This window comes from Asterias rubens, chromosome 7 (genome assembly GCF_902459465.1).
Source record: "Asterias rubens chromosome 7, eAstRub1.3, whole genome shotgun sequence".
Taxonomy (NCBI): domain Eukaryota; kingdom Metazoa; phylum Echinodermata; class Asteroidea; order Forcipulatida; family Asteriidae; genus Asterias; species Asterias rubens.
Window position 1 is genome coordinate 15,537,172 of NC_047068.1, and position 62,677 is coordinate 15,599,848.

Consider the following 62,677-nt stretch of genomic DNA (forward strand, 5'->3'; position numbering starts at 1 on the left):
TGTTTTAAAAGTAGAATATAATGATCCACACAAACATACCTCTAATTAAGATACACTTTCTCCTTTTCCCCGTTCTTTTTTATTGCTTTTTGTGCCATGACTTGACTTCTGACTGAAGTGTAACAAGTTCATCATATTTTGTTATTGCCACCATATTGCTGGAGTTAGGATGTACTTGCTAGAGTTAGACGCACTTTGAAGTTTACCTTTCCAGTCATCTCTCTGTAATGCATCTTCTAAAATTGCTCGGAAACGGCATTTGTGAAGATTAATTGCATTCTCTCTGTGGACTTTGCCCAAGTTGTAATAAATGACCAGTTTCAAGGAAAAACCTTGAGTGTTGGTTGAACAGAAAGCCCGCAGATGACACGAACCCCTAATAGATTAAATTTTCAGCAATGGCTTGTACAGATAAACTTGGTCTATATGAGACATACCACCTCATGTGCACATAATGCCTGAGCATTTGGGAAGATTGCATTTGTATGCATGAAATGTATACTTGAAGCTGTTGAACAGAAATAATCGTTGACAAATTTCTTACTAAGCAAAAATTTAGTGGGGCATCAATCATCCAATGCACACTTTATGCAATTTTGGCTGGTTACCTGTTTTTGTGAGCAAGACTGTTATGTGCTCAGCAAGTTTTTGTGCGAACACTTACATAAACAGGTTATATGAAATTGGGCAGGCCCAGGGCCCCATTTTATTGAGCTGCTTTCATAAGTTTTATATAAGCAGTGTTTTCTGCTAAGCAAAAATAAGCCGGATACCAGTCACAGATTGTGCATGTGGTATGGTCTTTTGGCTGTTAACCTTTTTCCGGTAAGCATAAGTTTGTTGTGCTTAGCTACATTTTGTGCTTGAGAAGCTCAGTGAAACTGGGTCAAGAGAAAGCAACATGGCTGCCCATGGTCAAGGTCTGATAAATGAATTGATGTAGAGCATGAAGTCGCTGAGTTTTAGAAAAGACATTAAGAGGTTTCACATGACCAGTAGCTAATCACAATCAACATTTTACGACTTTGATTTGTTTTTCTTCCCACAAATAGAATCCTTCCTACTTGGTATTCGTTCAATCAGACCTAAAATTTATTCCATCCAAATTGCTTTCCATAAAAGTCCGTTTTCGTCAAGATAAACAAGATGACAAAACACTGATGAAGTCCATATGTACACAATTCCTTGGAATCGTCTCCGCTCGTGTAAATATCTCAGCACTCAAGGAAATTTGAAGGAAGTAGGGAGGGAGAGTTGTTGGTCTTACAACATAATGGATACATCCTTAGTGAACTAGAGTGCAAAACAACACAGCATGGAGCTCTCTTTTTATTATCAACTGTTTTGTGTGGGATAATTCTATTCTACTGTTTTGATAATTGGCCCCCTTGTGGTTTTTAGTGTTGTCAATATTATCTTAACAGATTGCTACTTCGCAAGTAAATTAGAAGGAAAGGCGGGGGTTGTTGGTCTTACAACATTGTAGATATATTCTAAGTGGTCCAGAAATAGCGGAATAATTCAGTGTGGGTTACTATTTTTATCACATAATTTATATAGCTACAATGGAAACTGACTGATTATTAGATTTTAATGATGGTCATTATTCTGAGTGGAAGGAGATCTGGTTACACAGAAAAACTTTTTTTCTGAGTGACAGATGAGTCATGATAAAGAAGCAATTTTTTTCTGATTTTGTATTTCTAGCTGTAATAGTGTGCATAAGATTTGGTAAGATTGAAAGTATTCACAGATTTACACTTAACTTACGTGGTGTCTATTATATAAAGATGGTCATGATCAGAAAACTTCCAAGGAAACAATCAGAAATGTATTCGGTGAGGTTTCTGGTACATTGTATGTACTATCGCAAACCTAATCTGATTATTTTCTCCCAACATGCAAAGTTTCAAATCCTACAGAAGTGTATCAAAAACAATTATCATACTTTCCTGTCAGGAGCAAAATAGCAATTCTTTTGGCAAGAGTCACTGAGGGAACTGCTACAATAACATGTATGACAAGGTAAATACCCAATTCCTTGAAGACTTCTTGTAATCTTGAGCTCATGGTCCCTTGAAATAAAAACAAGAAACCTCTGATGGTTGACTGAGTGGTCTCTCCATATAGCTCTTTTGCTTCTTCTACTGACCACAGTACGGTCCCCATCTTAAAAAAAACTACGCTAGTAGTCATGCTCTGCACTTCTATCTCAAAAGATCACTTCGGGGAATGCGTTCCTTATAAGATCTTACAAGAAGAAGTAAGAAGGCAAGTCAGATCTAGGTTTAGTCATCCAGAGATTGTGAAGAGGGGTCTCTATTCCTAGGGTTTTAGTCTCGTGGAGTGTCCCTCCTCCAAGGAGCGAAGGGGAAAGGGGTGGACATCAATACCTGGCTAGAAAGCGTGTGACTTCACATGGTTTATTCATTGGATAAGTTTTAGCTTGCCTATTTTTATCGTCTCTTTGCTGTGTTTCACGATTACCTGCCATTTTTGTTCTTCTATTTATAGTTATCTATTTGTTTATTTGTTGTGTTTTCTCTTGATGTGGAGTTATGCTACTTCGTTTATTCAATAACAATAATAATAGCAGCCACACGATACATCAACAAATAAAACACACTAACAAGAGACTTCATTAAATACTGCTAACATATACTCGCACAATGAGTTACAGGAAATAGTACAAAAATACGCATAAACGAATATGGACCAATTAAATAAATAAATAATTACATATATAAGAAATCAATTGCCGAAAATAGGACTGTTGTATCATAAGGACTCTATCATTTGGAAAGTTAGTACATTACTGAACTAAATTTTTCTATGAAGCTCTTTTAAGTTTCTGTTTTAAACCATTGAGACTATTTTTTAAATGCTACTGCTAAGAAAGTTTCATTACTTGGAACCATCGAAGTTAACATAAATCATGGATTCAGATGAATATAAACAAGATCTATACGAAAGACCCTGGATAAGAATGGGTTTTGAAGAAATAACATAATCTTAAAAGATTTTGGTCAAATCCATAGTGCATCTAAGTTATTTATAAAACAGAAGAGGTCAATGGCTGTTGAAACGGTTTGCCTAAGGGTTTGAAATGATTGTACAGTATCAACCTGCTGATGAAGTCCATGTTTAATTTCAATCAACTTTCTGCATGAACATGCATTTTGAAGACCTTATGCATTGTAAGTATCTTACCTTTTTTAAAAGCCTGGTACACACTCCTCCCAGGCCTCATTTTTGCCTGCCAGAGAGGCCCTGGAATAATAACTAGTTCTTATATAGCACATTTCACAACAACCATCTCAATGCCCTTTACACTAGTGTCCTGGTCATCAGACCAATAACGTTCCTTGAATTTTTCTCAGATCACAGGGGAGTATACAACCCGGGCAACCATAGCGGTCCAAATGCTTTTTCAAACACAATATCAATCCCCATACTCACAGGTACACATTTTTACATGTAACCCTGGGCGAAGAGAAACAATTTTAGTAAGTATACTCTGTACTTTCCTGAGTTCTGTGAAAAAAATATCACAGGCATATTACTCGGTGGGATTCGAACCCACGACCCTTGCAATTCCAGAGCAGTGTCTTACCAACTAGACTACCGAGATTGCCCTGTAGCTAGAGGCAGTTCAAATCCTATGTTTTGGCAGCGGGTACCGCAAAGTATAAGTTTTGAAATTCTTCAAATCACTCAACATATTCAAGAACAGTTTAAAAACTCATCACCATAGATAAGCATTTTGTTAAGTTTATTTTTCTTATTATGTTGTACTACTTTCATTGCTTGTTGGCTGTTCTTTTGTAGAGCAGCGCCATGAGCGTTGCTTGCGGCGCATACCGGCGCTACAAAATGTACATTATTATTATTATTATTATTATAATAGATGGTGAATTTGGTGATCGGGGATAAAGAATATTATTTTTGGTTTTTACCCATACACCGATGTGTGTGAGCACTGTATACTCAGTCTTTTCCCGAGTCCTGTGAAAAAAATATCACAGGCATGTTACTCGGGTGGGATTTCGAACCCACGACCCTTGCAATTTGGCAGCGGGTACAGCAACGATATAATAGATGCTAAATTTGCATAGGGAATAAAGAATGTTAATTTTGGTTTTACCCATACATTGGTGTGTGTTAGCACTGTATACTTAGACACTGCTCGGGTCAATGGTTCGAATCCCACCTGAGTATGCCTGTGATATTTTTTCACAGGACTCAGGAAAGCACCGAGTCTGTATACAGTGCTTACACACATTGGTGTATGGGTAACCAAAATTAATATTCTTTATCCCCGATGCAAATTTGACATCTATTATATAATAAAGTATTTTGCTCAAGGACACAAATGTCAGGACAAGGATGGGAACCCACACACCCCGATGACTTAACCAACATAACTTGGATTTCGATGCCATAAGGTTCCTTTTTCAAAAGCGGAGGTTGAAAATATTGGCCCATACTGTGTCTTTAACAGCAAACTACACTTCACCGAGTACCAGAGTGCCAGACTAATGTGATGACTGTACGGCTCAATTAATACTATATGTTCAGTGTGTTTTAGCAAGTGTGTCAGCCAGACTGCAGTAATGTGATTCAAAGTCAGTATGTGTTGACTGCACAATGTGAGTAGAGGGAGTCGGACCTACACTTAAGGCACTGGACACGTTTGGTAATCATTGAAAATAGTTGCTGACATAAAATCTTTTGTTGGTACTGAGCAATACAGAGCTGTTGAAAGTATAAAACATTGTGAGAAACAACTTCCTCTGAAGCAAGTAACAGAGTTTTTAAGAAAGAGGTAGTTTCTCTCTCAAATATTAAAAGACTTCAAGCGTGAAGCCTTTAAGTCATCCGAAAGCACACAAATTTGTGCGACAAGGGTGTTTTTTTCTTTCATTATACTCTTGCATTATCCGTTGAGCCCAAATTTTTACAGATTTGTTATTTTGTGCATCTGTTGGGATACACCAAGTGAGAAGACTGGTCTTTGAAAATTACCAAATTATCCAGTGCTTTTAAAAGACTTCAGACCTGAAGCCTTTTGTTGGGCATCTGACATCACACTTATTTGTGCAACAAGGTTTTTTTTGTCTTCATCTTTCTCTTGCAACTTAGATGAGCAGTTGAGTCCAAAGTGAGAACACTGGTCTTTGACAATTACCAAAGGTGTCCAGTGCCTTTAAAATCTGTCCTATGTGCAAGAGTGTGATTTAATTCCACTGTAAGCCGCACTCACTCTACACAAACTTACTCTGTCGATTAGCAGGAGGCCCATGGGAAATGCATAGAGCTATAGTTTTCACAATTCGGGCACATCAAGCAGATGGACAGAGAAAGCAACAAATTTTAACCTGTTGTAGAAATTGCTACTTTACCTGTGTTTTACCTGTGTACAATTTCAGGCAGATAAAAAAAACCACGCCCCCCCCCCCCACTCTTAACCAAAGAGTTCACATTTGCCCATGGTCTTGCACAAACTCTATAAGGTCTTGTAAGAATTTTCAGTTTTTGTCTTAACAAATTTGACATTAACAGATGCCATGCTTTAGAAGCCAAAGGTACCAACAAATTCGCACTTGCAACAAATATTGTAATTCATGGAGTCGACACAGAGACAAATTGAAGACAACTTGGCTAATTATAAGCAGTTTGCTTAGAAGAACAGGTTGCCAACAGGTTGTCTCTGGGTTAGAATCTGCTAAGCATTAACAAATCAGTGAAAGGTGGACTTGGTTTTGGCCTTGGTGCCCAATATTCTTATTCTCTCATGGAAATGACTAAACCTCTCAAAAAACAGATGGTGCATTGTTTTTAGTGAAATTGAAATTAATATTGTTGAATTGAAAACGTATGATCTAACCATTTTGGCATAAAACAGTCAGTTTGCTCTCTTAAGTAATATATAATACATCATATATTGTTCCTTGAGCATAATCTGACATGGATCAAACAAGCCCTTAAGAGTCATAATAAAAGAGTCTTAACTGTTTCCTGGAAAGGTCCAACAATGATATGCCTGTTCACTCATCGCCAATGACGTCATGATCACATCTGAAGAACCATCAGGGGAATCAAGTTTCCTATAAAGTACAGTGTATGCGTGATGTACTGTACATGTTTCATGGAACCACTGCACACACCTCTGGTGTGATTTTTTTACTACTACGATGGTCGACAGTGACGTATTTGGGTCAATGTGTGTGGTGGTTGTTTAAGTTATGGATGTCCTGTACAAATTCACGTCCCTTAATGAGGGCTGTGTCTGTATGATCAGAGCATAGAGTCCTTACTCTATGATCAGAGAGAAGGTCTGTGGCTGTACATGGAATTATGAACTATGATCTAGTGTTGCATCAAATGAGTCTTTTTCTGAGAAGCTTGATTACATGTTGTTTAATTTTTTTTGGTTTTTCTGTAAGAGGTTGCCTAATATCACAAGGCCTCGGATAGCCACTTCGTACTCTTAATTTTATTGGGCTATCGACCCAAATCAACTGGGACCAGGGACAGGTTGCCTCCTGTACTCCTCGGGCTGAAACAGGGTTACCACCTTCACAGTCTGTAAGGATGTAGGCAAGGGTATCATCCACTAGGAGCCTCCTATACTCCTCGTGCTGAAATAGGGTTACCCCCTTCACAGTCTGTAAGGATGTAGGGAAGGGTATCATCCACTAGGAGCCACCTATACTCCATGTGCTGAAATAGGGTTACCCCCTTCACAGTCTGTAAGGATGTAGGCATGGGTATCATCCACTAGGAGCCACCTATACTCCTTGGGCTGAAACAGGGTTACCCCCTTCACAGTCTGTAAGGATGTAGGCATGGGTATCATCCACTAGGAGCCTCCTATACTCCTTGGGCTGAAACAGGGTTACCCCCTTCACAGTCTGTAAGGATGTAGGCATGGGTATCATCCACTAGGAGCCACCTACTCCTGGGGCTGAAACAGGGTTACCCTTCTCACAGTCAGTAAGGATGTAGGCATGGGTATCATCCACATAGTAGCCACCTATACTCCATGTGCTGAAACAGGGTTACCCCCTTCACAGTCTGTAAGGATGTAGGCATGGGTATCGTCCACTATAAGAGTCTGGCTGGTAGTAGCAGAATGCACTACATTCCCAGCTAGTGCATGCTTCACAATTTTAAGAATTATCCATCTCGGTATCTGATCTTTGATCAATGCCGAGTACAAATTTACCAATATTGTATGTTGACCGGTTTGGGACAGAGGTATCATCTACAATAAAGTAATTTGTACATTTTATGATTTGTATTTGACAGGGGAAAGCCATCCTAACCAGTATTGCCCAGGGTTTTGGGAGAACCACCTGGTTTGTCTGACCAATAGCCAGATGTGGATTGTGATGTAACACCTGCCTCCATTGGTTGATGGTAATGAGGAGCAACATTTCCTGACCAATCACCGGTCAGATAATGGACACGGCTGGGTTGTTGCTGAAGTGGAGATTTTTATACAAGTTGGTTGTAAAAAGTAGTTTTTATACATATAGGTAGAACCCTACCGACTTATGTTGTGATTTTACAGGAAGCCATATGAGTTGGGTCATAACTGTTGGTGGAATCTACCTCATTAAAATCAACACCTACAATGTGTTTACCAAAAGTACTGGACAGTCATTGAACATAATCTGACAATTTGTCCAGTTTCAATGATTGACCATTGTCAATCTGTTTTCAAGTTGCAATTCTGAGTAAGTTCGTCTGAGAATAGTTTTTATAATTACAAGCAAAAACTGCTTTGTGTTTCAAGTAGAAATTTGAAGATGTCCTCATCAGCATTGGTATTCAGCTAATAGCTTTCAAGATTTTTAGGAAGTCGACCAACCTTTCGGAACCATAATCAACTGCATGTGTGACATTGAATGGTCGGACAGTAGGAGGGTTGACTGTGGTCTGCAGACATCACATGCTACCAAAGAATAAAACCCTGTGGATTATATTGAACGGTCAGACAGTAGGAGGGTTACTGTTATGCTTTTATCACATGCCATAATACATAAATTGAATAGTCAAATAAGAGCAGGGTTAACTGTGTTATGCAATCATCACTCGCTATTGCTATCATATATAAAACCTTGTGGCTGATATTGAATGGTCAAACAGTAGGAAGGTTAACTGTGTCATACATTTATCACATGCTACCATAGCATAAAACCATGTGGAATATATTGAACGGTCAGGCGGTTGGAGGGTTTTCTATGTTATGTATTCATCACATGCCATCATATATAAAACTATGTGGATTGTATTGAATGGTCAGAGAGTAGGAGGGTTAACTTTTACTCGTTCATCACATTCTACAATATGTATAACCATGGTACTGAATGGTCATAACTGTGTTATGCTTTCATCACATGCTACACTATATGAAACCATTTTGATGATATTGAGTGGTCAGACAGTAGGAGGGTTAACTGTGTTATGGCTCCATTTATAGTGCTACCATAGTATAAAAATATGTGGATGGCATTGAATGATCAGACACAAGGAGAGAAGGATTAACTGTTGTATGCTTTCATCACGTGCTACCATATAGTGGTAAGCCCAGGACCATCTAAGAGCAGGGTAGACTTATCTAAACTTTTTAATATAAAAACAAAAATTGTATAGTTATAGCACATGAAGATAGTTCAGTACTGAGTTGCTAAAATTTTGAAATGGACATTAAAATATAGCTGTATGCACAAATTGTTGGAAATATGAAGATGGATTTATGGTTTTTGATTATTTATTGTTTAAAAGCTGATTAACCGACTGGGATGAACCAAATGTATGGCAATGTATAATAGTAAATTAAAGTTTTATATTTGACTAATAACTGTATTAAGCACACTGTTTGTTTCTTTTTTAGGTTGACAATAGTTTCTAAATGTTATGTTTTTATTAGTTGCTTGTTATTTATTTTTATGGGTTTATAACATGTTTTTAAATCAGAGAACTTGGTTTTACTTATGATTCTATAGTGAAGTGTTTTATATGTGCTGATTTTGTGTTTCTCAGGCCGTGTCCGAATTGGCGACTTCGCCTACAGCTACGGCTAGGGCGCGCGCGTCTGCTATTCTTCAACACTGACAGACGCGCTGATCTAGCCGTAGCCGCAGCCGAAGTCGAAACATTCGGACACTGCCTCAGTCGCTGGAACCTAATGGAGCTGCAGCTGGGTTTTTTTCAGTCCTTTTAAATCAGTGCAATCCAAATCGAGGCAAGTGGGGAAAGTAGTCTGGTACCTCAGATTTATAATGAACATTAAGTATCCATTACTGTTGTTGCAGACAGGGAATCTGATAAACATGGTTTGAACACCCTAAAGCAAACCATTTTGTGTTTATTTAGCACTCAGTGGAAATACAACCCAGAGTTTCCTGCTAATTTGTGCTAGCCAAAGATAATTTTGCAATATTAAAGTCACCTTGTCTGTTACTAAAGTGAAACATTCTCAAGTTTCAATTAGTACAAAGTTTGATATGTATTAACCCTGATTTTTTTGCTAGGCTGAAAAGTGCTGTTCAGATTTATTCAATTAATTTATAATCATACAGTATGATGTGTACAGTGGCCTGGCTAAAAGGGTTGGGTACGGGGCGACTGGAGCCCTTACCCTCCACTTGCCCCCCCTCCCCCCCGTGAGATTTTAAATAATTGTTGGATACATTAAAATGGAAATGTCTGGTTTTCCCACTGAATTTGTATATAGAATCAGAATAATGGAAATGGTGGACTGAAATACTAATTTGGCGGAGTTAATTACTCTCAGTATAATTCCTAATATTTATGAAGAAGTAATTATTTATTAAAGCAGTAATTGTATTCTTTTTCATAAGCATTGCTACACTTGTTCTTTAAAGGGAAGGTATACGTTTGTTAATCATCACCCTTCAAATTAGTGGCAATAACAAAATTCTTGGTTGGAAGTACAGCAGCCTTCGATAGAAAGTATAAAGAATTGTTTTAAAAAATCATTTTACTTCTGGTTTGGGTTTAGAAAATCATATCACTGTTTATCCCCCACAGTTTGAATTTGAGAAACGTTACTGTCAGAAATGTTTATCAGATTGTGTAATCCAATTGCTGATTATTCTTCCTGCTGGAGATAAGTTTTGTTCCGGATTTTCGGCGATGTCCAAAAAACGGGACCACATTTTTAATTGAAATGTTCTTAAGCAATCGAACGATTCCCAAACCCAGATGTATACTTTCCCTTGAATAACTAAATGAAAATGTTAACTGTACTTGTAAGTACTTAATAAAGTGAGATTTCCACTATAAAGAAAAATGAAGTTGTTCTGTTTCCTGAAGTAGAAAATTTGCATGATGGTTACACAGACCTGCTAAGCAGACAAGAATGCAAAGCAGGAATTTGCAAGGGACCAGTCTCTAAACTTTAACTCACATAACATCGTCTTTAGACTAATTTTGTCCCAATTTAGAGCAAGAATTGTCTGTGCTAAGCAGAGTTGGGTGCTTATAACCGAGGCCCGATTTTATGCAGAAAACAAAAGATCTGAAAACCGGTGACAACAATATAAATTAAATTGTTGCTGCTAATTTATTTGTATCTAGGGTATATTTGTCTTTACTTAGCAAGTTTTACTCACATGCATTATAAAAATGGGCCCAGATCTATGAAAATGAGTCTGTATTTTCTTGTTGGGTGTCAGATGGTGTGGGGGGGGGGGGCTAAAAAGATATGACAAGCCTAAAGAACAAAACATCACTTCTAAAGATACGTTGTTGATTATTAGTTGCTGTGCGAAACTTTTTTTTTTTTCTGAGAGTGCGTTGAGGTTACTCTTTATAAAGTATTTTTATCTGCTTTGTTAATGTTTTTTTAATCGTAAAGGTCATTAGGAAGAAAGCATATAAATTTAATCAAACAGGATTCGGAACAAAAAGGAAGCGTTTAAGTTTGTTTTGTGGACTTCCTTCCCTTCGGTGTCTGCCTTTCTACGAGAGCAGTTAAATAAACAAGCATTGCATTCTATCGCATGAAGTTCATGCTCTGAAAGTTCATATCAAAGGGGGTTGGGAAAAATTATTGTTAAAAGGCTTAGACGATCTCTCCTTTATGTAATTGTCTTTTTGACTACATGAAAGAAATGAATTGTTTCTTTTATTTTGGTGGCTCCAGCTGCGGTTCAACAGTGCAATACAAGTTTCTATTCACACGACAACTGTATTCATTTCGCAGCAGGCGTTTTTCACTTGAACTGATATCCGATATCAGGATGTGATATCGCTATGGCTGTGCTTAATTGTTATGATAGTAATATGAACAGCCCTGATGACGTCATATCCGGACTAGCCATCCAGGTTGCAGGGATTGGAGGTCAAGTGAAGGTCACTGACATATATATCAGATTCGCCCTTCTATACCTTAAATCGTTTCCCCGCCACATTTGCATCGCACCGGGCCCACTTTCATAAAGCTGCTTAAGCAGAAAATATTTCTTAACAATTAATGTTTGCAATGAGCAGAATTGCGCAGGATACCAGTTGCAGATTGTATTTGTGATATGGTAGTTCGGCTGGTAACCTTATTCTGGTAAGCATAATTGTGCTGTGCTCACTTACTCTTTGTGTTTAACATCAGGAAACATAATTTATATTAATTGGAACTATGGATATGAATGGCGTTTACATGCGAAGAAAGTGTAGCTATATGGTAAAAATGAATTCCCGATTAAAATTAAGCTCAATGCTTCTTATTTCTTATGTAAGTGTGACATATTCCAGTTTAAGCCATGCCAATTTCACACATTTAAACACCTCACATTATTTTGTGGTTCCGTTTTTTTTTTTCTGTCGCTGAAAATCTTGACAATTCGAAATAAATAAATAATTGTTTTGTATAATGCGAGCCGTTACCGGTGTCAGATGCAATTTTGTCCGCCATGCAATACTGTCCGCTCCGGACACTTTTGCATATGCATTAGTGTCCGGGGCTATACATGTATGTGCGCACGTAAGCGAGCGTGCATGCACTGGAACCTACGTACATGCAGCATGAATATTCACTTTTTATTATTATTGCAGCGAATACCCAACGGCCGAACATTTTCCATGTCATTCATGACATGCACTGAGCTTGTAAACAAACGGCGAACATGTTCCGTCGATGACCAAGGGCGTTTAATTTACTGCAAGGACGGTTTTGCAAATATGCAAATGTGTCCGGCGGACATTATTGCACATGCAATAATGTCCTCCAGATAGTATTGCATAGAGGACATAATTGCATGCGACACTGGTCCTTTGTCACCTCTTGAATGGCTGTAACGTGTTCCATTCACACAATATTTTTTAGCAGTCACTGGCATTGTGTGCAACACGATGCCACTAAGTTCTGGGGCACTTCTGTAATCGAATCTCATTAAAAACACATAAACGTATGCAAAAAAGAAGCTTTGTCCCATACCATTTAGACACCGTGAGCGGTTCCTTAGCCCAACAGCAAATTGAATTAATGCTTGCATAAGTGCCATATAATGCTTTGGAATTTCCAATTAGTTTGTATTCGATTCAAAGCTTGTATCCCGGTTCCAGGTATTTACTTCAGCTGTTTTTTGATTAAATAGCGGGCTATTGTATAGTCAGTGATGTTAGTATTTTTGTTGAGCATTTATTATGTTATACATGAACTAAAATTGGACTACAAAAATTACGTTGTGATGTAAGCGCCCTAAGTTATTAAACCAGGGAAATGTGCGCTAACTTCCTAAGTTAGTTAAGTCCTCTAAATTGACAATTCTGCAGCTAATGTTCATTCCCTAAAACAGTATAATAACAGACATCGTAACTGGAAAAAACACCTATCATCTGAATATATTGCCCGTATTGATTAGACTTTCAACCTCGTTTAGCCGCCTCCATCGTCGGCTAATCGACGTAGACATAGTCCGGAAATAAACACTGCGTGTGTCCCCTCCTTAAACTCTTATATATTTCTATGGTAATATTTAGCCCCATGGATCACACCTTTGAAGTGTCGTCCGAACGGCAGCTAATGAAGCCATCACTCTGTCCGGAGTGCCTGCATTGGATTGTTTAGGTTGTTTTCATTTAAAGGCACTGGACACTTTTGGTAATTGTCAAAGACCAGTATTCACACTTGGTGTATCCATGTACCCTAACATTTTTTGAATCATTATTGCCTGGTCATTAAAGTTGCTAAAGAACAACGAAAGAAAAAACACCCCTATTACATAAATTTAAAGACAAGTTAAAGCCTTCCTGTTTTCAACCGTTTGTTTGTTGGGGTGTTTGTTTATTTGTTTTCATCATATAGATGTAGGGCCTACTGTTAAAAACACTGGACATTATTGGTAATTGTCAAAGACCAGTCTTCTCACTTGGTGTATCTCAACATATGCATAAAATAACAAACCTGTGAAAATTTGAGCTCAATCGGTCAACGAAGTCGCGAGATAATAATGAAAGAAAAATAACCCTTGTCACACGAAGTTGTGTGCTTTCAGATGCTTGATTTCGAGACCTCAAAATCTAATTCTGAGGTCTCGAAATCAAATTCGTGGAAAATTACTTCTTTCTCGAAAACTACGTCACTTCAGAGGAAGCTGTTTCTCACAATGTTTTATACTGTCAACCTCTCTCCATTACTCGTTACCAAGTAAGGTTTTATGCCAATAATTATTTTGAGTAATTACCAATAGTGTCCACTGCCTTTAACAGGTAGTCGCGTTCTTTATATGTCGCCGAAAATCCATCGTTATTTGTCCGGGTATAGGAAGAATAATCCCAAATAGGAATACACAATCTGAGAAACGTTACTTACAATAACGCTTCTCTTCAAATGTTGGGGCACCACAAATTATATCCAATACATAACCACATTAGGCTACTTTGAAGTGACATGTCTCTCAAAGTGCTGTATAATATCGAAATCTGCTGTAGGCTTCTAACCAACAGTTTTGTTGCAAGTTTTGATTACCAAACGTAAACCTCCCCTTTAATTAGTCTCTGTAGTTGTTTTCCTGGATTGCAGGCGATAATGATTGCAAGTTAACCTTGGCTTTGAGGTGTGTTAATTGTTTAGTGTCACGTACTGCGGTTAACTTTGTTGTGACGTAGGCTGTGATTTATCACTGTGGGTTCAAGAAGTTAATTTTATTCAACGAATTTTTAAATAATTAAAATCATTTCCTTGTTCGTGTGAAGAGCTAAGATTTCACGATTTTGTTTTTAAAATTATATGAAAATCGGTATTTATTGTACTAAGGTTTTCGTTGTTTTCAAAAACTTGTAAAAGCCCCACAATGTTTCAGTGCATAAAGGTCTGCATTGCTAGAATCATAGAGTTTTTGTGACCAATATCAGTCAAACATTTATTCAATATCATTACCATGCAAATTCATACATTTTCCCCTAATCCACTCGTACCCATAGGGTTCCTTTTAAACTATTAATGCATTCAATTTCATCATATCGTGCATACATGAATTCTTTTTTCCTCATTCTAATTCGTTTTTAGTCATTCTATTTCACTTATTAAACAGACAAATGCAAATTCTTAAGTTGATTTTCTACTACCTGTTTACAAGGGATGAAATCAAATTACGACTCATTGAATCCCACGTTAATTTGTTTCTGGTTTGCGTTGTCTTCGTATGGGCAATGAACTTCTGTGCGTTCAAGTTAACTAGGGGCCTAAATGTTATGCTCCTTTACTACACTATTCTTTGTAAGAAGCATTTTCGTGTTATTTGCATTTGGTGTCAATTTTTGTCTTGATTGCAATATTGTTCCTTCTGCTTTGCTACCCCATGGGTAATATTGAAGCATGTGACCGATATCTATAGTATACACGTATGCGGTTGTCAAGTTTGACAAGCTAATGGTCAAAGATTTGACTAATTTAAACAAAATACTTTGCTATAGCATTGAGATCGTTCGCTCTGGTGTTTATGTTGTTTTCTTTATTTCTGCTAAATTACAGAAGGGTTTTAATTCGTCCTAACAAAATACTGCATGGCTTTTTTTTGTCGGTAAGCAGTCTGCATCGTCCATTTTTTGTTCAGTTAAAGGTTTCATTTCATGGTACTTCTTCTCATCTCAGAGTTCTGCAACTTTTTTGAGTCACGGCGTTCCGTTAAGTGCTTGATTCCATTGACCTTAGCGCAGAATTCCGTGTGTTCATGGTGTTGCAGTAGGCTTTCATCGACAAGCCTTCTAATATAATTTAAATTATCCCTGGCACCACACCCACCCCGGAGAGCAAAGAACGGGTGTTGTTTAAACAGTCCAGACTCACCCAATGGGCTTTTGTTTGTGTGTCCGTACACAATTCAACAAGCTCGTTGGCTAATTAATTTGCAGAGATTCTAATTAAGTCGAGGACGAATTAGCTGTTATTTCTTTAATTATAGTCTATAGAATCTGTCCGTTGGTCGTGCGGACCTTGGAGAATCAAACAGTAAAAGGACCGGGGTGATTTGTTAATATTATCCCAGGAACAAACGTCAAATTAATTGAGTGTCCAACTTCAATAATAATAATTAGTTCGTTTGAATTCGACGGCGCTGTTCAAAATGGCGACTTATTTTAATCCCCCTTTTTTTTTTTATATATATATCTCGCTTTGTGTGTGCCATCCATCTGCGTGTCAACCATCGTGGACTACATTAAGCAAACAAATATTAAGATGACTTTTTAACAGAAACGGGCCTATAGTAACATTGGTCAACTCGACCTATACATTATCCCCCTAAATAGTGTTGCATCTGAACCTGTTCTTAAAACACATTTTTGGAAGAATAAGAAAACTAGATGGCTGCAACACAACAAATGTCCATGAATTGTTTTTCTTGTTTTCAATCAGGAAGCTTCACTGAGCAAATCAACATCTTAGTGATGTCTTCTCTACCAGCTGCTGCATTTCCCGAGGCGCAAAATGCAGTATAGAACCATCCAACAGATCTTAGCATCACTCACTAAGAAATAATAAAGGTCAGTTCGTGCCACACTTCTAACTTGTTTCTCTCCCCCCCCCCCCCAGTGCTGCGATTGAGCCTGTTTTCTCCTAGCCCATTGGACTAAATCCACTCATTAATGCCTCTTGCTACCGGCGACACTCGCTCTCCTACGTCTAAAAGCTCTGTAGGATCTGTAGCTGATCTTTCACGGGCCCTGAGCTTGAGAGAGAAGAGAGAAGCAAAGGGTAAAATAAGATGAGTGAGCAAATGGAATGGTTGCGCTCCAGTTAGAGCCACTTTATGCACGATGATCCCCAGGAATAGGGTCCTCATTGCTAGCTGAGCTACTGGGGGAAAGTCAAATCATACCCGGGGGGCTTCGGCGTGGTTTGAGTCGGAGCTCTGTGCTGTCCTTGCATTGCCACTGTGCCGCACGTTGTAACAAGTCACAACTTATTTTCGTAACATTCGTGCAATGGGATACTGAAAATGACGCACTTAAACTCATTCTGACTTCAGTTCAACCACAGCGCAAGGACCTCCAGGAGTGCCACCGTGTTTAGGGCATTTCGGACGGCCTAGCTTCGGCCTGGGCGCTTCATAATTACGTCAGTCTGTCCGTCCGAGGTTTCTAATGGGAATGAATGTTCTAGCATGTGGGAAAACAGAATAATGTCTGTCATCGATGGTGCATCGGCACTCAGCTTGAAGTGTACACAACATTGACGAGAAAGTATAACTTTCATATAAACCATGAGCTGGTATGGCTTCCATTATGTTGATACGTCAATGCGTCGCAGTTGTTGAATCCCAAGGTCTGGCGTCCTGTGTTGTTGCAAGAAATTCTACGGCTTTTGCCGTTGGTCGCAACAACAACGTTGCTCAATAAGACTTTTCGGCATCTGGCCATAGCCACTATTGAAGCCATTGGCTTGGCATAGCACTGCGGACAGAACGTTTACTGGACATGATTATAATCGTCTATAACATACCGGTTGGCCTTATAGACACGTTGTGGTTTAATAATAGACCACAATTTTGCGAAAGAATGTGAAATTGCCGTTATTGCAAAATAGTTACATAACTTATATTTATTAAGCATAACTTATATTTATTAAGCATTGTTCTGTATTAACACATTTACTTGTATACTACCATATATACAATAGATCATGTTCATTCCTGAAACATTCTCAACTCATTTGAAGCCAATTTTGTAATCAAAAATCAAACACAATCTCTGATGTCTGCGTGGTCTGAAGTTGAATCTATGGTGTTCATTGTTGAAACTATTTATAGTGTTATGAGAGGCAATTTGGAACAGGTTGATGACTCGTTCTTTTCGTAGAGAAGGTCTCTCTGTTAGTGTTATTGTAGCAGGATGTTAACAGCCGCCTCTCCCGGGGCAATCGACGCGCCACCCTAGCCTTCATTTTGCTTCCAGCCAGACCCGTCGACCAAGGTATGGGGTCATATGCAGACCTTGTCCTAAAAACACTGATGGGAATATTGATCCCGTCACAAGAGGCTTATCCTTATGCTGTCTGCCACCGTTGGTTTTTTTTTTTTACCGGAGTTATGACCATCTCGACCTTTCTTTTGGTATTAGACATGCGGGGATGGACGGATTGATCGCCGGTGGCGTTCAACTGCGAAGACATGGATGGATTGAGAGATTGGGCTGAGATGGTGTGCAATCCCTTTAAACCAGGAGTCCGTCGTTCTAAATGGATGAGCAGCGAAGAGCGCAGGCCTAGCCTTGCACTGACCTTGATTGAGGTCAGGCTGGTTTAGATTCGGGTCAAACTACTTGGGTTTCGGTCACTCTGACCCTAGATTACTGTGACCTTGATGTAGAAATACTCTTGTTATGACTTCGGCTGGCTCAACCAAAAGTCATCCTGGCCTTGATTCTGATGCTCCCTCTTTCTCCGATCGATGGTTCCCTGATTTGGTCACTCTGACCTTGTGTGGGGTTAGTTTGCTACTTATTCTTAGTTAACCTCATGTTGATGTGGCCATTCTGTCCAAAGGTCAATTCGGCCTTGAATCTGGTCACTCTGGTCTCGTCGATCAAAGGTTACCCTGGGTCAAACTGACCTTAATTTAGGTCAGTCTGGTGTCACGGTGGCAATATTGGTTGATTTGGATTACATTATGAGTTATGTTTTAATGAGCAATGTGGCACATTGTGCATCAAAACTCTTTCCTTGAACAATCTTAGTCATTATGGTATATGAATATATAAGTGTGTCAAAGAAAATTTCCAGGGACCGTCACAGTTGAATCTAAAACCTTTACTTAGTATCCCTCTCTTACTGTCTTCGGATATCCCCACCCCTCCCAGTGCCCCCTCCACTCGATTTTCAGAGTGTCAGATTTTTGACGGCCTAATTTGAAGTGACATTCCTCCATTTTTTCCCCACATAGTATAAGCTTCTCACAGGCGTCAATGACTTCCACCTCAATAAAGTACCTTCAATGGGATAATCCAATTTCGTCGGATTTCGATCGGGGGCCTCCGTCACTGTTAATCTTCCGCAATATCCGACAGCAGATTAATAAAAAAAGAAACGGCTATGCCAGTGTTTAAAGGCGTGTTGGTAGATTAAGACATTGTTTTATATGTATGTCTTCATTATCTTGGGCGGGGTGCAGGTTCCAGTTTCTACTTCCGTTTGGCTATAGAGCGAAGGGTGCATACATTCAAGGCTCTCATCCCTTTCCACAGGTTATATATTGAAACTTCCTTCTGTTGGGACGTAAAGCAGTAGGTCCCGTGTGAAATGTACGTTAAAGGAGTGTTGGTAGAATTTACACCTCATTAATCTTGGGCGGGGTGCACGTCCAGTTTCTACATACACCCCTCTAGTTAGAGCGAAGGGTGCATACATTTGAGTCTCATCCCTTCCCTGTTTAAATTTAAAACGTCCTTCGGATGGGACGGAATGCCGTAGGTCCCGTATGCCGTGTAATGCACTTACAATAACACATTATACACTTATCGAAAAGAGAAGGGGTCCACACCCGTATTCCTAGTCTGATCGGCAGCACATTGCACCACAGCACCTTGTAAACTATTACATTCAAAACGTAGCTCCACATACCTTGCAGGTCAAAATAATGAGCGCTTTGATACGCCCCTATGGTATGATAAAGTGCTTTATAACAAACTATTATTATTACTGTATTATTTATACTTTAACAATTTCTTCCCTATTTAAGAGTTATTTTACCCCTCACTCACTCATCAAACCACCACTCTGGTTTACCTCTAAACACCCCCCCCCCGTGAGGCACATGTAGAAGTCCCTCTTCCCCCATCAGCTATCTGTCTCCCTAATCACTTGTTTTCTTCCCCATTCTTCCACTCCGTGAAATCAGTTTTCCTGTTTTCAAGGAGAGATCCCGGTGCTCGAGGTCACAATATTCACCCCATGCGATTGTCATCTTGCCCCACCGCCAAGGCTTGGCGCTTTTAAACTCGACCCCCCTTACACCGGAGGCCGGCCGTGGTGTCGCATCCGCTTACATCGCTCGTAGAATTTTTAATCATCAAGTTGTTGTTGTTTTTTATTTTATGGTCTGACCGATTGCTTTTCTACCTCCATGATTGTACGTGCCTGACATGACGTGAACTCATTCCTAAATTGTTACGTGACCGTCAAAGACCGTCGACGGGTTTGACCCTACGACCATAGCCTTTTGAGATACAGGGGACACAATACTACGACACTATTAGGTTTGGGTAAAATTTGTCCGTATACACCCAAATCACACGGTGTACTCCCATAGTGTCCAAAACGGCCAAATGACGTCATAGTTTGTTGTGCCTTAAAAAAGAAGATTTTACAGAAAAGTGAAATGGCCTACAGGCACATTATATGTTGCAGCAGTAACGTGATACCATTTTCTCTTCCGAGAAAGTGTCACAAAAAAGAAAAGAAAATTCGGCTTGAAAAGGCAGTGTTTATTCTACAAAAGACATTATCATATAAAATGACAAAGTGGTCGATACAGTGCACGCCATGTACGAATCCAAGGGAGTTATTTGCAAACCAGTTTAACCCATGACAACGACGTTTAGCGGAAAGTGCACATTCCCAGTGAATCACCCACCCACCTTAGGACATGCACACCTTTGGCTTGGGGCCAACGTGTGGGAATGAAATCAGATTTGCTCATTGGTATTAAGGATTTAATTTGGCAATAAATGCAGTGAAGCAAGAGAACGGGACCAAAATCTCATTATCTCGGGAGGGGTAGCCATATTTGACCTCATAAGTACCAGTTTCTAAACGTAGCACACAACACGAACGTTTCTTTTACCAAAAACCTCAATATTTTACTATCAAGATGTCTCCAATGTCACGTTTATTGTCATTATGAAGTTATTCATCTGACAGAAAATGAACTATGTGCATGATAGGCACTGGACACATTTGGTAACTCTGTCAACGACCAGTATGGCATAAAATAACAAACTTGTGAAAATGGACTCAATTTATTGGTCATCGAAGTTGCAAGAGAATAATGGAAGAAAAAGAACCTTTGTTGCGTAAAATTAATTGTTGTGCTTTCAGATACCTAAAAAGGGCTTCAGGCCTGAAGTCTTTTATTAGATTATAATATTTCAGTGAGCAATTACCTATTTCTCAAAACCTATACCTTAACTCCAGCGGGAGCCATTTCTACAATGTTTCGACTATCAACAGTTCTCTATTTTATGCTAAAATTTATTTTATAGTGCCTTTAAAAGCAGTGGACACTATTGGTAAATGTCAAAGACCAGTCTTCTCACTTGGTGTATCTAAACATATGCAGAAATTTACAAACCTGTGAAAATTTGAGCTCAATTGGTCGTCGAAGCTGCGAGATATGAATGAAATAAAAAAAAAACCCTTGTCCCACGAAATTGTGTGCTTTCAGGTGCTTGATTTCGAGACCTCAAATTCTAAACTTGAGGTCTCGAAATCAAATTCGTGGAAAATTACTTCTTTCTCGAAAACTACGTTACTTCAGAGGGACCCGTTTCTCACAACGTTTGGTACTATCAACCTCTCCCCATTACTCGTTACCAAGTAAGGTTTTATGCTGATAATTATTTTACCAATAGTGTCCACTGCCTTTAAATGTGCCCTACTTTTGGAAGAGCCATGAGGTAGGCTGCTTGGCGTTCTGTAGTAATGCTTGTCTGACAAATGTTTCTTTTAACTGGTCTAAGTTATGCAGGTGAGGATACTATAACTCGTGAATGAAACGAACCGAGGACCGATCTGGGAGATTGGAAGGCAGTTGTGCATTCATATTAAATAACACATTAGTGTACAATATAATACATTGAGGTCCTAATGTTTGTTTGTAAAACATTCATCAGTCAGGCACCTGATAATAAATCATAAACTGTCTTTATAGCCATTGGACCCTTTCGGTTCAGAAAAAAAAAAAAGTTCACAGATTTACAAATAACAGGGTTTACAGAAGGCAATGGTGAAAGACTTCTCTTGAAATAATATTCCATGAAATGCTTTACTTTTTGAGAAAACAGCAAAACAATATAAATTCTCGTTAACGAGAATTACGGATTTATTTGAAACACATGTCATGACACGGCGAAACGCGCGGAAACAAGGGTGGGTTTTTTCCGTTGTTTTCTCCTGACTACGATGACCGATTGAGCCTAAATTTTCACAGGTTTGTTATTTGATATAGAAGTTGTGGTACACAAAGTATGGGCCTTGGACAACACTGTTTACCGAAAGGGTCCAATGGCTTTAAAGGAACACGTTGCCTCGGATCGGACGAGTTAGTGTATAAAACAAGTTTGTAACCGTTTTTTATAAAGTGCATATGGTTGGAAAGATGTTTTCAAAGTAGAATACAATGATCCACACAAACATGCCTCGAAATTGCACGGTTTTCCTTTTACCTCGTCGACTAACACGGTCGGCCATTTATGGGAGTCAACTTTTTGACTCCCTTAAATGGCCGACCGTGTTAGTTCGCACAGTAAGAGAAAAACCACGCAAATTCGAGGCAAATTTGTGTGGATCATTGTGTTATACTTTTAAAACATCTTTCCAACCATATGCATTTTATAAAAAACGGTTATAAACGCTTTTTATAGACCAACTCGTCCGATCCAAGGCAACGTGTTCCTTTAACGACATCAACCATGGGAAGAAACTATAAATAAATAGTAATTGTGTTAATCTCTTTTGTGGGAGTGTTGGCTCTGAAAAGAGCACTCATAATTTCCGCTCTTTTTTGGATCAATTCCGTTTAAACCACAAACGTGCTGGACAGAACATTTCCAGTCTTTCCAAGGAATGGAACATTACCCCCAAATGGAACATCAAGTCAGCCAGCTCTGGTACAATTAAACAAAAAACTACTTATAACTAATGTATGTTAGCACTGTATACTCAGTACTTTCCCGAGTCCTGTGAAAAAAATATCACAGGCATGTTTATACTTGGCTGGGATATTCACAGGCATGTTATCCCAGCCGAGTAACATGCATGTGATATTTTTTTTCACAGGACACGGGAAAGTACTGAGTATACAGTGCTAACACACATCGGTGTATGGGTAAAAAAACAAAATTAATATTCTGTATTCCCGATGCAAATTTAACATCTCTTATACTTAACATCTCTTATAACTAATTACCGTTCCTCTGATTAGTAATTTGGTTGTTAACTGTGTTTTGTCACTGATTCACTTTGTGATTTGGTTACAAAGTAAAGTGTTTATTTTTATTGTTAGAGGTAACATGACTTTAGACATGTTGTTTTTTGCCAAACGTCACACACTTCTACTCAAACAGACTGCTGATTAGCATACCTGGGCATTGCCTCAATTTTCTTACAGCATTGTCGAAACAAAACGTTATATAATTTGTGCACGGATACATGAAAAGCTGTTTTCTTGAATTGAGTTTTTTTTTGAGGGGGGGGGGAATGCCTAAGCCGTGATTAAGATCATACCACGTGTTCTTGCAATTTTTAATCAAAATTAGTAGAATTTTATACGACATAATCATTGAATCATTAAATTAGTTTATCTGGATTTCTGATAATTCTATTCAATTCAATTTAAAAAAAAATGTAATCATCCTTTGCAGGCAATTACAATAGCAGACCAGCTCCATATAAAAATATTATGAGAAATATACAATATTAGTTCAATGATGAACTAAGAGGTTCGTTTTCCAAATCATAAACTAAAATGTAGATGTTACTTTATTGTTATTTTAGTAGTTACGTTTCACTCCTAAGTTAGGAGCTTCTTCAACTGGTGACCATGTCCAATGAATGAGGAATATTGTACCAACTTTTCCCTTTAATTTCCGGTTTTATTTGGCAACCTTGAACCCTTTCGAATCTGTTCAACAATTCCAATATTTGATTAGGCCTAAGCTACGGTAACTGTTAATAATGCAAACCTGTCTTTCAGAAAACCTCATCTATAGAACCTGTGTCAATGGACAACGCATGGATTTATTAGCCCTTTAACCCATAGCAATTACGTATTTCTGCCAGTAAATGACCCAAACTGATCTTTGTTCGTGAAATTTGTAACAATAAGTATCCCCCATTCCCAACGTGTTGTCGGTATGTGGACTTCATGAAGATAGTTATTGCGGTCAAGTAGTAAACATGTAACGAGAATCTGTTTTTACTATTGTGAAAACGCCGTCTCATATTGCTCTGAGATCCTTGGGTTGTGTTGATCAGGTACAAGAGGCAAGACGTTACATTATATAGCTTTATAGTTAGGTGTTAAAGCTCAATGCAAGTTGCTTCTCTGTGCTTTTACCTTTATCTTGCTTTCGCGTGGGCATCATTAAATAGCTCAGCTTGCTATAAACTGGTTTGGATTTCCACTATCTTAGCAGGTGATTCTGGAATAAATCCTTCATTACACGGTGCAGAGCATGGCTTCTCCGAATGCACAGTATTTAATTTAACATCAAGGCAGCAGAGAAGGTAATTGGAAATCGACGGTTTCGAGCGTGCCTGACAAAAGGGGTTTTGTGCACGCGGGCGATGCATCTATACCGCACTCCGTAGACAGAGAGAGTTCATCGACGCAGGCTGCTATCAGGGTAAAGGGCGCCCTCACCACCAGCACAATCCTAAAGTGGTTCTTTGCAGCGACCAATCGGATGCGAACATAATGCGGACCACTGGCTGGTGATATCCAGTTACGAGCCAGTGATATTCTAAAGCAGACCTGCACTCACTACACGGATGAGTCACCGATGACAGTGTGGTTGAGGGGGAAAAAAATCATTTTTTCTTCTTCTGGATATAGGAAAGAGTTTGGACGTGCATACATCATTACCTTGTTAACTCGGCCGCCAACGGCGCATCTTTCATATAGCGGTTAATTGCCTGCAAATACAACGACGGTTTCAATCGTCTGTCGGCGTTGTCATATTCCAAGTGAACTCTATCGAGGAAAGAAGTGCTTTAATTTTGTGTGTGAGAATATTCTCTTCGGAAGGTAAATTCTGCTGATTCAGTAAAGCCAGTTCAACCACCAGAAAACACAGTGCCTTGGGATTGTATTATTGATTGGCTCTAGTAATATCAGACTGATATTATAGTGGTCTCTGTTGCCGATTCTTCCTTCTTTTCCCACCCTCGGTGGTGAGATTTGTGTATGCCGTATCCAGGCTTCATTTCCATCAGCCTGTTGTACCATTGCTGATTCCAAATTGGTGTTGAGCGATACCACAAGTAAGGTTTGGACTCAACCCAACTATAGATCGTTGATGCGTGGATGCGTTTTGAATACCCATAGATTCCCCATACACAGCAAGCCACATCGGTGGTGTGAGAAGGTTGCTTTTAAGATCCACACGTGAAGGACTTCCTGGCCCCGCCAATGCCAGCCAACGCAATGGCCATGGCGTCCAAAGCTTCCACCCCAGATTCGGAGGTATCGGCCCCACAAGAAAACTGCTACCGCCTGGTGGTCGTCGGATCTCCGAAGGTGGGCAAAACAGCAATCGTCAGCAGATTCCTGAACGGTAAATTCGACGATCAGTACACACCAACAATTGAGGACTTCCACCGAAAAATCTACAAAATTAAAGGACATGTTTATCAACTTGACATACTAGACACTTCAGGAAACAATCCTTTTCCAGCAATCAAGAAGTTGTCAATATTAACAGGTGAGTTTTTGCACCTAACAACTCAACTAATATTTTCTTGGCGTTTCTATATTTTAAAACTTTCTGCAAGGTCGCAGAAAGTATTTAACTTTGAAGTGATATCTGTTCGATTGTAGAATGTGGGCTTTAAAAGAAAAGCTTCACACTGACTCGTGATACCGATAGAACCCCAACCCTTTTTAAAGAAAATGGTATTGACATGCGTAGTTGTTTTTTCTTCAAATCAATTTGGTTAAACTCTTTGTTTCCAATTTTAAACTGAACTGTTGTACTCAAGACTCGACATTTAAGAGGAGCAAAGCAGCTCCGTATTCAGTAAGCAAAGGGGCCATACAACACGTACAGTTGAGCTAAGCCAGTATGTTATGTCAAATAACTATTGTTGGTCGCTTTGCCTTCAGCAGCTACCATGTAATTTCACCCAGGTACGCAGCGAATTACACATTGTACACACTCGACGCTTATCTCATGCTGCGATCATTTTTTCAGAGATCCAGCGTGCATTTCAGATTGCAATTATTACAATGAGTAGTAGCATAATGTGAACATCATCACAGGTTGTGCTGGGGGGGGGGGGGGGGGGCAGAGACTCTCTCCACTGTATCCACTCCTCGTCTGATATCTTTTCTGTCAGGAACACGTTTTGTATTTCAGACGCGAAACTGGCTCGTGCCGATTGCCCAGGAACAAGCGGTCAAGACAAAAAACCGCAGTCTCAGTGAAAGATAACGTTAAGACATTGAATCCTAGAGGGATGTTTGGTGGTTTGTCTGACACATTGCTCTTTAAAGGCACTGGACTTGTTTGGGAATTTACAAAGACAATTATTCCCACTTGGTGTATCTTAAAATGTCTATACAAAAACGAATTTGTTCAAATTTTTACTCAATTGGTTATCGAAGTTGCAAGAGAATAATGAAAGAAAAAACAATCTTTGTCGCACAAAAGGAGGCAATTCTGGATTTATTGCAAGCGTAAACTACCCCCACACGGAAATGGCCAAACCATTGACGGCACGCTGTACAAATAAATACTATAAATATTTTACGGATTTCATAATGGTTATGCAGTATAACTGGGCCAGCTTTTGTCCAGCCAAAATCAATCACCGATTTTTTCTCTCTTCTGTTTCTGAAAAGCTCTTGAGCAACACGCGGCTGCTCACAACAGAGACGCAATTAATAGAACGTTATTCCACATGCCAAGAGCAATCAGTACTGAATTGCAGGTTTGCTGAGGGCGAGTCTCTTGTACGTGCATTTCATCAGCAGACACCCCCAGTTCATTGATCCGCGAAAGTCGGCTAAAATGTTGGCACAGAATCAGCGAGAATGGCTTGTGATGAGAGATACTTGCCATTTAGGTGGGTTTTTTTCGACGGGGAAAGATGATGTGATGTGTTTAGTTGGTCTAGTTTACCTTGCCGCAAATTATTGTGCAAACGGGACCAGAATACACGGTTGGAATTGATCTTTGAAGTGCACACTTCAGAATGTATAGCCATTAGTATAGTTGGGACAGTTGAACCAACAGTAGCATGCTAGGAAATTGTTTGAAAGACAAAATTACACAGACAGAATGAGACTTTTAATATAAAATGGAAATTTGAGAAAAGCTAATTGGTGGTCTCATTCTGGAAGCATTTCTCGAGTTGGTAATGATATGTCGTGTCTGAATTAGCGGCTATAGCTACGGCTAGGGTTGTTGCTAATGCCGCTCACTATAGGACATACTATAACGCAACGCACAATGACGGGGAAATCTAGCCGTAGCCGGAGCTCTAGCCGCCGCCAGCTCAAACATGACCTCACACTCCTTCTACTGAATGAGGGGATCCGGGTCAGTTCCGACCCAGGAGTGTTTACGGTGTTGACCTCAAGGGTCTTTGACATTTACAAACCGTTCCTCAAAAAGGCAACTAACTAAATTATAAGTTTATTTATTAAGTTTGTGGCTGGTTCCTTTTACTGTTGTGCTTTATTAAAGCAATGTATTTTAAAGTGTCTGTAATTGGTTAGTTCAGCAGAGCGTCGTAAAAAGAATATTCAAACTGTAAGTCAGCGAACGAAGTTGCTCGCCTTAAACCACAGCCGTTCTTGTGTTTCCAGACCCAACATCGAAACAAATTGAATTCACTCTCCTTATGTTAGGATAAGAAAACACATCGTGTTGAGAAAATCCGTTTTGCATTTTTAACACGGCGTGCTTCCCGCGGGCGGTGTATAGAAATTCAAATTTGACCCGTCCGGCTGTTTTGTTTCTCTCTCGTGTCTTTAAAGGCACTGGACACGTTTAGTTTACTGACCAGTATTTTCACAAGGTGTATCTCAACCGTGTGTATCAACTAACTATTTTGTGAAAGCTGTGGCTCATTTTGGTTTTCGAAGTTGCAAGAAAAAAAGTACGAAAAACACCATTGTTACACATTTGTGTGTGTTTTTAGAAACCTGGAAAGGGGCATCAGGGCAGGCCTGAAGTCTTTTTCAGATAACATACTTAAGTGAGAAATTACCTCTTTCTCAAAAACTGTCTCCAGAGGGAATCGTTTCTCCCAATGTTTATACTTACAACTGTTCTCCTTTGCTCGTTACCAAGTAAGTTTTTATGTTATTTTGAGTAAGTGACCAAAAGTGCCTGTAAGAGTCTCAGCTAGCCAGTGCTGCCTTTTCACCGTGCTGCTGAAGCAGGAGGGGACATTCATTTATAAAGTAGCAGACAAGGGAAACGAGCTAGCGGCAGATCGAGGACCGATTTCTGTTTTGTTGGCGCGAGGGCACATTAGTGAATGAGGCGTAACCCCGGAGACGGTGAACTGGCATGGCGGTCACTCTCACAAAATAGTCTGATCATATTTTCACACAGTACATTGACATCTAATTCTGCTGCATGGGTTTTAGCTAAGGGAATTAACTATAAAAGGGGACGGTGGTAACTGATTGGATTACCTTGCCATTTATAACGACCAATGGATAAAGGGGCTCTTCATCTTATCAGTAAAATGGTTGCTCTTCCTCCACCCCCCCCCCCTTCTTCTCAGCGGTCTGGCTGGATATGAGCCCTTAGTATAAATCCCTCCATCTTCACCAAACGTGTAAAACTAAAATACAACTTCATTTCGGGGACGTAGACCCGACGAGTGCAGTTACTGGTGTTTTCTGATAAACACCAATTCCATCCAAAGGGGTTGACGATTTTATTTCTTACATTTTGTTAAGCTTATATCACTACATGTATAGAGTAAGCATTTATTTTATTTTTATTAGGGTGTCCACCGTTATTGCTCAGGATTTTTCTCAGTGGCCTACTGTCATCGTCTTTCTAATTGCATTTTTCTTCGTTTTTAATACTCCATGACTTGTCCATGTATCGTGGAAAACGCATCGTTACGTCTTTGTCATCACAACAAACAACTGCCACTGATGCATGTATATGGCAATTATGATATTTTCTTCATTTCATAATGAGCAATACCACACTTGATCCCTGTTATTTGATTGGTGGTTAACTGTTGTGTAAACTGTTCCGACACTCAAAATATCTTTGTTGAAGGCCTATATTGATAAATATAGGACGTGTGGTACTGTTATATCGTACCTCGTAATTATTTTCTGCTGTATGCATCCAATTTTGTGTGGAATCCAACATGGGATATCCGTCTGGGAAATATAACTCTGGGTTTGTTTGAATAGTTTTTTTTTAAATAAAAATGCTGGTTAAAGTTCCATATTAAATCAAATATTTACCACCAACTCTGCATGGTTTGCGGTTAGTAAATAATGATGGAATTAATACAATCAAACATCGATGTCCGCTCATTTTTATAGCAAATAAACAATACGTGTTTCGAATATTTTTGCTTTCAACAACACGTATGTACATGAACAAAATAAAGGGTAGTGACCAATGAATACAATCTAAAAGAAAGGCTGTTATTTTGTCCTAATGAAGCTAAGCTAACTTACAGCATTAGTGGTGATCGTTTCGCCCCTTCAATTATGAGTGCTTGTAGCATTACAAAACAAATTGCCATAAATTGCAATACCGTACCGAGTCCTTAACTGTACTATTTTTGAACTCGTACACAAATTGGTGTTCATTGAGAACATCAGCTGTAACAAAAACAAAAATCGAACTTGAAAGTGCAAGGTTACTGATGTGTTTATGGAGGAAATTGACTTGGGGGACGGTGTAATTTTTGGCGGCAATTCGGTCGATACCTCCCACTTGTCTATCGATCGCTTTATGTACGTTAAAGCTTGACGACAATCGAGTTCAAGAAAACCACATTAAAGGGTCTATGTTGCGGAATGCGAGAACATACCGTTTTGCCTTAAATGTGCACTAAACTGTTTAACACACGGGGAGAAAATTGTGTAACCAAGATTATTTAGATTGTTTGATGATGACGTACCACAAAGTGTCTATTGACGTCACGCAACCTGAATACAAAGCGATTACCGGCTTTGGGAAGGGAGGTGAACGTTCGAACAGCTAATTCGAATCGAATGTTGTATACCACAACATCGTTTCGGCTGGTTTGAACCACATCAGACATAGTTCTTTGTATGGCAGGAAAACAGTTTATAAACTAAGAAGCTCCATAAAAATTGTACATATTGTAGTGGCATGAGTGGTGGTGCGTAAAGCACTCCCCTCTCAACACCGTGGCCCTGGTTTGAATCCCAACTAGAGCCATAATATAACCAGAGTTGTGCGTTGGTTCCCTCCTATAGGCAACGATGCTTCTTCTCTGGGCGCTTCGGTTTACCCCCCCCCCCGGGCAAAATCAAACACTTTCGCTCTCGGGCGGTGATCTGGCTGCTATAGGGGCGCCTGTACATGCCTAAGGCTGGTATATTGTTAAAGCTACGTCCTTCGCTTTACAGCTTCTCATCTGTGAGGGGATAATAATCATTAGCCTCCCAAATTACATTTATATCTCTCAAATCTCTCACCCACACATTGGCATTGGAAAGATTACTTGACAAGTGTATGGTGAGAGTTCTAAAGTATTTTTTCACCAAATTTTTGTGGATACATTTTTATATGGTTTCGTGAAACTCTTTATCGTGGTTGTTTTGAATTAATAAAAGAATCGGCTGTGTTACAAACCAACGTTTCGATCAGTATGATAATGATCGTTTTGAGAATAGAGGATAAACTGAGAGTAACAAAAACTTGTATTTTTAATTGAAATGTTCTCATGTATGGACTTTGTTTGAAAGGTGTCCGATGCTGCCAATGATCATTGATCCTGGTACGTTACTTGCTGAAAGAACTCAGTGAATCAAACACCAGTAATTTGTCAGAAGTCCACCCTTCTAAAGGAAGAGATTTTATAAACTTCCCCCAACAACACCAGACGCTAATTAAAAACATCAAAGCAAGGACATAACGCTATTAAAGTGAATGGGAGAGACGATATCTCACAGTAGATTACACCGCAGACAACCAAAGGCCTTCGGCTCAAAATCATGTTTTCTCCTCAAGTGACGGTCATTGAATCACTACCATTTGTTTTCTTAATGACTGCACTGATGTTGTAGCAGCCCCTAAGATCTAATCAGCTTTGCGGTCTGTAATTGAATAGGTCGTAATCAGGCGTGAATCATTCAAAGAAAATAATATGATTGCGATTTGACTGAACAAGGATATACTCTTGAGGGCGTCCTACTCAAAACATCTGGTGGTTTTAGGGGTCATTAAACAAAATAAACGAACAAACAAAAACAAACATCAAACGCAGAAGTCTAAAGATGGTGATTAGGTTGTTCAGTTACGTTTGCAACCCGTTAGTTTTCGTTTTAAGAAAACAGTATCAGCTTCCGATAGTTACCATTTAAATTAGAAACGGTATTTTTCAGTTCAGTTTAGTCACCATGTACATGACTTTCCTCTTGATATTGTCACTCATATCGCCTTTCGCGTACCCAAAACTCTACACTTTTGGGGTAAAGTTTTCTCCTTTCGAAAAGATATCCTTTGCAGCTTCTCAAACAATGTCCTTGATGTCCGTTGCCACAGCTCCGTAACTCGCTCCTGATAAATTGACCATAAAAATGCAACGAGCAGTCGGGATTGAAAGAACATTGAAATCATTCAATGCGGATGAGGAATGAGGTGTCCCCTTCATTTAAGTTGAGCATTTAACTTCAATGATTCGTGAACTAAAGACACGAAATTAAATATTAACAAGTCACACAGAGATGTAACATTTTGTTCAATTATATGCGTTAGTATCACACATCAACTGCCGCAGTTGTAGTTCATTATTAACAAGAACTTATTGCCAAGTGTCGTGCAAGATATCGTTGAACTAGCAATTTTTTTAAACTTTTGATGGAGACCTGCAAAAACAGTTAGTGGTACGTGGCTTAATGCTCCAATTTATTTTTATTGCTGTACATAATTATCTTTGATGCTCCAATAATTTTGTATCGATGTACATAGGCTATTTTTTTAGGGGAGTCATTGGGCGAACTGTAGCATGAGTTCCTCTCGAGGTGAAGCATGTTGAATAACCCTTTTCTCATTTAGCACATCCAAGCACAAACTTGCGCCGCCACAGGCAAATGTGTTGGGAAAAAGCGACTGCTGTGTCACGTACCCAATGTCATCATAGAACATACGAGCCGAGCTTGGAGTATTGACCGCACTAAGTATACGGGTTCTATTTTCAGTGCATACGATAACGGTCTTCGATTTTGAATTGTAAACTTAAAGTGCGCCTTCGGCCTGCTGGCGCTCTGGAGATGCAGTCCTCTATCCTTCGCTCACTCTCTCGCTGCAGCAGCCTTTGCGAAGCAATTCCATCCGAGTCAGTATAATTCGATTCGCCATCGAGACAGAAAGAGAATCACTGTATACAAAAAGGACGAATGGTTTGGGTCAGTTCTCGTCCCAGATTTGTGTTGCACGGTAAATGACGATATTGACCTACAAAACGCATGAACCCGTTGAAACGAACAGAAGAGAAACTACACACTGTGTTCCTCGCTATCTGAAAAAAAGAGTAGAACATGAGTAACAATGGAGTTGATTAAGCAGATGTCCTTGTGGATTTGTGCTGTAACTTACTCTATAGTTTTGGATGGGGACCAGCCTGCATCATTAAGGCACTTATTTCTGATTAACCACCTTCCATGTTTCGTTGATTTTAAGAGAAGCTGCACTTCATTTGAAGAACAACCATTTTCAGAAAACAATGCTAACTTAAATACTATGCTGGGTCAGTATGACACAGAATCAAAACGCCATACAATATTGTCAAACTAACACAGAAACGGATCATGCTCCTGGACCCGGATCCGAGTCCAATTTGGCCCGGATGTGTTCGGACGTATAGTTTTGTTGAAAAGGGTTTACATCATGTAATGGAAGATTTGATTGAGGCCTCGGAGTGAAACCATATATTAAACCATTTCCGCGTCACTATTTAGTATTACGGTTTTAGTTTTAAATTGTTTGTGGATGGATAAAGTAAACACTCTGGTGGACGAGGATGGAAGTTATACTTGGCTATCTTAACCAGCGCCAATATTCAGAGCAGCAATTTGTGCTTCCAACTTTTCTTGTCAGCAAACGTTATAGCTGGGACACCAGTCACAGATGATACTGTAACGTAATTTTGTTTAGTAACATCAGTATTCTGGACCCAATTTTATAGAGCTGCTAAGCAGCAATTAGTGCTTAAAAATGTTCTGCTAAGCAAAACATAGGATGCTAGTCATAGATGAAATGGTATGTTGACTGGTGACCTTATCCTGGTAATTTTATTCTGGTGTTATGCTTAGCTAGATGAACCCAGGGATGTACCTGCTCAGCTCATGTTATACAAATACAGCCTTTATCCAAGGCACATCTACTTAACATGCAAATGACACTTTTATCCAGGGTTTAAGGTATTATGCAAATGAGATTCCTCCGGCTACTTTTGGTTGCCCAGAGATGTCGTGTTTGATTATAAAACAACAGTCCGTCCAAAAGTCAAACAGATGCTCTTTTCATTATGCGAGACCATTATGTTAAAATGTGCTAAAAATAATTGGTTGCACTATATATACATCGGTCGAATAGTTTGATTAAGTGATAAATGGATTGAACATCAGAGCAAATAATCCTTTATTTACATTTTTTATAGGTATTTGTCGAGTTGTAATCTGTTGAAGCATGTAGAGGAACTGTCCTTCGACCATACGGTGAGCTCTATAGCCCTGAAGATTTGCATAATTTCTGTCAAGCTTAACCCCAAAATACACTCAGAAGGCCCACTCTAACATATGGTGCAACGTCAGACTGTGCGGTTAAAAGGAGAAAAGGAAATTTTGAAATTACCTGGTCAAGATTGCTTCGAAGCCAAGCGATTTAATAGAATGTTTTATTTAACCCTTGTTATAACCGTTGATTTCCGTATAACCATCTTCACTATACGCACAGACATTGATAATCATTATTTTTTGCTTCGTTATACTCGGGGAAAATACGAGACAGAAGTACATGGCTTTGTTTTAGAGTAAAATCTATGAAACGTGGACAAAATGCAAAACGTAAATTCATTGCGATACATCTTCTTTGCCCTATATACTGCTTTGAGCGGAAGAAGATCAGGAAAAAGTACAAGTAACGGGACATCGGAAGACATAGACACGTGCACGTAAATTCGGCGAGCGCATTTTAGCTTGTTTTTATTTGTGGAATGTAAAAGGCAACAAAACAAGAAATAAAAGACAATTCGAAATATCCATTACAGGTTCTTGAAGATGACAGACCGATCGGCTTTCCAATGATGAACGACGCCAAATAAATATAACACAAAAGTCAATTTTTATAGCAGACCATACAAGTACAAGCTGTGTGAAACACCATACACGAGTTGACATTAGTCAACCCTTCATTTTAAAGAACACATCGGTCATCGGTCATCAAGACCCATATTGGAAAAACCTCACGACATGCTGCAGAAATGTAATATTTGTGCAGGTATTTCTTTCTGATCTGGGGCCAATTTCATAGAGCTGCTTAAGCAAAAGTTTGCTTCAGCACGAAAACAGCTCGCTTATTTTACACACGTTACTGGCCAAAATTTCATGCCATATACATTGCTTGTGACTAGTATTTAGCTGTTGTTTACTCAGCATAAGAATTGAGTGGATTCTTGGCCGGTAATCTGATTTTACTAAGCAAGGATTTGTTTGCTTAAGCAAAATTTTGTGCTTAAGCAGCTCTATGAAATTGGGCCCAGTCTTTTGTGATCTTACAGTTTTACGATCTCGATTTGGCGTTTCTCTGTTTGGCCTATATCCACAGACGTCAAGATGTTAGCGTTGCGTCAAAACAGTGCAATTTACGATTTCAAGAGGGCACACTTTTTGAGCGCGTTCAAATTAAGAAATGTGTCAAATAAAGACTATTTCGGTTTGATTTATGACATGTTACTTAAAATAGTAGCGGAGTGTCGGTGGCTATAAAGCATTGAGCTGCGTTTATAGTCAACACACTATCAAATAAATATATATATATTTATACATTTACGATGGTTGACTTAACACGTATAAATGACTGAGCTGACCGCTGCTAGGAAGTCAACTCTCCCTGAATGAAATACAACTTATAGTTCATGCCTTTTATATTTACGTGCAAAACTACAAATTAAACAAAGAAGTGACAATTTTGTTCACTGAACTTTGTGATGTGTACATAACTGTATTTTCGTATTTTTATGTTAATCTTTTATTGATCAATGTGTACTTCGTGTGTACATTATTGTAACATACATCTTTTCTGTAATTTATACCCGTTTGTCATTTGAAATCATATTTCTATGTTTTCAAAACAATTGTGATAAATAAATTCTATCTATCTATTTATCTGTTGAAATTCTCAATACCGTAAAAGAAATTTCCCGCAGAGAAATTACTTACTTTTTTTTGCCAATTATGGTGTTTTCATGCCCCAATTAGTGCTTAATACTATCCTTACAGTAGATCGTTCCCCAACAACAAAAGCTCACTTTCTCGCTTTATTGTAGCCGTAACACTGCCGCAGGGGAGCCCTTTCAGGCGTGAAATTGCTATCTCCTGTTGTCATGGTAACGTAGTATTCATAACAATCACTTTGGCAATTTTTCCGGGAATATAATTCACCGATACACACTGCATGGTATAGTTTCAATAATGACCACAACACACAAGGTCAGGTTTAGGCTGGTGAACACAATATCGGCACGAACTGACCAGCCCCTAAGTGGTCAGCCAGCTGATGGTCGATCGTGTCTCCCTCCTCACATAATAGACATTTTTATAATAACGATTTGGCGGTGAATCATACATAATGATGAACTCACGGCCACTCGGTGTTCTACTCTGCGCTTTTCTTGATTTGACCCGTTGTCGTGGATTCCACGTCAACTTGTGCGCCAGTTTTAATGACATCGATCGTGTAGTGAAGATTAACGGTTGGATTTAAAATAAGATTCGATGCACGTGCGTGTCAGTTAGCTATTACAAGGACTGAGGCTTAACTACTGGGAGAGAGATTGGTTTACTGATACTGTTTCAGTCTCTGATGGTGTGTATCAGTGGAGAAATACAGATGGACGGCTGCTTTAAATAACCCAAAATGGCTGACTGAATGACGTGATGCTTACACTAATTACTTTCGTGAAGTTTATGTTTATATATGAAATGCAGAATATTGTTATAAATTGTTTGAAATGTCAGTTTTCTTTTTACATTTGAAACGTGTATTTTCTAGAGAGTTCACATTTTACAAGAATAATGTAGGAATCTGAGATTACGGAGCGTTGTGCCGGATCGGCGCATAGTATTCAAGCTCTGACGTTTACAAAAAGTGGGTTCGAATCCCGGTCAGGCCGGTCGTAAAACGTGCAAAATATAATTGCGTTGTCCACACAGGTGTAATTGATATGGTATGGACTCATGACAACAAAGCATTGGAAGAGAAGGAATTCAGCTCTGATGTTTTTGTTTCATGGCAATCACCTCATCTTTACATTGTTTTGGCAGACATTGGTTTTTTACTTTAACACCCTATGGTGTGAATTTTGATTCTCTCTTCTGGTGTCAATTTTAACACCCAAGTATTGCAGTGTATTCATCGAGAATGGTTGTCAGAAAACATTCCATTCCTGAAATAATTTCAGGTTACATGCATTTAGAGAAAGGAAATTCAATTATAAGTTATGATCATTTTAAAATTAATATTGACATACCCTAAAGTTAATATTATTTTAGAAGCAATACAAATAATGTTCTCTTGTAATTCGTCGACAAGTCCTTTTGTGCTTTCCTCCCACGAGACATCTTCGGGTTCTATTTGTTGACGTACAGGTAGAAATGTGAATAGTATGTACAATACACGAAGAATCGAAGCTAGATCTCCCAGTGATAGATATTGCAGTTACCCGCCTTTACACTCTAACAACGTGATGGACACAATCCTCCTGGGGGTGAAGACTTGATTTCGATCGGCATTCGTCAGAATAAATCTTCGTCACAATCTTGGGCGGAAGACAAGATCGGTTTACTTCTTACACATTCTTAATCTTAACCTCAACGAAGGCATTGCGCATAGCAGAAAACAATTTTGGTCGAAGGCTGTATGTTTGAATAATGTGGGCATACTGTAACCCAAAAGAATGAGCTGTTATGAACAATGGGTTTGTGTTTAGTAACAATGTAAGATAAGTTAACCAAGACTACAGGTACGGATTGCTTTCGCAGAAAGTGTGAGGCAATTTGAGTTGGCTAGTTGTGTCCTTTTAAAGATGTTCAGTTGCAGTCTTTTTTGTCCGAGTCCCTGTTTTTCCCTGTATGGTCAAATGATTCGATGCAACAGCAGTGTATTTTCTTTCATTATTCTCTCGCAACTTCGATGACCAATTGAGTCAAAATGTTTACAGGTTTGTTATTTTGTGCATAATATGTTGGGCGGGACACTGCTTCTTGACAATATTACCGAATGCATTCAGTGCCTTTATAACGAACATGACGTCTAAATTGGTCCTAGGGTAGCACATGTACTCTCTCGTTAGTGACCAACTAACCTTTCACATTGTGCGGGAAAATGAATTGAGGAACGGCAAATTTGTCCTTTGCTGAGCGTCGTGACTGCGGCAAACACGCAAAGAAACGATCGAGGTTCGGGCATGTTGACTTTGCAACTGCCCGGCTACGTGTGCGAATAATAAATGAGCTTTTCCTTCTTTAATTTAAAACTAGTGAAAATGCAGAGATGGAGGAGATGGTTTTCTTCCACCAGCTGGACGCGAAATACGGTTCGAAAGACAGCAGCAAAATGTGGAGATTTTAGTGGAAAGACTCACGTAATCATAATCAAAATGAAAAAGTCCCTTTACCGGTGTCAGATGCAATTGTGTCCGCCATGCAATACTGTCCGCTCCGGACACTTTTGCACATGCAATCGTGTCCGGGACTATGCAAGACTGTACATGTTTGTGCGCGCGTAAGCGAGCGTGGATGCACTGAACCGTGGCGTATTATTAATGATTGCAGCAAATACCCAACGGCCGAACATTTCCCATGTCATTCATGACGTGCACTCAGCTTGTTAAAAAAATGGCGAACGTGTTCCGTCGACCAAGGGCGTTTAATTTACTGCAAGGACGGTTTTGCACGGGGGCGGACACAACTGCATATGCAAATGTGTCCGGGCGGACACAATTGCATTATGCAGCAGCGTCCCGGCGGACACGATTGCATATGCAAAATCGTCCGGCGGCCATTATTGCATATGCAATAATGTCCTCCGGATAGTATTGCATAGAGGACGTAATTGCATGCGACACCGGCCCTAAAATAATACTGTAAGACCATTATGAATAATGTGGGTTTGTTGTTACATATGCTTGACATGCATTTGCTTCATTGATTGCTTTATCTATACAAACAGGTGTCCATTTCTTTTGTTTTCGGAGGTATTTATTTTATGTAAAGCTACGTGTGGCAAGATGTTTACGAGAGAAGTGTTCCTATATCTACCTGTCCTTCGTGCATTGCATTGGGTCTCATTAGTGAAGGAAGGTTCATGTGCATGATTTATTTTTAATCCCAATGATAGCGTCTACCCACGGTGTCGTATATGATTTCCCCCTGCAATTATCTGTAACAATAAATCATTCTGTTTGCAGGTAGGCGACAAGCTTGTAACAAAGGGCGCCCTCGTTGTGCATGGAACGGATAGTGCTATTGCCGCGGTGTCTATGACGTTAGAGGTTTAGCTGCACGTTACGCGAGTAGAAAATTGTGAACGTGAACGTCAAAAATGGTGTCGCTTCTAGGTGACTTCGCCACTTTAGAAATTAAAAACTGACCAGCAGCCGATTTCACGAAACACTTAGATACCATCCCGATTTAAGACGAGCAACTCATCCTAACTGGATGGGTTCACTGCGTGCAAACGTCTATAAAAAAAATGGAACTTAACTCGTCATACGCTCTAATGTTAGATGAGTTTGAAGAAATCGACGGCTGACGCTTTTGTGGCAAAAAAATGCGCGCCAGGCGAATTTCTTGTGCTGTACAATTAAAAGCATGAAAGATATTCTCACACTTGCAGTGTAAACTGACGCGGAAACTCAGTGAATATTAACATTACACCGAATCGGTACTCGGAAATCGATCCTGGTAAGTCGATCTAAACGCACAGGGCCTAGGACCGATGGTACGATAAGTCAATTTGACATGTACATTTTTAATGCAATACCATCTCATAAATACTGATAGCACTTTTTATAAAACTGCAAGAATATCTTATCACTTATGCATCATTCTGCATTTTGTAGCAAAGGGTGCATTAACTACTTCAAGTTCCTAAATTGAATGCAATTTATATCTGAGCAATGAAAGTCACGACCAGAAAATCTCATTCCAGTGCAGATCTACTGGAATCATCTGTTCTTCCTCCGTGAACAAAGTTCATCAGATTTATTTCATCGTTCTCGTCCCCTCTCTCCCTTCACGGTTGCCTGGGTGCACAAGGTCACCATGGGGGCTTTACTCCATGCATCCCAGGGGAGTTCATTTCAGTTCAATCAAGCAAGAGTCACGATGGTCTCACCCCCCCCCCCCCAATGCCGTAGAGTAATTGCTTCTCTAAACTCCCTTGTTTTGTGACGTCATACATTTCCCATTGCTCTGAGTGCAACATTAACTTAGACCCATGTAAACACAAGGCATAAAGCTGACCGGTGTGTGTGCCGTATATGAACATGTACTAGCTATAGATTTGTATATAAAACTGGTTGAATATCTTATCACTGTAAGGACATTCTTTATTTGTAGCAAGGTAGTTGCTCTACACTCCCTTTTTGTGTGACGTCATTCATATCCTACAAGCCATTTTTAGATATGGTGGACACATCGTAATTGCCGTATTCGGTTTGGGTAGATCTGTCTGTATAGACCACACCAAACATTGTACTCCTATGGTGTCGGGCATGTGTCGGGCATGTGTCGGGCATGTGTCGGGCATGTGTCGGGCATGTGTCGGGCATGTGGTCAGTATGCTCATTTCTGCTAAACAGGAAGGGTATAATAGGATTCGAGTCATTGCATGGTGAGGTATCAATATATATTTGGTTTGCGGTAACACCATGTGTCTATCTACTTGTCAGGTAGAACTTGTTCTTAGAGAACTGTCTTGTTTAATTCTACCGCCGCGGAGTAGATTGTTCGAGGGTATTGTAGAAGGGTATACTTTTGGTAATTATTGTCAAAGACCAGTATATCCTCACGTGGTGTATCGATCACAAAATTAATATACATTAAATAGCAAACCTGTGGATATGTTGGCTAAATTATTGGTCATCAAAGTTTGAAGAAAATAATGGGAGTCTTCTGAACCCTTGTAATATAAAAAATTATACAGCCCTCCCGGCCCTGCATGGTGCGTTGAGCCGCGTCACAATGAGACCAGTCCCAACTAAACGACAGACCAATTTAAAATAAGTACTGTGTCAAGATTGCGATCAATAAGTAGTCTTCAAAAGTAATCGAAGCATGTGAACAAATTCCCAAGCTGTAAAAATGGTTTCCTCGTCCTGCAATCCGTTTAGTGTATGTGTGTTATCACCTGGCATAGATGACGTGTGTTATGTGAGCTTGTCGAGGGATGGTGGTGCATCGCATCGTGATATTGCACGCCCTCAATGGGTTAAGCACGAAAACAGACTGGATAAAAACAGGTACTTGGTTTTCAAAACCAGTGGTTTCATTGGATAATAGCCTTGAAAAAACGTGAAGTGACGTAAGCTTGCTTGATATGTATGTTTTGATTGGTCCGAGGTGACGTTTGGCAACTTCAGTTTTGGCCGTCTGCATAATGAATGCAGGTGAAAGGTGGTTATATAGACGTGGATTGACTTAGGCTTGGGGCCACTCTCTGGCGTTGTTCACGAGCCTCGATGTGTGACGTCATATGTTCAGGCTAGCTGGAAAATTGCTTTTCGTATGCTCTGTATTGACGGCATCGATCCCAAAATAAACAACGCTGGTGTGTATACAGTCTCTGACATATCGCCCCCTGCATGTTATAACACGCCATGGTTATCTTGCACTTGGCGAACCTGCACACCAGAACGTGATTGGAATACAATTTGTCGTTATTATAGATTTAATTCCTCAAAAACCATTTCCATGGAAACGGTTGAAGATGCTTCCAACATTGATCCAACACAACTGTCTCAGCCCTGCCAGGTTCCCATGTATACACCTGGGCAAGTGAAGCGATTATGGTCAGGTGCCTAGCTTAAGAACGTCAGTGCCATGGCTTGGAATCGAACCCACCAATCGGAACTTGAGTCATCCGATTCAAACTTAGACCACTAGGCCTCGAGACGTAACATAGTAAAAGTTGTAGAAAGTGTGCATTTGTTGATCTGTGCCATTTTAGCAAGTTTCACGTGCTATGCGCAGAAGTATGGTAACAATGGTCGTTGCCATCTTACAAAAAAGGGTTTCCATTGTCCGCGCCAAGCCAAGTTTGAGAACAGCTCGTTGCCATTGCATAAACAAGTTGAGGGCTGTCTGCCAAGCCTCGGTTTGGAACCACTGCTATAGAAAGAAGGATGTTTTCGTGGAGGTTGCAGCAAACGTTTTGCCTGATTTAGGAATAAGAAATGCATCCCGATCACAGTCTCCCGAGGCAAGTGATAGAAGACGCCAAATCGTAATTGGCACACTTCTCCCAAACGCACCTAACACCGTCTATACACATCTCAAGCGCGAACTAGGTCCCACTTGGCCTAAATATTACTACATGTGTACCGAGTCATGGCGCGGCTCACGAACTGTAAAATTGTCTGTTGGGGGTGTATCGTTGTCAACCTCGTGCATGGTTGTAGTCAATATCCCTTTAAAAATGTCATGTGACCACAGTATGATTCACAGTCTTGTCATACTGTGGCCACCACTAGTGTGAACAAAGTGTAGCTACACTATAAAGCTTAGCACAACAACATTTTGCTAATCATTATAAGGTTACCCTACAGCTGCCATGTCATTTGTACACTTTTTAACTGATGGTATCCTTCTCATTTCTGCTAAGCAGATTTTTATAAGCAATAAACGCAGCTCTATGAAATTTCTTCATGCATGTTGCGAAAAAGTTCAACGAACCCATAATTATGACCGATCCAACATGAGCATAATAAGCATACTGCGAATGTATTGAAATTATATCTGGTTGTAATATCGACTCAGTGCTGTACTCAGCTATGCTTATTTCAAACTCGGTGAGGGTTTTAGAGGAAAATATCTCACACTTCCGTGAAATATAATCCTTCCCACACAGCAGAACAATGTATACGTGTCCATTGATACTTTCCATAGATTTTGGGAAGAATAAACCCTCCTCTGGAGTATATTTCAATGAATTCTGTAAGCTTTATGTTCATCATGACTTCCCTGTCTTTTCTTCCCAGTATGTTGAAGAATGAAGTGGGTACAGGAAAAACAAATCCAATAGAAAAAAGACTTTCTTTGTTTAGTTTTAAGCTTCTGCTCTGATTCTTTTATTAAAGGAAAACTTTATTGAGTTTCGAAAGGACAGAATTCAGATGCACACCTGTGTGAACAACACATTCTCACCAAATTACATATTATTCATAAGAAATACTTTTTTTGTGAGGTGTTTTGTGGAGACAATCATCATGTGTGTATTTTAATTTTGCAGGTCGACTTCGGACCTTGGTGTGTGGGGGTGGGAGGGTAAGGGAGGGGGTGACACTACCGCACGGCACTTGTAATATTTCCATGTGGGCCATCTCGTCTGTTTATAGCCTATTTCACTCCACTGCAGGAGGAAAGCCTCTTCAGAAATTTTCCATTTTACTCTATCGTGCGCTGTCTGTTTCCAAACAATGCCACAGTGTACCAAAGAAAAGCCGTAGATAAAAAATCTTGTAGACGATTACTTTTACTATTAATAATTTTCAATCATAAATCGTCATATCATAAAAATTTGTTGTCGTTACACTTCTGCGTAGATATGTTATCATTTGTATGCAGAAATTCTTCAGCGGCTCTATAGGGAGTCTCGAATAAACAGTGCCAAAGGTGTTATGATGACATTATAAACAAATCATTCACAGTTAATTCCTTTCAAGTGGACTCAGAAAAAATGGGGTTTATTGGAAATGCTATATCTTGATATGGCTGCTTCTATGGACCACAGCCTGCCGCATAAAGTTTTTATATAGCTCTATCGTCTGCTCATGGCCTTGCATTTTTAAAGTAAAAAATCTGTCTAAAAAACGGCGCAGGCAAGATTTATCGTATGATGAAGTCACATAAAATAGGACAATTTTTTTAAACTTTGTTCAACCGATATTTTTACATAATAAGATATTCATGTTCTGGGCCATTTTCAGAAAGCTGTTATAGCACAAAAAATGAAAAGTAGGACTAAGAAACTATTTTACTCACGAGATGGCTTTACCAGGCCACACATTGGAAGACCGTTTTCAACTGGTTTCCTGTATATTAATTTGCTCAGCAAATAGTGTTAGTTGCTATTATCTGCTTGAGCAGCTTTATGAAATTGGACCCTGATCTCACCGGGCGTCGTAAGGGAAAGGGATTCCACTGTGTCGGCAGGGTCCACAATACGAGGCCGCTTATGTTATGTTGAGCTTTTGCTGGGCCCTATTCATGCACGAAGCACTCTCGCCTTAAAATCATGATTTCAACGTCAGTGTTAACGAAATAAATGTTTTTCAACGATTCTGGATAATTAAAAACAAAAAATCGCAAGAACTTTCTACATGATACACCAGCACTGTTGCTGCTTTAAATTATGTTTAAGTGTCTTAGAAATGAGAGTAAGGACAAACATTACTTAAAATATACGTGCAGTCAGAGTAAGAAGATTTTACAGATTTTACAAAGTTTGTTTTACAAGACATGATAGCTTTTACCCTATGTTAAGCCATACCGTAGCAGAAGCACATTGCTGCACTTAAATCAGATTGTCAAATCCTCCCCTTTAACGCTCGAGCCTCTGCGATATGAAATCTTTCAAACGAAGCAATTTCACGGACTGTGTAGCGATATGGCTCACTCAACAACCGACAACCACTGAAATGCGCTTGTAAAATAACCCCATAATGCCCGGAAGGGACGTGTGGTGAGCCAGCTCGACATGACAAGGAGTCCGTGTGATGAATTTGCATATTACAATCAACCTTTTTATATAGTATTTCTTTGTTTTTTCTCTCTCTGTGTTGAGAAATCTACACTTGTGGGTCAGGCTGCCGAAAGAGTCTTTCGTAATTGAACAAAACTGGACAATTTACTCTGTCTCTGTTTTGACATAAATGAGCAATACTAACTGCCATAAGGAGTTTATCATTTTAATATCACAATTAAATAGTATGTACCTCATGTCAGTTTGAAGTTACTTGATTGCACGTAAAATAAATTGTTTGAAGCAGCTGATGAGACTTAGAATTAGAGGAAGTTACAAATATTTTGATGAAATCACCTTCTTCGGACGTAATCCGTCGCGACGGGAAAATGTTTAAGTTGTAACTTCAAACCAAGATCTCTATTGACTGGGTGAGGTGCGATACAAGAAAACCTTTTCTGTGTTATGTAGCGCCCTCTGTTCACGTAATGCATTTTGAAAAGGAAATTGTCTGAACACTCGGGATTGATCATAAAATACTATACGACGGCAAAAAGTTACTGGCAACCCGAATAAAACTATTGACAAAAGAGGAAGATTTCCATCATAGTACGTCAGTCCAACTCTATTTGCTTTTGTCCATCCCGAAACTTTACTTTAACAATTTATTTTTTGGTTTTATTTTCAACAGGAGATGTGTTCATCTTGGTCTACAGCATCGACAACAAAGACTCGTTCGGTGAGGTGCAGCGCCTACGCAAACAAATCATGGACACTAAATGCAGTAACGGTGCCAAATCCGTCCCCATGGTGATCGCAGGCAACAAGTGCGACCGCGAGAGTAACCGCCAAGTGAACACGGACGATGCCAAACGGGCCTTCGATTCCTCCAAGAAGTGTACCTTCGTGGAGACGTCTGCTAAGAAGTTCTACAATATCGACGTTCTGTTCAAGGCGCTGTTCGAGAACGCCAAGATGCCCAGTGAGATGAGTCCATCCCTTCACCGGAAGATCAGCGCGAGCAGCAGTCCGGCACTGAAGCCGAGCAGCAACGGTAAGCTGGCCCTCAGGAGGCGGTTAAGCGAGGCCTGCGGGATGGTATCTCCAAATGCCAGACGGCCCAGCGTCCGGAGTGATCTCCTACAGCTGCGGTCCAAGGTACATCGCAACAGCCAAGACGAAGATGACGAAGACGATGACGACACAAGCAGCATGCATAAGAAACTACGCAAGATCGCCTGTTGTATACAGTGATTTACTCCAAGAAAAGTATTTCCAAGATGGCACCCGATCTGGAGAGACGCGAGTGGACACGTTTTTTTTGTATTCTCACATGAACCCTGATTTGTATTATTAAGACACAATGTTAATTGTATTCTAAGAACCCAGAGCCTTATTTTTGTCTCACAAACTGAAGTCTGAGTACTTTCTAATTACATTGTGTAAAAGGGCGCTCAACGTGAGACGCCTTCAACGAGGCTATGACTTATTAACGTGGACAGAAACGTGGGACCAGCGATTTTGGACGTGCACCAGGTAAAGACGAACGCGTGATTTTTTATCATTGACAGATTTTTAAAATTAAGAGCACACACATCAACATGATGTGGTCTTGGATAAAAATGTCCCAGGTGTGGATAAAACATGGGGTGCTTAGGGTTATTAATGGGGAGGGTATCTTTTTGGTTATGGGTCGTGATCGTTTTATGCGGTGAATTTTCCTGTTTTGATTTGTTTGTTAGGGTGTTTTGATTTGTTTGTTTGTTTGTTTGCAATGATTGTCAAGTGTCATGTAACTTGAGGAACCACAGGCCCAGTCCCATGTGACAACATACATTTATCATGATGTGGCCAACTTGGTTTTATGTTTTGAAAATGTAGTCTGGTTAATTTTTACTCACCGCGCGACCTTACTCACAGTATATCAATAATCAACCCCAATCCCATGGAGAGCAACTAGCTCCATGGTGCAGTGTAGACCTACCGGTGGGTTGAGAATGAGGTTGTTAAACAGTTATCCGATGTCTTTTAATACCGTCCATGTACTTTACCAGTATTTACTTGGAGTAATATAGTTCGCCAGACTAAAGCGATGTTAGGCCTCCACTAACAGTCTACTGTCACCATTGTCCAACATAAAGGTGTTGTATTAATGTTGGTAAGTTAATACGTCATACTACGGTTAATTGTGGAAATTATTCAGCACTTGTGCAGTGGGTTTCCATATGGGTTGGTAGAGGGGCTATTTCTTACAATGACTATGTCTGCTCAGTGTTCTGCTACAACGGCTCATAATGTGCACCAAGTTCATTAGAACAAACGCTATATTACGTGAATTTCAGCTGTAATAACCAGTATTACGAGAATGTCAGCTTTAACGGCTAGCATGACGCTCTATGTGTAATTACAGTGTAGCATATACAAGATCAAAATCATATAGCGGGTTGCATTAACTGCTTCACATATACACTTAAAACAGACATTTGAAACAGAGGTAAAAGCATCTGAAATTATTACCTAAATTCCAATAAGTTTAGTAATTGTTGTTTACCTAAAAACCGGAACTGCCCCAAGGTTTACTGACCCGTTTAGCTCTGCATGGTGGCGTCACTAAAACTGTTAAGTTAATTGCGTATACAAAAAAATAATCAAAAAATTAGTAACAAGAACGCAGTTGTTCCTCATCAAACCCAAACTTAGCAATGACACCGACAAAAAATGGCTGCCCGATAGTCAACCACTATTATGTGATGTTATCATCTAGAATTCCCTCATCATATTGAACACTGCGGAAATCGTAAACGGCACCAGAGCAGCGGGTCGACATTTGACTAAAAGAGAATACACGTGTTTTGTTCTTCGAGCGATGTCTCATGTTTGCGATCCATGTTCGATTCTTTGGAAAGCTGACACGAGGCATGTACACTGACCCTACTACGTGATACGACTGCACACTATTACTGCGACTCGGAATCAGTCGTTCCGGTGTCCCAGGGATTTTCTGTCCTCCGGAGATTCACATGAGCTGGATGTGGATGATTTAAAAGAGGGCGCTATCAGAAGCAGTGTGTACACAGGCCCTTTTCGAAACCACAGCTTCGGCTCCAGATTCGGCTCAGGATATATAGCTTGGCCCCGCAGTTGTTTTGACAATATTGCGCGTGCTTTGCGTACGTGCTCAGGGCTTTACATACTAGAAGACTGAAGCCGAATCCAAAGTCGAAAACCGTGGGTTCGAAAAGGGCTATAGGTTCGCCATAGGAAACAGAAACACTGAAGGGGAGATTCTCCTGCCACACCGGCTCAAGAAGCACGACAGCCGTTAGTGTGCGCTTGCGCTGGGAAAAGTCAGATACCATAAAAAACATTTTCGGCTAGAATTTGTTTTGACAAAATATTATGACGACAGTATCTTTTTAACAAAGATATTTTTGTATTTCGGGGGAGGGGCGGGTGGTGACACCGACGACGACATGACAATGTTTTACGTGGACGGATGACTTGTATGACATTAAAACAGACTTTACGATGGGAACTGCGTTATGGAGAAACTATAATATATTTAAATACATTTGAATATATGAACATAAAGTGCAGTATGCTCGCTGAAAGAAAGAAACAAAAGTGTTCAACATTTCAATCAGTTGTCAATAAGTAGAGATTGTCGAACATGCTGCAACTCAGCAACGTATTTAAGACACGTGACACCTGTGGTAATATTGTCAAAGACCAGTCTTCTCACTCGTTAACATTATGCACAGAAACAGCACAGAAACAGAAAACCTGTGAAAAATTGAACTCATTTTGGTCGTCAAAAGTTGCGAGATAATAAAACAACCTTGTCACACGAAGTTGTGTGCTTTCAAATGCTTGATTTCCGGACCTCAAAACCTAATTCTGAGGTCTCGAAGTAAATTTCAAATATTTGAATGGCAAATTACTTCGAAAACTACGTTACTTCAGAGGGAGCCGTTTCTCACAATGTGTTACAATCAACAGCTCTCCATGCTTGTTATTAAATAAGTTTTTGTGCTAACAATTATTTTGAGTAATTACCAGTTGTGTCCAGTGCCTTTGAACTCACGACAAATTCATGCACCAGACTACCAGCATCGATTCAGTCACGTGGTTAGTTCTAGATGATTCAATCGAAATATATTATGTGGGTTTACTAAAAACACACATGAAAGGTGCTTTGCTTGTAATGTATGATATTGTGTCAGCGGCCAAATTTTATAGAGCTGCTTTGCAGAATATGCTTCCTTAGCAATGTATGTGAGCAGAATACCAGTCACAAGTTGTACATTTGACATGGGCCGAATGTCATAGAGCCTGTAAGCACAAACAGTTGCTTAGCATGAAATTTCTTACTTGAAAAAAAATCCAAGATTATCAACCTATTTTTAATTTGTTGCATATTGCTTGTTACTGGCATGTAGCTGTTGTTTGCTTATCCTGAAAATCACGTGGAAATTGGTTGGCAATCCTGTTTTTGTTAAGGAAGAAATTTCATGCTAAGCAAATTTTTGTGGTTACAGGCTTTATTAAATTGGGCCATGGTAGTTTGGACGGGAGCCATTATACTGGTGTGCAGCTCTATGAAATGGGCACTCGTTTATGATTATGTGACGTCATAAGTCTTACCCCAAAGGAGGCTATTTGGGATTGGGGGCGTCCGCCACCACTTGCAGTGGCTGCGCCTACGCGGCCTCGTTTGGGGTTAGATGGGGACTCTATAAGGGTGAAAGAGGGGTGGATTTGCTCGAAATTGTATACAATGTACACAGAAAAAAAAACGAACAAGTAGGGCCATACTAATTGCTAATACAGGGTAAAAGTCTGATGTTATTTTTTTCCTAATCCAAGTTTATGTATCCACTTTTCCCCGAATTTTGGAGGGCAGTTGCCCCCTCGCCTCCCCCCCCCCCCCTCTAGACCTATGATTGTACCGACGACTGTACTCTTCTGGAGACAATCTGCCGATCCAAAATTAAGGGTGAAAAACTCCAACATTGATTTTTATCAAGTTGTTAAGGTTTTGTGACATTGTTGGGTTTTAGAATACTTATTTTCATACAACTTTCATGAAGTTTTTAACTTCCTCGGGTCGAATCATGTCGAATCATTTGTACCTGGCAACTATATTATTGTTCATATTTTGTTTGGAGTTGGGTTATTTATTCGCTCCCTCTTTCTTTCTTTCTTTTTTTCGCTTTTTTTTTGGGGGGGGGGGGCGGGAGTCAGACGGGGGAAGACGGGAACTTTTTGTCACGTGGTTGACACTGGTTGTGCGGTTACCGACAAACACAATAAACCATTACTCCCGACAAGAACATCACAACATATGAATATTTGTCTAAGTTGTGGACTTTCCTTCATTGGATGGGGGTAGTATCTGCTAAAAAAAAATTTGCAGTAACGTTGTGTGACGTTCTCTCGACTTACGTATTACCCACGTGACTGTGACGTCAGATTCTGGTGATTGCCAACTGGATAGACTATTGTAATGTTAACGTAATATTGTCATTGAATATTTTTGCCAACATGCATTCGGATAATGTTGTAATAAAATGGTTGTATAAGCAAAAATGCTTACTTGTCTTTTTCTTTTTAGTGTTGTGAATTAAAATTGCTTTGGGTGCCTGCAGCTATAACTTAGTGTCATAAGCCCCTCTAATTAGCATGATTGGCGATTAGATGACGTCAGGGGCTGCAGTGGAGCAGAGACGGATCCGCTTACACGCCTCTCTTAAATGCATGATGTCATAATTCTTACCCAGAGGCTCATGGGCAAACGTTTGGATTAGCATTATGACGTACCTCGTGAATGAGAGAGGCGTATAAGAGAGCTGTTTCAGCAGAAAACTTTCTGCTAAGCAGAAATGGGCAAGTTGGCGGAATAGTGGAACCTATATCCCGAGTACACTTCCGTAGTATTTTGTACCCGCGGCACCGGTGTCAGATGCAATTGTGTCCGCGATGCAATACTGTCCGCTGCGGACACTTTTGCATATGCAATCGTGTCCGGGGCTATGCAAAAACCGTCCAAGCAACCTACGTATATGCAGCATAGATATTCACGTATTAGTTATGATTGCAGCGAATACCCAACGGCCGAACATTTCCCATATTGTCATTCATGACATGCAATTAGCTTTAAAAAAAAATTTTTTTTAAATTGAGAACGTGTCCGTTGACCAAGGGCGTTTAATTTACTACAAGGACGGTTTTGCACGGGGCGGACACAATTGCATCACGCAGCAGCGTCTGGGCGGACACGATTGCATGCAAAACCGTCTAGCGGACATTATTGAACATGGAGTAATGTCCTCCGGATAGTACTGCATAGAGGAAATAATTGCATCCCGACACCGGCAATAGAAAATACTGACGTCATTAGAAACAGGCTACCAGTGAGACAATATATACAACGTTGCCAACCCAATTTTACTCCGGGGCACCATGCAGCTGGCCGCCATATTGGAAGAAAATTTTGCTACGTGAACTGAAGACCTCGCTGTTTTGGCGATTTCTTATCCGTTTTTCCAGTTTGTACAGACGACTTCATGAATTGAATCATCGCAAATTAACCTGGTGAGTTGGTAGTCTCTGTGTAGAGAATTGAAATACTGTTGAAATCTGCGTTTGTGAAATTTAGTGTGGTTTGTGTGTTTTTCATGACGGCGCAAAATTTGAAACATATTGAGTTAAATTGTCTCATTAGATAGCGCCTCCTATCGGCAGGAGTAGGAAAGGCATGTGCAATAACATGTGCGCCATCATCATCACAACTTTGTTAGTTAAACTGTGACGATCGAGGGGGAATAGAAAGTATGCACAATTTGAAGGCAGAGTATGATTAATCTTCATATTATTTTAGACGATCTTTTCCAAAAATTATGCACTTTGGTGACAAATTCATGTACTTACTTTTAATTTATCATACAGTTCATGATCCCCATTTTTGCGATCCTCACACTTTACCAATGGCCTTGAATGAGCTCGTAAACAATTATTTAGCCACCTCCCAACTTTTTACTCGCACCTTGTACAATAAAATGCACCTGCAACACTTGGCACCGCACATAAGCAGCTATCCTTGGCGTTTATATCCTGACTGAAGGACTATGCCAAGTATCGAAGTAGAAGTAGAAGTAGAAATTTTTGAATCGCCCTGTGTGGCCAAATGGGCAACTTTTTCACCTGATTTATCAATATTTAGGCATTATACTTTTATTCAAGTTCCTTAAAGAATTCATAATAATTAAAGTTTTGTGCACATCATTACAATGTACATCAACTTTTATCTTTGAAGTCTTTGTCATGCACACGCCTGGTCTCACAGGAATCGCGGCACTGTGGCACACAATCTCTATTCCGTGATGAAATGCACACGTACACTTTTGCGCAACAGTCTAATTGTGCGCAAGATAGCTCCCTCTGCTCTGTTGCCCATTCACATATGAGGCGTTCAACCCAACATGGCACATGTTTCGACGTAATAGACAATTATGGAACGGGAATGAATGTTCACTTTTTACTGTTAAAAAAAGGTTTAGTTTAAGACAGTGTTACTCGGTTCATTCATAAAAATAACCGCATCTAATTTAAAGATGGCGATTTGCTGTTTCTTTTGATCGTGATTGACTCTACGTGAAGGAAAACATTTGTAATCTTTGAACAAATTACGTCAGAAATGTCATTGTTTTAACTCTTCACGGAGGTGAGCATAGTTACTTAATTTATGCTGTTTTATGCTGTCTTAATAGAAGTTTCATAAGGATTCAGACAAAATATTCCTATCACTCAGTTGTCGCCCGATGTCCGCGGATATTCGGATATTAAAGAATATCCGGTTACTTGGTTGTAATTACAGAACTATCCGGTTTATAAATAGCTATTCGCACCCTATGCGGATATCCGGTTAAGAAAAAAAAAGGCATTCGCGGTTACGGATAGGAAAACCTATTAGCCATTAACCGGATATTTGAATTATTCGCCCAGGCCTAGTTTGGTGGTCATAACCACTAACTGTTTTGGTTAATGGCCAGTGATCAACCAAAAGCAAGTTCAACCAAAACAGTTTTTTTATGCTCGCGAAAATGCACCCCATGCAGACATTGGTTCAATTAAGATACAATTCTCTATAAAAAAGAATTGCAACAGTAGGCTACATGTCTTTTATTAACGTACGCTTATATGCAGTGTGCCGTGTTTGTTTACGTTTAATACCCTCAATAGGTCACGTGACGCTCGGAGCGCAATCTGTCTATAGTCACAACTACTACAAAAATTGTCGCAACTAATTGATGAATGAATTGTGTCGCTCAAGACTATTCATAACAACATAACATACTTAAGAAATTTAATTTTAGTCTTGATGTTGTTGTTATTGATTTGGTTGTTTCTTATTCCTAACACTGTCTAAAACTAAACCTTTTTTTATTTTATTTTGAATAGCGCCCTCTAGCGGCAAAAAAATTATTCGAATATCCGGTTAATTTTGTATAGTTGGCCAGCGGTATCCGAGTACCAAAATTTCACTATTCGCCCAGCACTACACCAAACGCATACTTAATTGTGTGTCAAAGACTAACCCTGCATGTATTTATTTCTTTTTTTGTCAAACAGGATCCATGTATGACAAAACAGAATCCTGAGATGATAATAAGAGGCACCCTGATGAACTCAAACCACTGGGTCATCCTTTGCAGGTGAACCACTTGGAGAGAAGCAAACCCTTAAGAGTCAACCAACTGTCTTGCTCCAGGCTTCTTCAGAGACACCCCTACTCCGCTCAAGAGGCCACCAACCGTCTTCTTCAAGCCTTCTAGAGAGACACCCTGCTAGAAGACAGAGACCCAAACTACACCTTGAAGAGTAGACTACAATGATCAACAATCAAAGGTATGATGAACTCTGATGATATTTTACTGATAACAAACGTGTGATTTCTCTGTACTTTTACTGATTTCAAGATCTTCTCGAAGCCACCTTGAGGCAAAATTTTGTAAATAGAAGCAAACCGATCAATAAAGGGAGACAAAAATTAAATGTAAGCGGGCTGTTGCTTGCGTAAAGAACCTTGGACAAGGCTAAATTTACCTATGCAAAAGTAAATTTCCCTTGTGCTAATCAGCCTTTTACTTGGTGTTAAAAATAATTTTATGGAGAAAATTGTTATTCAAGAAGTGTCGAAACAAAACAGCCAAATTAATTTAACTTAATTCATTTTTTTTTTTTTTCAGGCTTTAGGGTCAGGCTTTAGGCGGACACTTTGTTATTGTTATAAAACTTATAGTCACCCAATGGTGATGCTGAGATTTCAGCTCCTTGTTACTCGAAAATGAAATAGCAATCAGACAGAAATGTTAATATTTTTCTTGTAAATCATATTTTTTGTTGTTAATGTTTGAAAGTTCTAAGGGGTTCCTGTGTGGTTCCAACACAAGCACTACCAGCCATACCTGTAACATACACAACAGTTATTTTTTTACAGTTAAATTTGTCTGTTTACTTAATAGCACTTTGACGGCAGATTTCACAAAACTCTTGGGTTTTTTTTGGCGGGGGGCGGGGGGAGGAGTGGGAGCCGCTTAAGCTAAACACAGCGTTGTTGTCACACACGACAGGGTGATAACACGTTTACCATTATTTTTACTTTGCAATTTGACTCCCAAATGGTGAGGATGGCAGACAGTAGCTGCGTGTGCTGTGGCAAGGGGCCATTACAAATAGCTGCTTATTTTACTCACAAGACAGCTCTGTGAAATAAATTCTGGAAACTTGTATTTTCATTTCATTCTTTTTTTGCTCAACAGATAAATCCATCAGCAATGAAACAGGAACCTGAGCTGTTCCTTAGAGGGCACCCCTCTGTAATCATGGAGCTGTGTCACCTTCTGCAGAATATCTGAATCATCATCTGCCAAAGAGTCGACCGAACCGCCATCCAAGCCCCAAGCATGAACGTTGGCAATCTCAAGGATTCAAAGGTATGATAACATTGTTTCCCCGCACCCATTAAAACATGAAGCGTCCCATGTCACTATTCCCGGTGAAAAGCTCACTCATATTTTTGATGAAGCAATTACCAATATTATATCTTGGTCAAGGACACAAGTGTACAGTCTGTCCAGCTCCGCTAGGTCAGCTTGAGCTGTTTTAAGCCGCAATCTACGTTCACTGTTCACCCACCTGCACTGTATAACGTATATCCACACCCTCGCATGCACACATCAACCACAGTACATAATACACCAGATGGTGGACTGTACTTTTACGGAAGAAGAAGAAGAAGTGCAACAGCTAGGACTCCAACCCACCCTCTGATGATCAGAAATTCCATGAGTGTGGTGCTCTTAATGGCTGGACCACACCACCCCACTTTAATCACTCTGTCAATACCAAATCAAAACTTTCCCACAAATTGAGATTAAGAATTCTTACATCTGTATTTTTAAGGGAACAAAAGGGTAGCGACAAGTTCTTAAAGGAAAGGTACATGTTTGGTAATTACTCAAAACAAATGTTCCATTAAAAACTGATTTGGTAACAAGCATTGTAGAGCTGTTGATGGTATTCTACATTGTGAGAAACGGCTCCATCTAAAGTAGCATAGATTTTGAGAAAGAGGTAATTTCTCACTAAAATAATAAAAGACTTTTATTCCTATCTGAAAGCACACAAATGCGTCCAACAAGGGTGTTTTTTCTCATCATTTTCTCGCAACTTCGATTACCAATTTAGCTCAAACTTTCACAGGCTTGTTATTTTATGCTTATGTTGGGATACACCAAGTGAGAAGACTGGTCTTTGACAATTACCAAACGTTCTCTTTAAATGGTCGTATAAAACCGGCAGAGCTGTGCCATGTGATAAAGGCCCGAGCCGAAGGTGAGGGCATCTATCGCACGGCAATGACCCTGCAAGGTTTTAACCGGCAGTTTTAGAACGAATCACTTCTCTTCTATTCCCATTCATAAATGCCTTTTTGGATAAAAGCGTAATATTGTAAGAAACTCTGTAAAAACCTTTTTTCTTTCCATTTTCCGACATGCTTGAGCTCTGTACGTCCGTGTGTTGCATTGTTATAACTGAGACGACAGTTTTCAGATCCCTTCGTGCGCGTAGTTTTGGTGCAAGACGTTTCTCGTTTTCCTTTGATACACAATGCGGCCAACTCACCAACAGCGCTGCATCGCCTGTACATAAAACGTCTTGCACCAAGACTAGCGCATGCTGATCATTATCAACTGTTTAAACACCCCCACGTGACGCGCTCTCCACCAATAGTGAAACTTTCTGAGGTATTTATGAGTGTGAGGCAAAAAGACCTTAACCCTTCATGTATTTAATTGTTCTTATTTCATTTCTGTCCAAACAGGATCCATGTATGACAGAACAGAATCCTGAGAAGAGGCACCCTGATGAACTCAAACCACTGGGTCACCCTTTGCAGGTGAACCCCTTGCAGAAGCAAACCCTCAAGAGTCAACCAACCGTCTTGCTCAAGCCTTCTCCAGAGACACTCCTACTCCTCCCAAGGGTCAACTGATCCTCCGCCCAAGCCGAAAGCATGAAAGTTGGCAATCTCAAGGATCTGAAGGTTCGATAAACATTGCTCCCCCTTTTCATTCAAACATAAGCATTCCATGTCGCTATAATGCCAGCGACCTGCTCTCTCATATTTTGGCTAACCACCACCAAGCAGTAAAAATTTGCCTTTCAGGGTATATTTTGGTCAGCGACCTATGTTTGGGGAAATGAGCATTTATCAATTTGGTTTGTATTGATGTAACTGAGCGATGCATACATGTTTTTGCTGCAATTTATTATCAGTTTGAATGGTATACCACCTTCATTACAGCTAGGAAAAGCACTCACTGATGATCAAGTGCCACAGCTGGGACTCGAACCCACACTCCGATGATCAAAATCGCCAGAGCTTAATAAGTCAAGTGCTCTCAACTGCTTGACCATGACCTGCCACTTTTGATCACTGTCAATACAAACTATGATCAAATCTTTCCCACAAACTGAGATTGAGGGTGCTTACAACTGTATGGGGTGCATTTTCACGGCATAAAACAACTGTTTTGATTAAACTTGCTTTTGGTTGAACACTGGCCAATAACCAAAACAGTTAGTGGTTATGACCGCCAATTGTGTTCTTGATTGGGTGGCAAAGACTGTAACCCTGCATGTATTTATTTCTTTTTTGTCAAACAGGATCCATGTATGACTAAACAGAATCCTGAGATGATGATAAGAGGCACCCTGATGGACTCAAACCACTGGGTCATCCTTTGCAGGTGAACCCCTTGGAGAAGCAAACCCTCAAGAGTCCACCAACCGTCTTGCTCAAGCCTTCTTCAGAGACACCCCTCCTCCTCTCAGGCCAAGGGTCAACTGATCCTCCGCCCAAGCCGAAAGCATGAGCGTTGGCAATCTCAAGGATCTGAAGGTTCGATAAACATTGTTTTCTCCCTTTCCGTTCAACAGGCCTGGAATTACAATTTTGTTTAGTGTAAGGCCACTTTGGCCTGGAGCAAGTCAAATTTTGGAGAACACCAAGGCCAGTTAAAAGGGCACCAAGGCCAAAAGTGTAAAACTAAAGAAGGCGCAAACGCCAGTAAGATATAATCAAACGGGTCACAAGCCTTTTTAAACAAGTAAATTAAAAATTTAAAAAATTGCCTGAGGTTTCCCTATGGGTGGTAAACCCAATGAAACAGGTTTTTATTAATAAGATATTGATAAATCATATCTTATTCATAAAGAAACCAAAAGATTCTGTCAAAAGAAGACAAGTAAAAAAAAATTTTTTTTATTTAATATCTATGACGAAGACCACAAAACATCACAAAAAGTTGAGTTTATGCATTTGGGGGCATATAGTTCTCAAATTCATCTTAAAAAATTACATCTCTCCTCAACCGCTCTTTTTGCATCTTTATTTTGCCAAATTCCTTTGTAAACACATTTTCCAAGAGTTCTTTCATTCACCGTTATTTGTTGTCCATTCACTAAACGGACGATACCATATATATGGGCATTTTAACAACAGCGCCCTCTGTTTACCAATGGATTGTGTCAGACGTTAGACTGGTTCATTGTGAAATCGGGACGTCAGATATTTGGGTGTGTGGATTATATGCGATGCAGGTTTGCGCTAGCGTGTGCGATGACTCAGCACGATCTCTGTTTATGCGCTTGTGAACAATGAATACCATGGCTGCTGAATATAGTTCACTGTATAATTATTGAGGCCGTAAGTAGTCGGCCAAAAACAAAATGTTTGTGTCATTCAATAAAAAAAATATTGAGCTTGGGTTAAAAAAGGGCACAAAGGCCATCCGGGAGAAAGGGCACGGCAGTTTTGGTCGCGAAAATAGTATTTTTTCGAGGGGCACGCGGTCGTGGCCGCCGTGTAATTCAAGGCCTGATAAAAAACATAAGACGTTCCATGTCGCTACTGCCGCGACCCGCTCCCTCACATTTTTGCCAACCACCACCAAGCAGTAAAAATTTGCCTTTCTGGTATATTTTGGCCAGCGACCTCTGTTAGGGGAAAATGAGCATGTATCAATTTGGTTTGTATTGATGTAATTGAGCAATGCAATCATGTTTTTGCTGCAATTTATTATCAGTTTGAATGGTATACCACCTTCATTACAGCCAGGGAAAACACTCACTTATGATCAAGTGCCACAGCTGGGACTCGAACCCACACTCTGATGATCAAAAACACCAGAGCTTAATAAGTCAAGTGCTCTCAACTGCTTGACCATGACACTTTGATCACTGTCAATACAAACTATGATCAAACCTTTCCCACAAACTGAGATTGAGAGTGTTTACAACTGTATGGGGTGCATTTTCACGGCATAAAACAACTGATTTGATTGAACTTGCTTTTGGTTGATCACCGGCTTAATAACTAAAACAGTTCGTGGTTATGACTGCCAAGCGCATTCTTAATTGTGTGGCGAAGACTGTAATCCTGCATGAATTTATTTCTTTTTTTGTCAAACAGGATCCATGAATTACAAAACAGAATCCTGAGACGAAGGTGAGAGGCATCCTGATGAACTCAAACCACTGGGTCATCCTTTGCAGGTGGACCCCTTGGAGAAGCAAACCCTCAAGAGTCCACCAACCGTCTTGCTCAAGCCTTCTCCAGAGACACCCCTACTCTGCTCAAGAGTCCACCAACCGTCTTCTTCAAGCCTTATGGAGAGACAGCCTAACGGTAATAGAAGACAGAGGCCCCAAACTACACCTTGAAGAGTAGACTACATGGATCTAATACAATCAAAGGTATGATCAACTCTGATGATATTTTACTGATGACAAACGTGTAATTTCTCTGGGCTTTTCCTGATTTCAAGTTCTTCAATTAGCCACCTTGAGGCAAAACTTTGTAAATAGAAGTTAACCGGTCATCAAATGGAGAAAAAAATTGAAGTAAACGTCTAATTTCTTTCTTTGTTTCTTTCTTTCATCCTGTAGAGATCAACTATTCCAGACAGAGAGTGTCGGATCTCCATTCAAGTTCCAGTCCATCACCAGTGAAGATGCAGTGTTGGTCAACAGTACTTTAGTGTTTGTAGCTTTTAATTTGTAACTGCTAGTATCTGGGATGGATCTGAAGGTTTAATCTATTTTTTAACAAGATAATGAACGCTTTACTTAAGGAGCATCATTGTCTGCAAGATTGATGTGCACATCCTGAGTGTCGTGAATCATTCATACTTTCCTTGTGTGGTGATCTACCTATATTTACCTTTTTGTATGGTGAATAATTCATACTTTCTTTGTGTGGTGATATACCTTTACTTTCCTTGTATGGTGAAGCATTCATACTTTCCTTGTGTGGTGATCTACCTATGTTTACCCGTGGTTAATCATTTATACTTTCCTTGTGTGGTGATCTACCTATATTTACCCATTAATCATTCATACTTCCCTTGTGTGGTGATCTACCTGTATTTACCCATGGTGAATCATTCATACTTTCCTTGTGTGGTGATCTACCTATATTTACCCGTGGTTGTGTGGTGAATTACCTGTATTTACCCATGGTGAATCATTCATACTTTCCATGTGTGGTGATCTACCTTTGCTTTCCTTGTATGGTGAATCATTCATACTTTCCTTGTGTGGTGATCTTCCTATATTTACCCATGGTGAATCATTCATACTTTCCTTGTGTGGTGATCTACCTGTATTTACCCATGGTGAATCACTCATACTTTTCTTGTGTGGTGAATCATCCAAATCAAAGTTCCAAGTTGAAACGTACAAGGCTTAGCTTATGTAGTAATGTTTTTTGTCACTATTCTAGCTCATTCATTTAGGCTATACAACTTAGATGTGCTGATGTATGGAGTTGACAAACTTGGTTGCCATATAGTGGAGCCGGATGGGACTTTTTTCCCCAGAGGGTATTAGGTAGGTGGGGTTTTCGCCCATCTCATATATCAGCAGTTAGCAGCCATGCAACTTTTCAGCCGATCAGCTGACTTTTGGGGTTTTGGTTTGCTCAGCCATTGATAATTAAAAAAACACAGTACAAAAACTTGCTGTGCCTGTTTCTGGAAATACAAATTTTGTTGTCAAAATACAGAGTTGCATGTCTGAAGTAGGTGACACTTTTGTGTCTAAACAGTTTCATTTGGTGTCAAAGAAAAAAACACAGTACAAAATCTTGCTGTGCCTGTTCCAGGGAATACTTTGGGAGTCCATGTCTGAAATAGGTGACACTTTAGTGTCTAAATAGGTTCGCTAGGTGTCAAAGAAAATTTGACATTTCATCTAGTGTGTATTTAGTTTTAAAATGTTGTTGATAAATCATTTTAGGCATATTCCAATAATCTGTTGATTCACAATACTAGATGATGAATTACCAATGCTTCCCCTTTTTGTGCGAAGTGATCAACACTTTCACAAATTATCAATGCTTCCCTTTAATGATGAGTTATCAACACTTTCACTTGTGTGATAAATTATCAATGCTTTCCTTTTATGATGAGTTATCAACACTTTCACATGTGTGATAAATTATCATTGCTTCCCTTTAATGATGAGTTATCATCACTTTCACATGTGTGATAAATTATCAATGCTTCCCTTTAATGATGAGTTATCAACACTTTCACTTGTGTGATAAATTATCAATGCTTTCCTTTTATGATGAGTTATCAACACTTTCATTGGTGTGATAAATTATCAATGCTTTCCTTTCATAAATTATCAATGCTTGCCTTTTATGATGAGTTATCAACACTTTCACTTGCGTGATAAATTATCAATGCTTTCCTTCTACGATGAGTTATCAACCCTTTCACATGTGTGATAAATTATCAATGCTTCACTTTTAGGATGAGTTATCAACACTTTCACATGTGTGATGAATTATCAATGCTTCACTTTTATGATGAGTTATCAACACTTTCACATGTGTGACAAATTATCAATGCTTCACTTTTATTGATGAGTTATCAACACTTTCACTTGTGTGATGAATTATCGACGCTTTCCTTTTATGATGAGTTATCAACACTTTTACATGTGTGATAAAGTATCAAAGCTTCCCTTCTATGGCAGGTTATCAGTACCGACACTGTGGTGAACTACCCATAATTCCCTCACAGTAAAGTCACCAACACTTCCACTTGTGTTGTATACTCTTGATACCCTTCTGAATGTAGTATCCTTGCACTACTGATAAAGTAACCCAATCTATAGACATGTGTTTCTCATCCACATTCCAATATCATGATCCAACTAATGAATAATGCATATAGAGACCACCACCCCATACAGTGATTGTACCCTTCAAGACATTACACTGCCCATATTTCCCTTGAGTATAATATAATGTTTACACTCAAACTTCCCTTGAATCATCTAAACATTCCCTTGTGTAGCAAATCACTCAAACCTCCTTTGTGTGTTAATCGACGCATACATAAAATGCTTTGAAGTCTCCTCTTATTGTCAAAGTAGTCTGTGTCAATTTAAGTATAAAACTTAGGAGTCAAAGTAAAAATTAGTCTAGTTTAGCTATAGTAAATGTTTCAGGTTGTGCCAATAATCTTGTGTGGTTAACTACTCACACTTTCCTTTGTGTGGTGATCAACCTATTCCTTACACTGTGGTAAATGACACTTCTCCTTGTGTTGGGAGTTACTCACATGTTATCTTTGTGGTGAACTATCCATACTACCCCTTGTATGGTGAAAGTAACCACTTTGACTTGTGTTTAGATTTCTCACACTTCTCCCTGTGTGGTGAATCACTAAAGTATTTCCCTTTTGTCCCAAGATCCATCCCTTATCCTCACAAAGGTGTATGATTCCAATAAAGGCATACATACAAAGTAAATAAAAATTCTTAGAATATCACAGAAAAATGTTCCCTTGCAGATAATGGGGGCACTCTGATTGGGAAACAGTCAGAGAGCACTCTGATTGAATCTGTTCATAAGCATTTTGAAAAAAAGTTTGCAGAACTTTTGGATTAACATATAATTGTTACCTTTCCTTGAGGATAATCAGGGCACTCTGATTGTCTTCTTGGGAAACAGTTTTACCATTCAGAGAGCACTCTGATTAAAACTGTTCAGAGAAATTTCAAACAAATGTTTGCAGAAATTTTAGACGCTAAGAATTGAAGAGAAAACCCTAACAGCCTTTTCTGAATCATATGTCTTTGTGTTATTATTTAAGTGTATTAAGTTTTAATGTACGAGTTGCTCCTACCAAAGAATGAGACCATGGAAAAGAGTTGTTTTAATTTAAATAATGAATTTTCTCGCTATCAAAGTCATTGTTGCAGAAATTTTGCACACATAAAAACGAAATTATTGAAATCTCAGGATCTTGTGCAGAGATAATTATACACTTTTCCATCCAAAAAAGGACTGATAAAACTTTTTTTTTTTTGGGGGGGGGTTAAATTTCAGTGTTTTTAAAAGGTGTTGATTATATTTATTAGAAAAGTTGCCAACGTTTGTCAGAAATTGAGCAAAATTATGGAAACTTTAATATCTTACATAGATATGGAAATTTCTATCAATCACAATGATAAAATTCCCTTACTTATTGTACTTTTTTCATTACGTTTTTACCTCTGAAAGATATTGAGAATATTTTTCAGAGTTCAAGGTAAAACCACAGAAAAACCTTTTGGACTCATTGTGTAGGAGCAGCTCATTCTGATTAGTTTAACATGTATGTTAGGGCCTCATCCAAACCCTCTGAAAAACTCGCAGAGTTGTGCAAACACCTGTGCCTGTTGGTGGACCCCCTCGGCTGCCTGGAACAAGTGTTGGTCCTGCTGGTCTGGGTGCAATGGAAGGTATGTTCTCTGTTCACTGAAGTTCAATTAGATGAACCACTAGTGTTTTGTTCCACTGGTGTAATGCCTTACAAATTTGATGAGCTAGAGCTAAGCAATTTTTGGATGCATACATACTAGCGCATTCCGAGCTGGAAAGTAGTGGTTGGTCCCTAAAACGTTTGGTTCGGCAAGATCTCTCAAGACGTCGGGATGAGGGCCCCTTATTATTTAGCCTTTTGTTGGTCACGTCACTCTTTTGTTCTCTAGTAAACAGGTTTGAACTGGGGATCTTTCAAGATCATCAAAGGTGCCTTGAGATGTCTTTGCTTGAGCCAATGGAATCTGGACTTGGTGGATGATGAGGACTTCTATTCAGTTGATGATATGATGGCTGGAGAAACAGGTTCTGCTTGGTCATGCCACTTTACATCAAAAATATATAGTAAGAACAACCATTTTATTGCCTTTTGATACCAAAGATGACATTGGATTTGTATCA

The 62,677-nt window shown here is 39.5% G+C and overlaps 1 protein-coding gene and 1 long non-coding RNA gene across 2 annotated transcripts; both read left to right on the forward strand.

Moving 5' to 3' along the window:
* The first annotated feature begins 24,239 nt into the window (after positions 1–24,239).
* Positions 24,240–46,478, forward strand: LOC117293051 (dexamethasone-induced Ras-related protein 1-like). Its single transcript, XM_033775264.1, has 2 exons — positions 24,240–25,167; positions 44,522–46,478. The coding sequence occupies exons 1-2, from the start codon at positions 24,876–24,878 to the stop codon at positions 45,082–45,084; spliced, it is 855 nt and encodes a 284-aa protein (XP_033631155.1). The 5' UTR covers positions 24,240–24,875; the 3' UTR covers positions 45,085–46,478.
* Positions 46,479–53,685: 7,207 nt separating this feature from the next.
* Positions 53,686–56,256, forward strand: LOC117292190. The gene is made up of 3 exons (XR_004519270.1): positions 53,686–53,825; positions 55,217–55,438; positions 56,062–56,256. It is a non-coding gene; the product is annotated as an uncharacterized LOC117292190 (long non-coding RNA).
* The last annotated feature ends 6,421 nt before the right edge of the window (positions 56,257–62,677 follow it).

Excerpts from the sequence above, each read along its gene's own strand:
- LOC117293051 (XM_033775264.1), top strand. The coding sequence starts at position 24,876 with ATGCCAGCCAACGCAATGGCCATGGCGTCCAAAGCTTCCACCCCAGAT. Across the intron at positions 25,168-44,521 it reads GAAGTTGTCAATATTAACAG|GAGATGTGTTCATCTTGGTC; the intron begins GTGAGTTTTTGC and ends TATTTTCAACAG.